We start from the raw sequence: 72,089 nt of genomic DNA on the forward strand, positions 1-72,089 counted from the left end.
ATGTTTGTTTATGCATACAATTGTTGTTATGTATACACTATTATGTTTCCAGAAGTTTATACATACACTTGTTGTTTTATTTGTTTACACATTGAAGAGAAGTTCAATAAAATAAACATTTTGTTGGAGGATGTGTTGAATATAAAGGGACATAGTCAGTTTTCCATGCTGAATATTCCTAAGGTAGATAATGTAAGTACAATCTTTTTATAAAAAAGAACAACCAAGTCACTAATATGGAAACTGTAACTTTTGATCAATATCTGGAACAACGTACCTTTTGATATTGAATGTCAAAATTCATGATTTGCAGACACTGAGATGCTTCTGTTTAGACTTTGCATCTGTGCTATAATACCTTTTTGGACCAACACATAAGTACTATGCTTGATAATAGTCAACCATAAAAGTAGAAATTTGTTTCTACATTTACTTTACAACGAAACTAATGGAAATAATTTTTGAATCATTCATGAAAGAAAAAGAATGACAGCTTAATATAATTTCAATTATCCTTTGATAAAAAATGAATACACGTGCTGTTTAACTTTTTAAAACATAAATACACTACAACTTTGAATACACGTGTGTTTGAGAGTAACAAATTAAATTTATTTTATTGCATTGTTTTTATAAAACAAATAATGTTCTGAGATAGTATTACAATACAAAGATAACGAAATTATAATGTTAGAAATATTTACAACTTCAATCCTGTGTTAAAATTTTTGTTAAAAATTAAATTTGTTAATAAGTTTTATTATCACAAATGAATATTCTTTGTAAAACATTAATATTAAAATAATCTTAGTTCTAATGATGTTTTTTTAAGAAATATATATAAAAGTAATACATAACTATAAAAAATAATTTGAAACATGAAAATAAGTAAAATCAAAGTAAGTAAAATATTAAAGTTCACCAAAATTAACATATGGATAATACTTTTAGATATAGCTTCTACTTATTAGAAACAACAAAATGACAATGGATAGAGTCTTACAAACCAAAACAAAGCAAACTTGCTTTAAAGTGGAAACAAAAAACATAAATACCAGCTAAAGTTCATAAAAGAAAAGTAAAATATTAAAAGCTAAACTCTTTTTTGACATAGACTTTTATCTTCTTCTTTCTCATTTGGTTGTGAGCTGCAAACAAAATAACATCCCCTTCTTTCAACCGATTGAATATGCAAAAGTCCTTCCATCCCTTTCCAATCTTAGTGGACTTCTTAGGTGAATTACGCACCAAAAGCTTACACTGAACAATGCATGTGTTGGTCGATCCCTGCAATTCCAACCTCTTGAATCTACGTTTGCGAACATAAGCTGCAAAGTTAGTTGGTAAGTCCTGCAAAAAATTAACAGTTAAATAAATAAAAACTTCTATGAAGTGGATAGCATATAAAAAACAATATAAAAACACATTGTTCACCAGATGGCTAGCTTGGCTTTGAGATTTTGTCAATTTCACTCTAAAAAACTGTTTTGATAGCAATCGATGTATGTTTGAAAGAAATTTGGCAGCAGTTGATATTGCAGTCATGTTAGAGAATACAGTAATTTGGAATGTTGAGTTTCCAACATATATGAATAAGATTTGATGGATATGCTGAAATTTATAAAAAACTCTTAGGTTAGACCAACCATCAATCAGCAATGGATTATTGACATCCATATTATAAGTTAACTGATGACGATTTCCTTTAATATCTTCCAACTGCCAAACAGGTCCTAATTCTTTAGCAAACATAACAACAAACATATGATCAACATGACCGAACTCCTAAAATTCCAGTGGTCAACAAAAAAAAAATAGGGTCAATAAAATTTGAAAAAATGACTGTAATAAACTGAATCTCAGCAAATATTAAACTGATATACAACAAAGTAAAAAAAAAATCATTTCTTATGAAAGCAAAATTTTGTAAATTTAAACTATTATTGGAAAGTTAACATTTTTTTAAGACAAAAAAGATTTGTAACGAAGAAGAACAAATGAAGAAAAAAAATTGAAATCATCCAAATGTCGTATATTTAAACGATTGTTGAAGAAATATAAGATTTTAAACATTAAAAAACATAGTGACAAAGAGATGCATGTTTGATGAAAGAAGAAACAATTAGACAGAGATGAAAAGTGAAGAAGAAAAAGAAAAACCATAGATTTAAACCATTATAAAATAAAGTTTTGATTTTTATGTAAAAAAAAATAAGGGTTCGAACACTATTTTCAAAAATGAATGGCTGAAGGAAGAAAAAACATTTACAGTACATTTGAAGGGCTAATTTTGAAGAACGAACATATATTTCAACACTACAAGAAAACTGTTTATTACCGATGGACAAATTTTGACGGATATAAATCCATCGGTAATTTCTTTTTTCCGATAGATTTATCGACGGATATTCTTTACGAACATTACCGACGGATCAATTCGTCAGTAATATGTTTTTGAAAATTTTTTATTTATTTACCGACGGATTGATCCGTCGGTAAGTTTCCCAGATACTGCGCACTAATTTACTAACGGAACTTACTCCTTTACCGATGGATTATTTCCTTCGGTAATTTCCTCGCTGAAATTAAAATCGAATTTCTCTCTTCCCTCAATTTAGTTTCCCTAAAAACGCGAAAAGAAGGGTGCAGAGGGAAGAAGGTGCAGAGCAGCGTGGTGGCGCGAGCGGTTTCGTCCAACCCTTTTCCGATTCAAGGTTTTTCCTCGTGCCGGCGTGACGTTGCGACAGTGAGTGTGCCCTGGCTTTGTCGTGACGTTCGTGGGTGCGACGCAATCAACAGCAGGGAGCTCCGTCTGCGTTCTCTGTCGAGGTCACCGGCGTAGTGGAGTGGTGTGGTGCAGAGCAACCCCTTTTCTGATTTGACTTTGCCGGTGCGACGCTGCCACCGTGAGCATGCCCTGAGCCGTTCGTGACTTCATGGGTGCGGTGAAATTGAATTCATGATCTCCGTCAGCGTTCTCCGTCGAAGTCACCAGCATAGTGGTAATTGACACTATTCCTTTGATTTCTTTATCTCTCTACATATTCTCATTGTCGTTTTGTAATTGGTAAGGATTTTTTGGGGGACCACCGTGGTTAAAGCTTTGGATTGGGGGAGGCAGCAGCTATCAATTTTTTGGGTGCTTAAGCGCGAGTGTGAGCCATTGCAGGTATGAGCTTTTTCTCTTTCTCTTTGGAGCGATAATTGATTGATGCTATTTTTTGTTTTTATGTTAATTTGATTATGTGTTTGAGCTGGTAGGCAGAGATGTGGTGGGGAGAAGAGTGTAAAGTGTGTGTTGATTGATTGAAATGGATAATTAAAGTGAAAGGTTAAATGTACATTTGGATTTTGAAATTTGGTTTAGAGTGCCCCCTCCTTATGTAATTGTTTTTGTTTTGCAACATCTTGCAAGTAGGCTTTGGCCTCATGAGTGTAGTATATTTGGTGCTGCTTTACTAAAAATTTCCCTTCATCACTTGATGCTGGTTTTGTTACTGATATATTATGTTGGTTTGCTCTTAATTACACTTTAATCATTCCCTCGCCTTTCCTTTACTTGAAAGGCATGAAGTCAAAAACGTATTAAATAATACATGAAATTTTAAGTGCAGTTCTATACAAACAATTGTAATCATAGTTTGACTAGGTTCTTTCGATTACGACAATGATGAGTTTCATAACTCTTCAAATATCTTACCCAATAAGTGAGATATATATTCCCACAATATGATACTTTTGGGAACATCTCATTATTTTACATGGCCTTCCATATTGGACTTAAGTAATAATAGGTTTATTACTTAATTCCCATGTTCTTTCACTATCACAAATGTAACACTGTCTATCTTTGCCTTGTCATAAAACATGGGCGAAGTTCCCAGCCACCATCGTTGGGTGTATGACCGTTGTTACAGTGGTAGGAGAGGCTTGAAGGAATCTTTTGTGATAGGAGTTGAAGAGTTTATCCAGACGGCTCGTCAATATAAATATTATGCTCTTGAGGGAGGGATTCGATGTCCATGCATCAAGTGCGAATGTACTCGTATTTTGAAAGACGAAGAAGTTAAAGTTCATCTATACAAAAAAGTATTCATGTCAGATTACTGGATTTGGACATTTCACGGTGAAGAGGTGCATCTGTTTATTTGGGTGATCATGAAAGATGTCTTCCTAGTTCAAGCACGGTTGTACCTACCTTTGAGATGAATTAGGCAATGTATATGCAAGAGATGTTGAATAATGCTCTTGGCCAACATGCTTCATTTGAACAAGTTAACGATAATTGTTTAGAAGAATTTCCAAATGAACTCACTCAGAGGTTTTACAATTTATTGGCAGAGGCAAATGAACCTGTCGTTGAAGGGGTAAGGGAGTCAAAGTTGTCTGTATGCATTAGACTTCTAGCCTTCAAATCGAACTGGAACATTCCCAACCAAGCATTGGACCAAATGGCAAAACTAATTTTAGATCTAACACCACCAAATAATCCTTTGCCGAACAATTATTATGAAGCAAAGAAATTAGTTTCAAAGTTGGGATTGGAATCTAAGAAGATTGATTGTTGTGTGAATGGCTGTATGCTTTTTTACGACAATGATAATGGAAAAAATGATGCATCCTTGCTACAATGCAAATATTGTGGGCAACCACGATACCGCACAAAACATCCAGAACAAAGGCAAAAAAAAACCAATACCATTGAAGTCCATGTTCTACTTGCCTATAATTCCAAGATTGCAAAGAATGTTTGCTTCAATGCAAACAGCACAACATATGACATGACATTATGAGAACAAAATAGAAGGCATGATACGACATCCATCTGATGGGGAAGCTTGGAAGCACTTTGATCGAAAGCATCCATCTTTCTCCAGTGATCCCCGTAACGTGCGACTTGGTCTATGTACGGATGGCTTTAATCCATACATTCAGGCATCATCATCCCCTTATTCTTGTTGGCCAGTGATTGTTACTCTATATAATCTTCCACCTGAGATGTGTATGACTAAGCCTTATATGTTTTTAACGTGTCTTATACCAGGTCCATCTAATCCAAAGGCATCTATAGATGTTTATCTAGAGCCCTTGATTGATGATTTGAATAAGTTGTGGAATGGTATTTGGACGTATGATGTTTCAAGGAAACAAAATTTTCTAATGCGGGCAGCTTTGATGTGGACTATTAATGATTTCCCTGCATGTGGAATGCTATCCAGTTGGAGCACACACGGTAGATTATCTTGTCCGCATTATATGGAGCACACTAAGTCATTCACATTAACTTATGGTCGGAAAAGTTGTTGGTTTGATTGTCATCGTCGATTCTTGCCCATAGAGCATCCGTTTAGGAGGAACAATAAGGCATTTCGGAAAGGGGAAGTTGAAAAGGATGGGCCACCTCCGATTTTGACCCCATCACAAGTATGGCGAAGAGTCAAAGATTTTCCAAAAGTAACTGAAAGTGGTGTGACAAGGATGGATGGGTATGGAGAATGGCATAATTGGACTAAAAGAAGCATCTTTTGGGATCTTCCATATTGGAAAGATAACTTGCTAAGACATAATCTTGATGTGATGCACATCGAAAAAAAAAATTTTGACAACATCTTCAACACGGTGATGAATGTAAGTGGCAAGTCAAAAGATAATGACAAGGCAAGAAGAGATATAACTTTGTATTGTCGGCGGAGAGACTTAGAGTTGCAGTCACAGACTAATGGGAAGTTGTTGAAGCCAAAAGCAAATTACACCTTAACAAAAGATGAAGCTAAAATAGTTTGTCGTTGGATCAAAGAGCTTAGAATGCCAGATGGTTATTCTTCTAACTTGGCAAGATGTGCAGATACTGAAAAAGGTAGTATTCATGGTATGAAAAGTCATGATTGTCATGTCTTCATGGAGACATTACTTCCTATTGCGTTTAGCTCATTACCAATGCATGTGTTAAATCCTCTAATAGAAATTAGTCACTTCTTTAAAGATTTGTGCTTAACGATATTAATGGGGGACTCAATAAGAAGATTGGAGGAAAATATTCCACTTATTCTTTGTAAATTGGAAAGAATATTTCCTCCAGGATTCTTCGATTCAATGGAGCATCTACCTATTCATCTTCCATACGAAGCATGGCTTGGCAGACCAGTGCAATATAGGTGGATGTATTTGTTTGAAAGGTGATATGATTACTATATTTTGTATATCCTGTTCATGTCCTTCCCTAATGTATTCGTTTTCTTCATATAGACTTATGGGGGAATCAAAACGTTCTGTAAAAAACAAAGCCAGAGTAGAAGCAATTTGTGCAGCTTACTTGCATCGTGAGACCACATATTTTTGTTCTCATTATTTTAAAAACTTCATGTTGTTACCAAGCAATCATAGGAATGATACACAATGGCAAAGTCAAACATCTGAGTCAACATTATCAGTGTTTCAACAAGTTGGTCGTCATGCAGGCAAGGAGGCCACTCATTGGTTAACTGATGTTGAATTGAACTCTGCTCATGTGCATGTGTTGATCAATTGCACTGAAGTTAAATCTTACCTTGAGTATGTTCTAATCTCATTTTTTACAACGTCAACAGTTTTGTAATGATTCTAAGCAATTTGTATCTGTAATATAATGATTCCTCTTAACAGTTCCTTCCTTGTGGCTGACAAAATACCTCAACCAAATGCTTCTGCCAACATACATTCAAAGTTTCCTTACTGGTTCATAAATCAAGTAAGTATGGTCCTATTAATGAAACCAACTTGGTTAACTTGATTTAACTATCTATTGTCACATATTTGTAGGTTTATAACGAGCCATTAAGTCTTAGGAATCAAGAGCTAAGGGATTTGGCAAATTGGCCCATGAGATGCGTCAAAGAATGGCACACATACTTTGTCAATGGGTACAAGTTCCACACCAAAGCGTGGTCGAACGAAAAGAAAACAATTAACTGTGGTGTGTACGTCAAGGGCCTCACTAAGGGTGGTTATGATGATTTTTATGGGACCATTCTTAAAATATATGAGTTAGAGTACAACACTTGTACTTCTCCAAAGAGAGCTGTTGTTTTTTATTGTGAATAGTTTGATCCTTCAAGAAGAGGTACAAGAGTGGATCCTAGGTATAATATTGTTGAACTTCAAATAAGTTCAAGATACCAACCATTTGATCCATTCATTCTTGCAAACAATGTTAGACAAGTGTATTATGTGCCATATCCAGCATTTCGCATTGATAAACGTGGGTGGTGTGTTGCAATACAAACCAAACCTAGGTGTCGCATTGATTCAAATGAGGTAGAAGAGGATATCGCCTACCAAGTTGATCAAATGTCACATGCCAATGAAATAATTGAAGTAGAAGGTGTGTCTAGATTGCATGACTTTGATGGTGATCCTGAACAATTGGAAAGACCTACACAAGAAGATGAACACGAATATGATAATGAAGAAGAAGAAGAAGAAGAAGAAGAAGAAGAAGAAGAAGAGGAAGAAGAAGATGAAGAAGATGATGATGAAAATTATGATGAAGAGGATGATGATTAAAGAAGTGTTTGAAGCCATTTTCATTGAAAGTAGAATTGTATTATGACTTAATTGAATGATCACCTATTAGTTAAATCTTTATGATGCTTTTCATTTTCTTGCAAATTTTAGATTATAATTTTATTGATACATGATTAAGCTTTCCACTTCTTTACCATATTCTCATAGTTTCAATTTCAGTTAGTTTTCAATGACATCCGGAGGTTGATCTAATCCTGATAAAGGGAAGGAAATAGTAAAACGTAAAGAAAAGAGGGCGCCAAAAAAGGCCCGCTATGTTCTGAGGATTCCTAGTATTGTAGCATCCACATCCATTCCACCCCCTGCCACTGGCACACATAGTGCACCCATACAGTCCCCCTCTCCAGCTATTGTACCATCACCATCGCCATCAACCCCTCTTGTGGTACCCACACCACCCCCTTCTGTGGTACCCACACCACCCCCTCCTGTGGTACCCACACCACCCCTCCTCTTTCATCTACAACAACCTTCTCCCTCATTTTCTGGTGCTTTGCACAATATTGCTATACCTTCCCCATCATCAGTCCCTTCTCCTAATATTGTTGGCACCTCAGATACTACTGATGTGGTTGATGTTGACCCTCCTCTTCATGAGCGACCCATGATTGAACCGTTTAATCGAGGATAATACTTTCTATCAAGTTAAAAATTTATTTCATTACAACTTGTGTTCTTTCATATGACTTTTGTTTAATGAATATGCAGATTTCTTCCTTCTAGGGTTGCTTCCCAGGCCGTCACACGGTCTATTAAGCAACAATTTATGACAGCTTGGCCGTCATGGGGAGCACTACCTCCAGAAGACAAAGAACATTTCTGGCAACGTTTTAAGGTAACATGTAATCAAAGTTATTCTCTTATCATTCCTTCTATTGGTTAACACTGAACTGTCTTTTCACTATTATTGTTGATTTGCACTTTATTCATTGTCATAGAGGAAGGTGCAGTGGAAACCTGAGCATGAAGCAGAAATTCATAAAAATTTTCACAGCAAAGCATCTCATAGATTATCTGAGATGTTTAGAGAGGCTCGAAATGCAGGCCAACGACCTTACTGGCAAGGGGATGATGTTGGGAATAATTTGCTAGCACATTGGAATTCTCCTACATACAGAAATAAGTGTGTTACAGCGCAAAGGAACCGATGTTCTGAAAAGGGTGGAAGCCTACACACTGGGGGTTCCATTACCACCCATGAGCATGCCATTCGTATGGTAAACAAACCTCCATTCTTAATTAAGTTATTGAAATTGTATCATTTTTAGAATTTCTGTATATGTATTTGTTTTGTTACAAGTAAAGGAGCTAGGACGAGCTGCTCATATTGATGAGGTATTTCAACAAATTCATATGCGCAAAGGAACTGACCAGTTTGTTGATGAAAGATCTCGGAGGACATATGTAAGCAAACACTTTAAATTTATTATAAGAAAACTTCAATTTTATCTTATTTAACTAATTTCTCATTATTTTATTTAATATAGGAACAATTTGAGAATAGACTTTCACAGGTCAGATCTGAACAAGGCTCATGTGCTGGTGGATCACAAGATATCATTGATGATCCTGCTACAGATGATACGATTAGGACAAAGTGTTGGGTTGAGGTTGTCGGGGGTAAGAATAAAGGAAGAATATATGGGACAAGACAACTTGCAGGTGGAAGCAGTGGCATAAAGCCCCAATCTACTGCATCCACCTCTAGTGCTGAAGAAGTTACCTTCCTCAAACAACGACTGCAAGAAACTGATGAAAAACTAAAAGCAAATGATCAACGATTGCAAGAAAACGATCAGGCTTATGCAGAATTGAAAGGTCAATTTCAGTCGTTACAAAACATACTCCTGACACTTCTGCCTCCTGACCAACAAGTCCTTCGACAGGCTGTATCCAACCTAACACAGTCTCAGCAACAGCCTGCACCTGCCCAGCCTACAACAGTCCAACCAAGCACTGAGCAGCCCGACCAAGTGCAGTCCAACCCAATTCCAGACCCTGCTGATTCTGATGATGACTATGTAGATTATTAAAGTTTATGACTTATGACATTTATGTTTAAACTTAATGTACAGTTGACATTGTCTTTGCACCACAACTTATGTTTGATTATTCATATTGAATTTGGAAGTTCCTTATTAGATATCTTGTATGAATTTATGTAGTCTATAAGAGTTGATTGTAAATATGCAGGTCTGTACTGAATTAGCAGGTCTCCTTGTGTTGAATTAGCAGGTCTGCTTGTGTTGAATTGGTGTGGTAAATTATATATTATAAGTGATTCTGTAGTCCTGGCTTATTTTATCGAAGGATTTACCAACGGATATATCTGTCGATAATGTACAATCAAGTTACCGACGGATATATCTGTCGGTAATGTGCACAAGACAACTTTTTTATGATATCATTTCCGAAGGATTTACCGACGAAATCTTCCTTCGATAACCTTTACCGACGGATGCTGGCCGTCAGAAATTACTGACAGATGATGTTCGTCGGTAATTACCAACGGATTATTCCTTCGGTAATTACCGATAGACGTCATTCATCGGTAAATATTGGCCTTTTACCGACGAAATTTTGCCCGTCGCATTTCTGTCTGTAAAACTACATTACCGACGAATTTTTGGCTTTACGGACAGAATATGACCGTCGGTAATTACTGTTTTTTTTTTGTAGTGCAAGTTTTTGTAAACAAAACATACCTGATTATGAACAAAATACATTGTAGTGAACCTTCCTAAGGTTATTCTGGCAGGCACAGGGACAAAGGTATCCATGGAGGGTGAAGGAGAGGTATCCATGGAGGGTGAAGGGAAGTGACTGTTCTACTTTGGATACTCAACAATTTTATACATAGCAAAACACTGTTTCAAATTCTAATTACTTTACGAATAAAATATATTTCTTTAATGCTTTCATATCTATTTATTACAAATTAAATATATAAAAAAATTATAAATTAACAATTAAAAATTAAGAATAAATATAGAACATTAAAGGTTTATTAAAAGTTAGAAATTTAAAAATAATACAAATTGGAAGTTTAAAGAGTCATATAAAAAATTGAGAAAATAAAATATTAAAAACAATATAATGTAAATTTTTTAAAAACTAAAAAGATTACAAATTAAAAAAAAATACAATTTGGAAGTTTAAAGAGCAATATCAAAAATTGAGTAAAATAAAATATTAAAAAATATATAATGTAAACTTTTTAAAAAATAAAAAGATAAAAATATTAGAAATTTATAGAAAAAAAAATCAAATTAATAGTTGAAAGAATAATACAAAAAATTTAAACACATACAATAATAAAGAAATTATATTTATTAAAAATTTCAAATATTACACATTAGTAAAAATAAATCTTTTTAAAAAAATACAAATATTACAAATCATTAAAATAAAAATAAAAATTAGAAATTCAACGACTAATAAAAAAATAAAAAATAATTATACAAATAAAAGGCATAAAAAGTCTAAATGAATTTCATCTTTTGTCTTGGTCAATTAGTCACTAAAGAATCAAACAACAATAGAAATAGAAAATAATCAATAAATGCCAGTTTTTTATTCAGTGATTACAAAAAAAATATTACAAATAAATTTCTTCCAAAAAATGAAATAAATTAATTGATGGAGTAAACTTTCAATGAATGTCGAATTTTATTTTGGTTAATTAGAATTAGAATTAAAAAATTTATTATGTTCAGAAATTATTTTTAAATAATAAAAGATAAATAAAAAAATTATCATTTTATTACAATGTTAATAAAAAGAATAACTTATAAATTAAAAAAAAAAATCATTTTATTACAATGTTAATAAAAAAATGATCATTTTATTATCATTTGAAAATCTGAAATAAGTTATATATGTTGTGCAACAAAAAATGTAGTCAAAAGATGCACTATAGAGCAAAACTTAATCTCTTTGATGTAGCTAGCATGATAGTGTAGTTGACACAAAAAAATAAGATCAACAAATTAAATTTAAGCTAGCAACATATCAACACACATAACAAAAAATAATAGTACATGTATGTAACATGAAATATATTTTTACGAATATTGATTGCTAAGATTGAAATGTAAACAAATACTAAAAGACAAAAATCTTTAAAAAAAAAGTACACATACAATAAACTTGCTTTCATTTAGGTACCACGATTATAGTGTTGACAATATAAAATAAGTCTCACTGAAAAATAATTATGGATTCAACTTGAGCAATAAGTAAAATACTTCATAAATAAATAAAAAGAAATTTGAAATGAATGTTTTAAAAATTAAAACAACTAAAGAACAAAACAAATTATAGCTAGCATGATAGTGTAGTTGACAAAATAAATAATATCAACACATTCAGATTCAGCTAGCAAAATATAACGATGTTCACAAATCAACAGAAAACAAAAGATAAATACTATATGTAACCTGAAAAATATTTTTACGAATAATTGATTGATAACATTGAAATGTAAACAAATGCTGAAAGACTAAAATCTTTTAAAACAAAATACAAATACAATACACTTCCTTTGATGTAGCTAGCATGATTATGGTGTTGATAATAGAAAATAATATCAACACAGTTTGACTCTACTAGCAAATTGTGAATGCACAAATAAAAAGTCAATCCTGTTCAGCAATAAGTAATATAGTTCATAAATAAATAAATAGAAACTTCAAGTCAATGTTTTGAAAATGATAACTTAAGAACAACAAAACATATTGGTTATGAGTATCAGCAAATGTTTTCCAAAAAATAAAACATAACCAAGATAAAAACACAAATAAAGTCTAGTACAATTTTCATTCACTTTTCAATCTTGATGTTCTTCTTCAACATCTTTACTGGGATCTTCTTGTTTTCTTGAACCGCAGATCGATTCTGCCTTTTAATTGCTAGGACACGTGCTTTGGTAGCCAAATCAAAGCTAAGATTCTCCAAATGAGATGACTCTTTCTGGGTTAACTCATCATTTTCAACATCAATTACTGGTTGATTGACCAAAGCTTCCTCTGTAGAAACAGGGCTTGATCCTATAGTGTTCAAATGATCACTTAGAGCCTCAACATCATTTGATTCTTCAGTGAATTTGATCAGCAAATTCTAAAAATAAACTTGAAAGAGTTAGCATATAAAAACATTTAGAAAAAGAAGTATAGTTGTAATATTAGCATACCTCTGCAATGGTATCAAGTGCCATCTCATTTATAATCTGCTTAAGTTTACTTTCTTCTTCATTTCTAGAGTATACATCCTAACAAATATATTAAAGTCAAAAAATAGTAAAATTAAAAATACATATATGAAAAGACCTAAACAGAAATAAATCAGATCTTACCAAATCACTAAAGCTTTCAATGATTTTTTCATCCATGCAGACTTTTTTAACTCTGAATGATTGCTCAAATTTGCTATTATAATCATTCTTGCACTCAACTTTGAACAGATAGGTCTTATCAATGAGGACTTCAAACTCTTTAGGCAAGTTACCAGCAGTAGTGTACTATGAAAAGAAGTAGAAATGCAGATGATTGAACTTAATGAAAAAGAATTTGATCATGATTTATTTCACTATATAGGATACTTAACCTTGTCTTGTAAGTCAAGAATATCAGAGCATGATTTCTTCAACATTGCACTTGCATCACGATCAAATACAACAAAAGTTGTAGAATCAGTAGCATCAATTACACGAAGTCTAAGTTTAAACCTAAGCAAAGAAAAATAGAACATTAGTGATTTATTCAAATACGTCTATTAGTAAAATTAGTAAAATTAGAGAAAAAAGAATTATGAAGATTAATAATATTACCTAGGTGTAACCTTAATGACATGTTTGTTACATTTCTCACAAAAAAACATTTTGGAGTCAGGATAAACAACTTTGTTGCAGATACATGCTGTGTACCACCAATCATCATGATCTAGAACATGTTTGATAGTAGCCTTCACTACAAAAGTACTTTCCTGGAATCTTTGAGACCTTCAATTGAGCATCTAGGATGCAGCTTAATGAAATCTTCTTCTAAGCTAACTTTTGAAGACTGACCAAGTTGGGTAAGAGGTTGAGAAGGAGATTCAGTACCATCCCACATCCTACAAAAAAAATAGGCAAATTAAACGAAAATAAAAAAATGCAAAATGTACTTACATTTTTTTCAACTTGGTATCATCTTCACCATCACAGTTAAAAATTATCCTCGTACAATTCATACAGTTTTGAATAGAAACTTTATCTATAAAATATATAAAGATGTCAAACAATTTTTAAAAAATTACTACATTTGTTAAAAATGTCAAAAAGTTAGTTACCTTGGAAGATCTTGACTTTGCAATAATGTAAAACAATGACAACATATTGATCCTCTCCAGAGGCAAGAAATGCATTTAACATATTAACATATTGACCAAATAAAGTACACTCCAGTCGATAACTATTGCATGATGTAAAATTTCGTTAGATAAGAATAATGTTAAACATAAAATAAAAGAAGAACAATACTCTTACCCATCATCAAATTCAATAAGAATGACATTCATCTTGGTCTTCTTACCACCTTTCTCTAACTCTCTCTTTGTTCCAACACTAGTAAACATTCCAATGACATCTAAAAATAAATAAAACAATCAAAAAATATAACATGAATAAAAATTTAAACGCAAAGAAGAAAAAAAAAATTAATATACTTACTAACTAAGTAATCTATGTCAAAACCAGGTGCTTTGATGGTTGAAAAAGGGGTGTATGGAATACTAATATTGGGAACTAAGGTAGATTCTACCAAATTGACCTTGGTTCCAAATTAGAAGTTGATCTTATAGGTGTGATTTGTAGTTCTATAAGAACCACCATTACATGAAACACTAAAAGACTGAATGGAGTAAACCTTATCCTCTTTGATTTCATATTGAAATTTGTATATCAATGTGTGTCTAAGAGACGCATGGATTAGGACACCCTACAAAAGAAATTTCATATATCACATTATAATATAACATGGTAACTAAAAAAATTAAGAAAACTAAAAAAATGACGGACGTTTATAGTATGGTATAGTACCTCTTTGTCTTGAAGAACAATCTCCATGGAAAATGGAGATTTTCCTTTTGTGTAATCTTCTACAAACCATAACCTTACCACTCTTGCAAAGCAGACATGGTGTAAAGAAAACGGAAAATTAGACAATAATGAAGAAAGGATGTTGTGGATAGATGTATTTGTATAGAACATAAAAACATAAGAATAGTCTGATATATTTGTAGAGATAATAAGTGAAAAGTAAAACCGTATGCATGTTGTGGTCTTGGTTACACAAATTCAATAAAAATCAGGATAAGCAACTGTCAAACATATGAAGGGGACAAAAGAAAGAAAAACAACTTTTATGAAATGCATACTATGGTTTGTTCAAACCAAAACCGTACCATACTCTGGTTTTGGTTTCCCAAAAAGAGTAAAATGTGGGAAAAGCAAATGGTCAAATATATGAAGAACAGAGAAAAAAACAAAAGCTCTTTTTCACAAAGCTCAATGTTGTGGAATAAAAGGAAAATATGGCAGACAGCAAATGAAAAATAAAAGCTGCAGGACATTTAAAAGGAAATAAAGATATTGTTGGAAGGTTTCAAGAAAAGGAAATATGAAGACAACAAAGAAGAAAAACGAAAGAAGACAAACAAAACTATGAAGAGATGACAAAGCTGAAAATGGAAAGAAGTAACATGATGTAGTCATGTAGCTGCATCGAAGATAAAGGAAAGAAAAGACCTAATGCTAATTAACTGAGGACTCCAACATAAAATATGGCTAAACCTACATATAAAAAAATTCATCATAAGCTTACAAATAAATTATAAGGTTACAAATCAAAACTAAAATGATATCATATGCATAAAAAACATTACTTCCTCTGCATTGAATTTAAACACTGACTGAGAAAACAGATCCACCTTGGGTTGCAATGAAGAAAACTGAGCAATTCCTTTTAAAAAAATCAAAAAACAAAAATCAAACATAATCTTAAAAACTAATTATGATTTAATACCATTACATCTGATACAATACAACAACATCAACAACCAAGAAATCAACAACCACTGATAATAAAACATGAACAAAATAAATTGAGATGAAAATAATATCAATGCATATCAAAATTAAAAATAATAATCATTGTTCCAACTTGAACAGAACTTAGTGAGTTCCAATGACTTCCAACTTCAGACTAAACTCATGACTGTCATTTGGAGACATCCTGTATATCAATCTTCAAAACCTACAAAATAGGTAATCAATAAAAATGTTAAATAATCCTGTAAAAATGAATAGACAGTGAAGGCAAAACCAAAACCTGGTCGCAGAAAACCTAAAAAATATGAAATCAGCCTGTAAAAACAAAAAAATTAGCATCGAAAAATAAAACAACAAAAACAGAAAAAGATACAAATAAACCCTATAAAAAATTAGCAAAAAATGATCGGAGATGATCGGAGAAACCATAAAAATGTGAAATCAGCCTAGTAGTCGAAAATGATGAAAAACCAAGAACTGATACGAAAAAACCTAAAAAAGAATAAAAAAATGAAAAAAAATTATCAGAGAGGATCAAAGATGATAGAAAAAACAGAAGAGTAAACGTTGAAGGAAAAAACAAAAAATGATCGGAAGAAACATAAAAAAACCATTAAAACAAAACGAATACATGATCGGAGAGAAGAGTAAATGATAGAAAAAACATAAATAGTAAACGGTGAAGGCAAAACCAAAAACTAATCGGGAAAAACCTAAAAAAACCATAAAAACAAAACGAAAACATGATCGGAGATGATAGGAAAAACATAAAGAGTAAACGGTAAGGGCAAAACCAAAAACTAATCGGGAAAAACCTAAAAAAACCATAAAAACAAAACAAAAACATGATCAGATATGATAGACAAAACATAAAGAGTAAACGGTGAAGGCAAAAACAAAAACTCATTGGATAAAACCTAAAAAAACTATAAAAAAAAATGAAAACATGATCAGAGATGATAGGAAAAACATAAAGAGTAAACGGTGAAGGCAAAAACAAAAACTCATCGGATAAAACCTAAAAAAACCATAAATATAAAACGAAAAAATGATAGGAGATGAGAGAAAAAAACATGAAGAGGAAAAGGTGAAGGCAAAACCACAAAATGATCGGAAAAAGTAGCGTAAAAGAAAGTAGGAAAGTAGCGTGACGACAGAGAGAGATAGTGAGAGAAGAGTGTTGACGACAGAGAGTGAGAGAAGAGTTGTTAGGGTTACGGTAGAGAAAGAGAGTGAGAGAAGAGTGTTGATGGCAGAGAGTGAGAGAAGAGTTGTTAGGGTTAGGATAGAGAGAGACAATGAGAGAAGAGTGTTGACGGCAGAGAGTGAGAGAATAGTGGAGTGTGAAGGAATTAGGGTTTAGAAGATGAGTAACACGTGTAATCGCGAGACTGTGCCACTTGTCAATCAAAGAGAGTGTTACAAAATGCTATTTTGAGTTAATTTTGTGTGTTTTGCTTTTTGTGGGTCATTTAAAAAGTTGCCTTTTGTGCTACCTTGAATTGTATTATTAATAGATTCCTCTGACAGGTTCTCCTCTTCTCAACAAAATATTTTCTCTGCTCCAAAGATTGCACCACAACCCTTACACTAAAGTTCACTATTTCTTTCTATTTCTCATTAATTTTCCTAGCAGAAAGATGACTCATGGTTTTCTTTCTAGGTCCACTTATAAAATTTACAGACCACTCTCACATAACGAAACTCACGTTGATGACCTTTGCACTTTCTTAATCCAACATAACAAATTATTATTTTTTTTCTTTTCTTCTTGACTTAACATCTTTTCTCATTCTAAAACTAAAATACCATTAAATAAAAAAAACTAATAAATAAATTACTATTTCTTAATTCAGCCACATAAATCTTCATCAATGACCCATAATGTGCTTTTATTATCTTTTCCTATGACTAGATACAACGAATATGCTCTCAACACTTTCTCTTCCCAAAAATAACATAAAACACCAAAAAATTAATATAGTTTTGCTCTAAAAGGTTCAAACTCACCACTGCCAAGTTCTAAACAAGCACTCCAAACAAACAAATTACCACATTCATTTTGTTATTTACATACACAACAAACATTAAAAATATTTACCACACGATTGACACAGCAAAATAAATGAATATATAAAATATAAAACACACCAAATGCACATAATAACAATAAGAATCCAACACATGACCTCCCAACCTTAACAGAGAGCTTTAATGAATTATGCTACACTTTACTTAGGTATAATTTATTATTTATTAATTTAAATAATGCCATTCATGCCCACCATTCTTGAAATTTATTTATTTTTCTTGTGTGTTATAAAAAACACTCTCAAAGAAGGGAATGCAAATTCACACTGTAGGTTAAAACTTCTTGAGGCGAAGAATCTTACAATGGTTTAAACACACAACCTAGTTGTACTTCTATCAAGAATTTTTTCTCTAAATTTGACTTGATGTGCTCAGTATTATTTCTAAATTACTTTTGATAATTCTTTATCACATGAATGTAGCACTTGTTGTCATTGTTCTCTTCTTCATGATCAATTTGTCATCCTTTTTATAATTGTTGAAATGATAGGCCTTAAGGAATTTCAATTTTTTTCTTTTTTTGCTGAGACTCTTAGATTTTTTCCTTCCTCTCTTAATGTAGAGAGATCTTGACTTAGAATCCTTTGATTTTGTTCCTCTCTCTAATGTTTAGATTTTCTACAAAAGAAAACTTGTGAAACATATTCTAAAATATCTCGTTAGTAATATAGTATGTGCAAATATCAATCGAGATCATGTCAATTGTTAGTCACATAAAAGTATTTCCATATATATCAAATAACCATTTGATTTGAAAATATTTTTTCTCTATATTATAATTATTAAAAATTGATTTTTAAGAGTTGTGACTTGATAAAATTTTGAATTTTGTTAATGACATTAACCATTTTAAATAATGAAATATTGCTTTCAAATAATATTAAAGCTAATTTAATATCAAAGAGAAATAATAAGACAAAGACTTATTATCAAGGCATGTGAGAATGTCTGAGGAATGTAATCATCTTGTAAGTGTACTCGTTTGATCAATTAGGCTATAACTTCTAGTACTAAGTCATCTAGTTAGTACTAAGTCATCTAGTAAGTACTTATCTTATCAATACTCGTCTAATCAATATACATCATCCGATTTAGTACTAAGTCATCTAGTAAGTACTTATCTTATCAATACTCGTCTAATCAATATACATCGTCCGATTTATGATCACGAGATCACTTATGCTCTATAAACACACATTACACTAAACATAATATAGAACAATTAGTTATCTCATTTGTCTAGTGGATCATATGATGTATTTAACTACATATACTACATTAGAAATGTTAAAACACTTTGTAACAAATATTGATTTTGATCCTTCCTTATATCACTTAAACATTGTATCTCATATCATCTGATTGTATCCTTTGTCCATCTTATGTTGCCTGGTGCTTTGTTATTATCAAAACACTTTCATCTAAATGGGTTTTTATAGTCACAACAATATAAAGAAAGATATAGTACAACTTAACAACCTACGACCAAAAGAATTAGAGCAATCATTGTCAAAATTACTTAGTGGAATTACTAACCTTACAACATCAATCAAAATATTTTAGATAGTGAAAAAGTGAGTGACTCTTTTTTATCCAAGAGGAGATTAAGAAGGTTGTCTAGAGAGATTGTACTCACCTTGAGAGGTTGATACTCTTTCTTAGGGAGGGTGCACTTGTTATACCTAGAAAATATACTCGTAACCCGAAGAAGTTTGTGTACTCGTTTTGTAATCAATTTTATTTTATTAGTGTAACCCTTAAATATAGTGCTTAAGGGAGAACTGCACATAGCCCATGAGTTTGGATGATTTTGTATAAACTTTCTTTTATGTTTGATTTGCTTATTATTAAGTATTTCAATTATTAAACACGAAAATAGTCTAATATCTAATCAATCCATCATCTCTAGAGCCAACTACACTAACATGGGAAGACTTTGCCTAGGAGGGTTACTAGTAGCATATATAGAAGGGAATCCTCCCCCTTGCTCATCTCTTTTAGTTTGCATAGCATTACTCCCTCATTTTAGTTTGTGGACTCAATTTTGTGTTATAGTAAACGAGTCACAATAACCAATAAAGTTTTGATGATACCAAAACACTCTACCAAACAACTAAGTTTTTGGTTAGAAATGAAGTTATGTTAGACGACTAAGAGAGAACATACAACAGAGAGAGTAAGGTTAAGGAATTGATTAATATTGTTTGAAGATCAAAATATATGATGTATATTTTTTCTTACATGTGCTTAAACAATAGATAATCATACATTGTATGTTTAAATGAAAGCAAGAAGTTTGGTAATCGCAAATGCCAAGTCTTAGCATTAGACAAGTCGTAATGTTATACAAGCCTAACAAGTACTAATTATCAACTTAAAACATTAGATGAAACAAGTCTCTACATAACCTAAGTCACTGTGTTAGATGACCAAGGTGCTAAATGACTAAGTTGTTAGCTGACTAGTATTAGGCGACCTAAAGTGTTAGACAACCCAAGTCAACTTAAACCATCAGATGATCAATGTGTCATACGACCTTAACAAGTGAAACATCTTTAGTACGCTTTGATGATTTGATTCATGTTTTTATCTATGATTAAATATACGAATTGATATACTAATCTAAATTTTTGAAGCAAAGATTAAATGTTATGAATTGCAACGTTCAAGAAAATTATCTTATAATAATTTCATTGTAGAAGACTAAAGTTTTTTAAAATAAATAACAAAACAATATAAGCAATAAGAAAATAATATATGTGATTGATGAATGAATTGTTTGATTGATTTAATAGTATTATTGGTCTAATGATTCAAATGCAAAATCAAGTTGCACAAAGTTTCCTTAACATGACAATTCTGAACATTGAAGGGAGAAAAATTTAAATCAAGGCCGAGCTCATTCAAAAAAGGAAAAAAAGATATCCTGAAAAGCATCAGTTGTTTCATAATTGAAGTCTTGAAGAATAACATTGAAGATGATTGATCAAGTCATTCCATATTAAGATGATTGCGATGAATAGCTACAATTCAAAGTTTCAAGGGCTAGTTGAAACTACATTTGTATAGTCGATGCTGAGTTAAGCCACCCGAGAAAAAAAAAAGTAGAGAAAAGAGAAAGAATAAAGTGTTGAGAAGTTGTCATAGCATTAGGGTTTAGAGAAATTGGGTTGAGAGCTTGAATATTATAATATACTTCATTGAGTGAAGTTGTAGCTTAGGGGTTATGTTGTACACTCTTGTTTTGAAAGAGTGCCATTTCTTTTATTCATTGTAATTGAGTTTTTTTTATTAATTATAGAGGGAGATTGAGAGTTGTACTTGGAGAGGTTGGTACTTAGAATAGCCTGGAGAGGTTTGTACTCGTGTACCCGGTGAGGTTTAAACTCGTGTACTTGGAGAGGGTGATAATCGTTACTGATCAAAAGTGTTGATTAGTAGAATTTCTTAAGCAAGTTGCTTAAGATACCAGGCTTAACCTTAGGTGGAGCTGAACAAGTATAAATCTGTTGTATGCATTTTCTGTATCCCTACATGTTAGCATTCTAGTTTTGCCTCTTTTTCTTTCATAAAAGTGCCATTTTAGTTTTAATTAGTTTTTATTTTTCTTATGTTAGACTACATTTTTGTTTTTTTGTGTAGAAATTTAAGTTTTTAAGAAAATTCATTTAAAAAGCTTTCTTTAGTAGTGTTTTAATGTAAATAATACTTCTTTGGTGTAGATGTTGAAGTTGAACTTAAAGAGTCAACTAGGATATTTAATTAGACCTCATATCTCAATCTAAACAAGCTGGGCTTTACCAAGGTTGGAATGTCTGGACTACAGGAGGCATTAGTTGTGCCAATGACCATGAAGATGGCCCAAGTGGGGAAAATCATGAGGAAGAAGAAGAACCCACTACTAGATCAAAGGACATTGTCTCTTGCAACCCTTCAGAAGACAGAGGCCCTATGTACTCACAGTTTGAGAGGATGGTACTTCACCAACTAAATGAACTCAATGTGTCTCAAGATGCACATGACACCTTTTGAAATAAGAGGTTCAATGACTTGGGCGGCGAAATCCATGGAATTCATGATCTGCTGACATTATTCTAGACCAGAAACAATCCTTAGGATGACTGAGTGTGTCATCCTTTAGGATCGTGCATTGCATTTGTGTTGTTATGTTGCTTTGTTATGAGTTTTGTCAGATTTTTAGTCAGTAAATTTAAAATTTCAGTTTGTTGATTGTATTAGTTTTTCTTTTCTGTTTCTGTTTTTAGTTTCTTATCCCATGTATCATGTGCTATGATTAATGAAACATTTTCCTTTGTTTGTGTTCTTAATTGCTTTACTTCTATTTGATAAATTTTAAGGGGGAGAAAAATTGAAAAATTGGAACAATTGAATTAAGAAATTGAATTATTAAAGGAATTGGATTAAGAATTGCTAAACTATATTATAGAGGATACCCATACCATTGATAGGGGAAGTAGTGCATCTGTGTGTGCTTGTTATCTTGTGTGTACTGCTTTTGGAAATATTTTTTATATTTATAAGGATAAATAAGAAATGGAAGATGATGCTTCTCATCAATTCAATACAGGTTGATTCAATAGAGTTTGGCTTCATCCAATCAGGGGGAGATGGTTAGCGTAAATGGTTTTGATGATTTGGTGCGTGAAGATTTGTTGAAGATATATGAAGCCATTGCATTAGAACATGTTGTATCCCTGATTAAATTGATGAAAATGTGAAAACTTGATGATTCACGTGTTTATCAAGCTTGGTATGTGTATCCTAAATCTTGATTTTAAATGATGAAAAAAACATGAAGATGGGTGCTCATAATGTAGACCATTTCGCATTGCATAAATGTATAAGGTATGTTTATTTTTTTTTTAACCTATTGAATTGGATTTTAACAAGTTAAATGGTTTGCTTCAGTAGTTTTATTTGTTACATATTCAATAAGTTGATTTATTTTTTCATCGACTGATTTCACTTAAGTTAAGTGAAATCAACAAATTGAATGAAAAGCCAACATGTTAAATTTGTTAACAAATTGACTGTATATTCTATTTTTTCTTGAGAGAGGAGTAAGAATTACCATTTTGAGTGCAAAATTATTGTGAATTTTATGGAAAACTCTCTCTAGATCATATAGAAGTGAAACCTTTAGTGATTGATCTTGGATCTTTCGTGGAGCAATTTTGCTTGTTTTAGGAACTTGGAGAAAGAGGTTTGGTTGGCTAGGGAGAGCCTTCATTTAGGTTTGATCTTTCTCAAGTTTCTAGGTGGTTCCTAGTGGTTTTCTAGGTCTGCAAGTGTGATCTTGTTGTGCTTGTATAGATTCTTGTGAGATTCAAGAGTCTTGGTGTTATTTTTAGCTTATTTTAAAAGCGTAATCTTGTGGATTGTGTAAATCTTTTCAAATAGAGCAAGTCAGGCTCCAGTTGCCTTAAAAAACTGGATATAGCTCAGATTTGAGTGAACTAGTATAAAAATTGTGTTCTTGTAGCATTGCATCCTCATTTTGTGGTTGATTTAATTCAAGTTAAAGGTGTTTTAAGATTTCAAAATTAATCAAAGTTTTTAATAAGCCAATTCAACCCCCCCTTCTTGGTAAATTACCCATTTCAATACTCACACTTTTCATATCTTAGATTTACATTTTCTACGAAAAAGTAGTTCATAATCAAACTTTTTGTTAGTGGTTATGGTAGGAGTTTTCATTTCCATGCATTTTGTAGAGTTTAGCCATGACAACTTCTTGCATATAGTGGGTGCACATAGTATTAAAATTTTTGAATGAAGATTTTGAACTTAGTCATGCTTCCTTATGCTATCGCATGGAGTTTCACTTGTTGTTACTTAGTGTTTTAATTACTCACTTTGAAAACCCAACTTTGTTTCCACTCGCACATTACATTTCAAATTTAAGTTAAGTATGTTGAGTATAATTGAAGCCTTGCATCCCTAGTATATTGATATGTCCCAATTCAATTTGATGAAAATCTGGTTAATAATATTGTTGTCATATGGTGCCAGTTTTATGCTATTTTGTTAGTTTTGTTGGCACGAGCAAGCTTAAAGCAAAGAATCGATAAAACCATGTACATGAAGATCACATGGGTTTCATGAAGATTGATGAAGATCCACATGAAGAATATGTTTTTAATGTATTAAATTTGGAAATAATGTGTTAAATGTAATGATTAGATGTTATATCATGTTGGTAGGCTATATGACATATGTTATATGTCTTGTTAGTCTTAGTGTGTTTCTTTTAATCTGTTAAAATAGGTTTTAACAAGTTAAAAGACTTGCAATATATAATTTCTGGTATGAATGTATTCAGTTAGTTGAACTATTTTTCAATTGACTGATTTCACTTAAGTCAAGTGAAATCAGTTGACTGTACAGAAAATTCAATCTACTTATCATTCATCACTGATTTCACTTTTCGAGAGCAGAGGCATAATTTTGGGTTTGAGAGTGCAAAAATTTATCATTCATCACTGGAAAACCATGTCTCTCTCTGCAATACACAACCGCAACGTTAAGTTTGAAGATCTTGTGATATAGGATTTTCTTGTTCCTTTTAGAAGATTAATGAATATGGTGATGATTGATTAAGAAAACCAAGGAAATCCCTACTGGACATTAAGATAGCAAGCTATCTAGATGTGAAGGTTCCTTTCCAAGGTTCTCGAGAAGAGAAGAATGGATTGATTCAAAAACAAATAAGAGTGGACAACACATTAAAAAAGTAAAACCAAGTCACACACACAAAAGAAGAAGAAAGCATAAAATGGAAAGGAAAGGAATGATAAAAATGTGAGAAGCACGACACTACAAGGCTAGGCTAGAAGAAGCCATGGCAACCTTGAAGATGAGTGGATGTGTGTCGCCACTTGAATCAAGATTCAAGATAAGGCTTAAAAGCATTCATTCCCTAGGGAGGAAGACTCTCATAATGGTTGATACACAAACGTGTTTAATTTCTCCAAAATATTCAACCCTTGTACAAGTTTTTTAGGTCTCTTAAATAGAAGTATCTAGGGGCCTCTTAGCAAAAACAAATAAGCTAAAAAGGAATACAATGTAATAACACAACCTAGAGTCTAGAAAGTAGGTCAACAAAGGAGCACATGGACACATTCTAGAAGCCTTCTTGGCCAAGGCAAGGTGGATGCTCCTGCTAGATGTTTCTAGACTTCTTGGTTACGAAGGCATGTGGTCATCCTTTCTAGTTGTTTCTGGAAAGCTTTTCTCCTTTTCTTTCCTCCACTTGTGCTCTCCAAAAGCCATCTAAATGTGCCACTTGTCCTTCTTTGTCCCATATCTTAATGAACCTACAAAATAATTTAATTTTGAATTAGGATATTAGCTTTAGGTTAAGCTAATCCTTTGAGTTAACAAGTCAACCCAAAATCAAGGTCAAGGAGTCAACTTAAAAATAGTTAACCAAGCCAACTTAATGGATTTTTAAACTAAAGAAAATAAAAGCAAAGGAAGGGATAAAGGAACTCCCTTTCTTCTAAGCATGTGCCATAGACCATCATCCTTAGTATGAATCAATCCTTTATCATCTTGGTTGATCTTGGAGGCATTTTGGCTTGTGAGTAGCTTGAAGAACACATGTATGGTTGGCTAGGGAGAGCCACCATTTGGTTTGAATGTTCTTATTCCTTTAGTTGTTTGCTTGATGTGATTTCAGGTTTGTAAGTGTGATTCTTTCAGGGTAGTTGTCTAGATTTTTGTGTGAGTCAAAAATCTTGTGAGTTTCTTTGTTCAAAAGTGTAGTCTTGGTGTATGATTTGTAAAACTTATGAATATACTGAAAACTAGGCTCAAGTTGTCTTGGTAAACTAGATGTAGCTATGTGATTGAGTGAACCAGTATAAAAACAAATGTGCAATTCTCTTTCCCTCATCTTACTCACTTTGAATCACTTTAAAAACTCAATATAATAAAGTAATCCACTCTTTCTTGTGATTTAATGCGTTCTTGTCTAATGTGAGGTTGTATACTTGTTAGAAATATTGATTGGAACAAGTCTTGTATGAAAAAGTTTGTTGTTTGAGTTAAATCTACGAATTCTGCATTATGCATAAATTCCCACAATTTTAGCTGAATGATTTGAAATTTTAGTTGACTGTTTCATAGCTCAAGAACAAATTAGTCTGCTTTTTTTATTTTTTGACCAATTGAAAGTGTACTATTATACAACTTTTACATTCTAACTTTCTAGTCTATTTGATACAATTGAAAGGAGTTTTATGCTTTCGAAAATGTTTTAAATAGCCAATTCAACCCCCCTTCTTGGCTTAAATCACCATTTCAAGCCTACAAGTTAAATGTTGTTAGTTAGTTCATGCATTTTTCTTGTCTAAGTCAGGAGCATCCATGTTTCCTTTCATTTTATTCACTTTGCACTTAGCATTTTAGTTCACGTTGCACCCTACATTTACATTGCATGATTTGTTTCAATTATCTGTATGAAATTTTGCTTTCTAGCATGATGAGAACTTTGTTTTAGTCTAGTGCATTACACCTAATTATAAGTTTATTTGGGTTGTTGTAAGTATTTTAATATAAAATATATGGCCAAGGTGTTCTTGTACATATCATCTGCTCATTACATCATTTTGTATTTGAAGTTAATCTGATGAAGTATCTTGTTGTTATGATTTGAATCTCATTTCTATCCAGAAATTTTGTATCACACACATTATCTATGTATGCTAGAATTTACAACATGATCATTTGATGTTAATAGTGCTTTGTTGTGGTTTAGTGCATTGTGACAAGCATGCTTGCAAATGATTCCTTATACATCTCTGCATTTTTAAATTTAAATGGCATGTTTTGCATGCTTTGCAGGTCTGATTTCACGGTTACCACATCTTATTATTTTGTTGCCATAGGGTGTCATGCATATTTTCATCTAAGTTAGTGTTGCGTTCATGGTTTCAACTCAATCAATTTCATTCCAAAATACTTTAGATCACCTTAGCATGCATAGTCATTAATTGTTCACGAATGAAGCTTTCACTAAGATTCATCTTCATTTCAATTAAAGTTCAATGACTCAACGATCTTCCATCTTTTTGCATAGTAAAAATTGAAGCAAAATAGCTATTAAACGATTATTTTAGTTTACTAGAGATATAAACATTTTTTTTAGCTCAACGAAAATTTTTTTCTTTTCCTAAAGATTTTCTGAAATAGAAATATAGAATGAAGTAACTAGAAAAAAATATAGATTGTTAAAATATTGCTCTTCTAGAGGAATCATCTAAAAAGAAGGATATTTGAAACCTATTCATACAAAAAGGCTAACATAGATGTTATAGGTCAAATTTTTTTATTGTCCATTTGTTTATTCCGTAAAGAAGCCGAATGAAACAAAAGTCTCACGTTCAGTATTGAATTAGAGTCGTTAAATTGAAATAATGAATCAACGTCGACTATAAGGCCTTCTAAGTTAACGATGCGGGTTTGATTCCCGCTACCTGTTTCTATTTTATTCTATTTAAATTTATCTTTTTTCTTCGAGAAAGAATATAGAATTCTTAAAGAATTTGTCAATTATTCATTTTCATTTCTTAATTTAGTTTTAGTTATATATATTCAATTATATTCAATTGATTTTTATTTTTTCTTTTATTCTAAATATTTTATTTATTTTATTTTTAGAATTTTTAGAATTCTTTATATTTGTTTGATTTTTTAATCTTTTTAATAAGGTTTAGTTAAAAAGGTTAAAGTTATAAAATAGAAGCGTCCATTATCTAATGGATAGCACAAAGGTCTTCTAAACCTTAGGTATAGGTTCAAATCCTCTTTATATTATTTATTTATTTATTACATTTTGATTCGAATTCATTATATATATTAAAATGAAATAAAAAGATATTCAAAGATACTAATTATAAAAATTGGGAAATTGAATTACAAAATTATTTAATGATTCATCATTTTTTCTACTTGTTCCTGGAATAAAAAGAGTTCCATATGTTCTTTAATAGCGTCCTTTAAAAGGTCTTCTGCTTCCCTATTGAATGTCTTGGTAGAAATTTCCTTTATTTGTCTTTGAGTAAGCATGTGACTCAACAAGAAATTTCCTTACGTGTCCAATTTCTAATGAATCAAGATAATCATTCGGTCTGGTATAAATAGTTACTATCTATTCTTCCATAGTAAGAGGGGTTGATTGGGATTGTTTAAGCAACTCGCACAATCGTTGACCTCTTGCTAATTGATTTTGAGTATCTTTATCTAGATCATAAGCAAATTATGCAAAAGCTTCTAATTTTGCAAATTATGCTAATTCCAATTTTAATTTACCAGCTACTTGTTTCATGGCTTTGATTTGAGTTGTTGGTCCAACTCCGAAAACTTAATTATCGACATTAATAGCAAATTTTATTCCAACATTGAATAGATCGGCCGATAAGAATATTTGGCCATCTGTAATGGAAATTACATACGTAGGAATATAAGCTAAAGCGTCTCCTGATTGAGTTTCCAAAAGACACGAATGTAAATAAAAAACATCCCTTGGATAAGCTTTGCAACCTGGTGGTCTTCGTAATGGAAGAGACATTTCCTGATAAGCTTGTGTTCGTTTGGAGTGATCGTCATAAAATATTTAGATATAGCTGCTCCTGTACAAGGCAAGAGGTATTATAATGTAGCTAGAGAATCCACTATTTCAGATTCTACAATAGTGTATTCCATTGCTCCTCTTTCTTGCTCCTCTTTTAGTAATTCCTTCTACACGAGTGGTTACCATGAAAATATCTTAAATTTATTTTTTATAAGAACAAAATGATGCTTATATTATATTTTATAATAGAAAGCCTAATTAGTTATTTTTTTTATTTCATCATCCCAAACATGCCAATATTAGCACTAATAATAGGTAAATGTAACTCATTGTTCAAGCAACTTTTTAGAGTTCCTAGAGCTCCTTCTAAGGCTTGTTGTAAAACCCGCTATCGAACTTGATTAATAACTCTTGGTTGTTCAAAATCAATAGCTTCGTTTTTGTAATTTTCTAATTGTTCCAAAGTCGTATAAATTGAATTAATTAAATTCAAATTTTCTTGATTGATCTTAAAATAGCTATTCACCCGAAACAAATCTTCTTCTATTTCAAATTTCCTTAAGGGGGCTTCGGTTTTTTCGAGCTGTTCAATGGTTTTTTTCTTGTAATTCTTTTGAGTTTTGAGTAGTTCTCCAAATTTTCTGTTTTCGATTATCTAATAAATCACATAATGAAAGTAAACTCTCTTTCCATCCATTTCAAAATGTCTATGATCTCTTCCTGAACCAAACATGAATCTTTCGATTCATTTGGCTCTCACACTCAATTACTTATCGAAAATTTACCATTTTTTTTGTAATGCGCTTATGCTCTCTTGTCTATTCAAAATGAAAACAATTACCAATATAAGACCAGAATATTCGGAGGACTCTTTTGGCCAAACAAAGTTGTTTTTTTATTCGAATCCAAAGACTTCTTTTGAATTTATATATAGGTCATACATCGATTATGCATCGTACAAAGGGGAGGTTTAAATTCACCCATTTTTTATTTCTCGGCATAAATAGGATTCAAGCCATTTTTTTATCGACTGGAGTGTTTTATGTCGAAAAAACTCAATTTTTTTTTGGAAATTGTTTCCTTTCTGTATTAATATAGCGGTAGAAAGAGTACTACATTACGTGTAGACTTCAAACTCTTTTTAAACCTCGTAATAGTCCAAAATTTTTGGTAATAGAGAATCAAAGTGGATTACCAATAAAGCGCGAAAGGCTATGGTTCTTTAAGATTTTTCTTAAATTATTCAAAAAGGAAAATAAATTCAGAAGTAATTCGCAAGATTTTGCATATTTTCTTAATTCTAACTAAACTAAAAAGTGCAGTTTGGTTAAATCCAATTTATTCTTTGAAATAAACAACTCTCACACACTCCCTTTCCCAAAAAAAAAAACAACCATTAGACCTAACACTACACTAAGATTTATTGGATTTGTTGCTAAAATATCGGTATTAAACACAAAACTTCCGGCGAATGGCCAGGAGCCCAAACAAAGGAAAAAATCGGTTATATTTTTCATATGATCTCATATCCTGTTATGAATAAACTAATTATCTTTCTAATATTCCTATTTGATAGATAATATAATAAAATAATTGGAATATATAATTATAGAATTTGATATAATTTGGATTGGTTAATCAATTGGAAGATTCCTTAAAAGAATGATACTTCTTATAATTAGATACTATTTCTTTTATCAATTGCAAAATCTATCTAGTTTGAACACTTTCAAAAAATGATCTTAAAAGAAATAAAAGAGGGGTTCATTGGACTAAACAACAATAAGAAAGAGTGGTTCATTGGACTAAACAACAAGAAGAAAGAGGGGTTCATTGGACTAAACACAAAGAAGAAAGAAGGTGAATAAGTATGTGAATACCTTTCAATTAGTTCTTCTCTTGTGTTCTTATTTGAAAAGATAAAGAATTGTAGGAGTGAATTATTAATATAATTCGAAAAAGGAAGTCCATATATGTATTTCTATCTTTTTAGGATTAAACAAAAGGATTAGCAAATAAAAGTGCTAATGCTACAACCAGCCCGTAAATTGTTAAAGCTTCCATAAAAGCCAGACTAAGTAATAAAGTACCTGTATTTTTCTCTCTGCCTCTGGTTGTCGTACAATGCCCTCTACAGCTTGCGCTACGGTAGTGCCTTGACCAACATCAAGTCCAATAGAAGCAAGCCCTACAGCCAATCTAGCAGCAATAATAGAAGCGACACAAATAATTGGATTCATGAGAATTTCCTCATAACTTATATATAAAAGAAAGAAATAGTTAATGATATAATCAACTAATAAATTCTGACTTCATTTTTCAATCACCAAGACTTTTTCATTTAAAGTAATTAATAAAAATAAGAATTACAAATTGAAAATAATAGTTATTAAACAAATTACTTCGAGATTTCTTTTTTTGTCTCAAACTACATAGTTTTTGGGGTGAATCTATACAATCTTTGTTCTTATCTTAAGTTAATTTTCGAATCATTCTTTAAATTCTTCGTTTTTTTATACAATTTCTTTAGTGTTTTAATTTTCAATTCATAATTAGAGCTGAAACACAAGGACTTTGCTTTTTTATCCCTATAGAAATTGACAATAATAGCAAGGCCTTTTCATGTAGAAAAGATTAGTTATTTCAGATATATGGTTAGTTCATATAAAACTAGTTCATCTATAATATCATATCACATATACATATGTTTCTTCTATGTTGTAAACTAATTTTCTTTTTATTTTATATTCAATATCTTTTATATAATATCATTTTATATAATATCTTTTTATCACACATTGTAATATCATACAAATTCTAATTCTAACTATTCATTTTTTTGAATATCCAAACTAATATATAATAATTGAATAGATCTATCTATATCTATCTATATATTTATAGATAGATGTTTACTTTGTAGATTCTATTGAGCCACAATATATGTGTGGCAAACTAAACAAAAAAGACTATTTTTGAGAAAACTAGTCAATGATGGCCTTCAATAGATTCACCTATAATAATTGAATAGATCTATCTATATCTATCTATATAAGCCACAACTAAAGTAGCCAAAATGAGAGCTTGAATACCCCTTGTGACACTAAAACAAAATTGCAAATTTGCGAGGGAAATTAGTGAGGGAAAATATTTCTCACTATTTTCTTGCTATTTAGCGAGAGATCAGTGACAAAAAAATTTTGTAGCTAATTTGCGAGGGAATTAATGAGAAAATTTAGTTCTCACTATTTTCTCGCTATTTAACGAGAAACTAGTGACAAAAAGATTTCATAGCTGATTTGTGAGAAAAATTAGCGAGAAAGATTATTTTTCACTAATTTCTCGCTATATAGCGAGAGATCAACGACCAAAGTATTTCATAGCATATTTACGAGAAAAATTGGCTAGGGAAATTATTTCTCACTACTTAACGAGGGATCAGCGAGAAAATTATTTTGTAGCTAATTTGTGAGGAAAATTATTTCTCACTAATTTCTCGCTATTTGGCAAGGGATTAACAAAAAATAAATGGTAGCTAATTTGCATCTAATTATTTATACATTTGCATGTTTTTAATTAATAGTGACGTTAAAATTTTTTTATATGTAAAAATTTCAAATAAATATTGATTAAATTAATTCACATGACTAAAATTTTTAAATATGACATTACAATTTTTCATATTTTAATTTATTTGTAAAATTTAAAATAAATTATACATAACTATTTTATTTATAAAATATAAAATATTTAATTTAACTTAATCATAGATTTAAAAATATTATAATATTTAACTATTTTATTGAATATTTATACTTATTTTATATTAGGTTTGAATTTATTAAGAATAGAAATAAAGAATATTAAGTATAATATTAATATATAATAATTAGTAATTTGAAAAGTATACCAGATGAACTCCTTCTCCCCTTTCACAATCGTCGTTTCTTTTTAGATTCCACTCTCTGAAACCCTTAATTTCTTTGCGTCTTCGATGGCCCTCTCAAGATTGGTATAGATTTCCTCTGGAACCGTTTTTTGAGGTTTCCAGTCTTCTTTCTCTCTCTATTTATTTTTTGAATGTTTAGGTTGACTTCGGAAGACTCCTAGTGCCTTGTGCCCGCACCTATGCTGCGTTGTTGCATCTGCCATTATTTTATCGAAGCTTAGATCGTTGCGGAAGCTTGGTATGGTTGAATGAAAAAGTTAGGTTTCTTTTCTATTTCATTTGGATTTCTTTTACAACTTTCGTCTAGTTCTTCTATTCAAATTATTTTGCTTTAGGGATTGTATTGTTCCCGGGTTTCGATTCGGTTCATTTTTCTTTCTCCATCTACATCCATTGATATGATTCAATGGTTATTTTCCATCTACTGCCAGTTGAGTCTGATTGGACAGTCTCTGGTATTTGTAATCTAATTACCAAGTTATTTTCTAGGGCAAATGTTTAGTTTCTGTATTGTAGTCTGGGTCATGTTTTTGGGCTTCTCTTGATGGCAGGGTTGTCTCGTAAGCATTTTGTTTGCCCTATTTGGAGTGAACTCTGCAAAAACCCTATGCAAGCAATACTGATTATTAGATATTCAACAGAAAAATCATTAGTTATCAGTAGTTAACTGGTTTTCATCTCACCGTTTAAAAATCATAAAAGGTTTATGTTGGGGTCCTGAGTGTAGAGAATCTTAGTCATGAAAATGCAGGATTGTGTAGTAAAAATAGTTGTAAACATAATTGGTAAGAAAAGAGTTAGAGTAGCACGTGCAGGTAAGTCTTGAGGTTGGATATTGGTATCCGGAATTGGAGATATTAAAACACTGAACATAAGATATATTTAATTAAAATCTAAACAAAAGTAGTTTTAGTTCAACTATTTTTTTATTTGATTTTGAGTCATTTTTTAGATGAGTTTTAAATGTAGGTTTTATGTGAGATGATAGTGAAGCGTTGTTGAATCACTACAAAACTTTTTTGCTTGAATTCTTCTTGTATAGGAAGATTTGTTTGTCCTGCACCTCGTGCTCTTGTTCTTGGAATGATCCAATTGATTAAGTATAGGTAAGTTTTAAGTGTTTTGAATATATAGTTTGAGCGCTTCACTAATTCTTTAATGTAAAGATAACTAACACTTTATTAAGTTTGCAATGCTATTTAGTAAAATTGTTAAGGGTGGTATTTCTTATTTAAAAATTGCTAAAGCTTCCTAACACTTTATCACATTGTTTATCATACTACTATTCCGACATATGTATTCTGAATTTCAAATTTTTGTTGTCCTTGTACTATAACATTATTTGTCAATGATTTTATTTGTCCTCGAAAACGAGTATCTAGCAATTTTAAGTTCTTTTATCCTCTTAATTCCTGTATATTCTTTAAGAACCAGGATATGGTTTTGATTACACAGGTTTTATGGTGAAGACATCATATATATCATGAAGTAGTTTTCTTTTCTAGTACCTTTTTGTTGCCACAACTATTATTAGTGCATCTATAGTTTGCTTTTCTAGGTAGCTTTTTGTTGAGTGTGACCTTCCAAGGGATTGAATAACTTTTTCTCCGACTGCCATTTACACTTTTCGATTGTGAAAGATTGTTAGAATGTGGCAAGAGTTGCAGGTTAAGGTGGATTAACTATTTGAGAGTTGATCTAAAGAGAGGGGACATTTCTGTCGAGGAAGAAAATACCATTATCAAGATGCATTCTTCGTTAGGTAACAGGCAAAAAGAGAGGGTATATTTTTTAGTGTTGAGAATGTCTGTTTCAGAGAGTGAAGAGTGTTATCTAAGTTGAAAGTTCTACTTTAGAGAACAAAAGTAGATACATAATTTATAATGCTTGTTAGAAGAGAAAGGTTGATTATTTAATAAATCTTCGTGGATACTAGAGAATAGGATCAACAAATCACTTGGTTTGATTTCAAAAATTGAGAGTGTTTTGGTTTTATATATTAAACTTGAGTTACACAACATCATTCACTGATAGTATTTTTTAGACAAAAATGGCCTGTTGGAAGGCATTTTTATATTATTCATTTCGTTCTTCCTTTTATATTATAAGAAGTCTCATAACCTATAGTTGTTTATGATATGACAGATTAGTTCTGTATCTATAATTTCAAGCTTCACAACTGAATCTTTAAAAGAAGAGATTGGTTCTTCGGTTGATTCTAGCTCAAGATGGAGTTGGATTAATGAACCTGTTGGCATTTCAAAGGCTGATTCATTCTCAAAATTTGGGCTAGTGGAGCAAGTAAATACAATTGGTGATAGAATGTTATGGTTGCTATCAAGGATGAGATAGACTATTTGCCATATCCAACAACAACTAATGTAACATGTTATTATTTTCCATATGGAATCTTCTATTCAAATGATTATGTGCTGATTTGTTGATTAGCTAGAGAAAATTGCTAGGGATCAACTAGGGATTAGTTAGGAAAAAATTGCTAGGGATTAGCTGGGGAAAAATGGCTAGGGATCAACTAAAGATTAGCTAGGGAAAAAATTGTTAGGGATTAGCTAGAAAAATAATTGCTAGGGATCAGTTAGGGATTAGTTAGGGAAAAAATTGTTAGGGATCAACTAAAGATTAGATAGGAAAAAATTGCTAGGGATCAACTAGGAATTAACTAGGAAAAAAATTGCTAACGATTAGTTAGGGATTAGCTAGGGAAAAAAATGCTAGGGATCAGCTAAAAATTAGCTAGGAAAAAAATTGCTAGGGATCACCTAGGGATTAGCTAGGGAAAAAAATGCTAGGGATCACCTAGGGATTAGCTAGCGAAAAAATTGCTAGGGATCGGCTAGAAAAAAATTGTTAGGGATCAGCTAGGGATTAGTTAGGAAAAAAATTGCTAGGAATCAACTAGGGATTAGCTAGGGATATCGGCGAGGGAATCATTCTCTCACTATTTGGCTACCCATAATTTAGCTACGGAAGAATCCCTAGCTAATCCCTTACAAAATGATTTAGCGAGGGATTAGCTAGGGATTATACCGTCACAAATACATTGTTTTCTTGTACTGTGAATACTCTAAGAAACATGGCAGGTATAAGAACTACTAAAGGTACTAAAGAAACAAGAACAACAACTACTAATTCATTAGGTAATATATTTTCAAAAGTCAAAAACTAAGGGATAAGGGTTTTGTGAAATCTTCTAATATGTTAATTGGTAAAAGGATTGGAGTTGGTTGGATGTATTTACTAAAATAAGCTAATCTTTCTTTTGAAAGAACTACATATAAATATGCAACTGATGTAAGTAAAACTAATGCAACGATAGTATTTATATCATTTGTGGGTGTAGCTAACTCCCCATGAGGTAATAGGATGATTTTCTAAGGTAAAAGAGCCCCAATCAATTAGAAACAAAAATAAATAGAAGCAAAGTTCCAAAATAAGGAACCCACGGACCCTATTCTTCTCCAATCTGAGTTTTGCTCATGTCTCGAATGAATACAAGAACATATTCAAATAAATTTTGACTGAAAGTGGGAATGGTTTGCAGATTTCGAGTAACTAGAATTGTTGAAACCTAAGATAGCAATTACAACCCAAGAAGTAATAAGTACTTGGGCATGTATTAGGAAACCCCCTATTTGCCAATAGAAATGTTGACCTACTTCCACAACAAATATATCGGATAATAGTTTTAATGTGTTTATAGAGCATAATAAAACATTCATATTGTCATATCCTCTAAAGAAAGAAGTTGAAAAAGGGGAATTATTTTTATTCAAACATCTCCTTTCCCTTTTGATTTGTCTATTTTCATTTTTCATTTTGAATACTGATACTAACTACATAAAATTTTTGTTTGTTTTCTATTTTAATTTTAATTTTTTGCCTTTTCTTACTAGTATAGTAAGTGATTCCATAAATCTATGAACCCTTCGAAGTAAATTCAAGAATTTTTTATCTTATGATTAATCAAGAATTTCGTATATTATCAAATTGCAAAAACTAATTTGTTAAGAATTAATCAAATTGAGCCTATAACATCATCATTAGTTGGAATTGAAATATCAGCGATGTCCGAGTCACTAGTTGTATCAATTAAAAAAATTGTTGGAATTTTCAAAGTTATACATTCTCGAAGAGCCGTATATTTTTCTTGTTGATCGATAATTATTACAATATCAGGTAAGCTCTTCATATATTTAATGTCGCCAAGATATGTTTCCAATTGAGCTAATTGTCTCTTCAATATAACCACATTTTTTTTTGGAAAACTATGGAATCTCCCTGTCTTTTGTTGCATTCTCAAGTCTCTGAACTTTTGAAGTCGTGTTTTTGTAATATCTAATTCGTTAACATATCGTCGAGCCATTTTTTATTAACATAATGACACTGAGCTTTGACTGCAGCCTGCATTACTGAATCAACTGTTCTTTTTGTACCAATAATTAAGAATTGTTTTCCCCCATTTGTTGCATCAAAAACTAAATCACAAGATTCTGATAAAAATTGAGCATTTATAATAAGATTTGTAATATGTATACCCTTACGCTTTGTAGATATATAAGGTGACATTTTAGGATTTCATTTTCTAGTACCATGGCCAAAATAAATACCAACTTCCATCATCTGTTCCAAAATTATGTTCCTATATCTTTTTGTCATTTATAGTTATCCCCACACTTTTCTTTCATTTCCAAATAAATGACCTAGTATACTAAAATATAAAAAAAATAAGTGTTCCGAAGCACCTTCTCTTTTATTGAAAATTTGTCATTGATAAAAAAAAAGATCGAGCCATTTTTTCTATTTCATTTAATATGATTCGTTTATTTATTATGTTTCTTTTATTATACAAAATATATACAAAATAAAGTGACTTAAGATGAATACAACCTTAAGAATCATTATTTTAGGAATTCTTAAATTCTATACTATTTTGATGTATCACATAATTTTTTTTTTGTTTTTGGGGTAATCTTACTATATTGCCTTTGCTTTGAACGGTATATTATTCTTTTGAATTGGATTCATTTATTCTTTTATCCCATTGTAATATTATCTATCGTGGAATGATCGTATTTGAAAACAATTCGATGATGACAAAATTATTAAAGATCGACATTTCTCATTTCTATTCAACAACATATTCATACTTCCATGATTTTGACTAAGTGATTGTTGAACTTTTTTCCTCGGATTTATAAAAAAAATGGATTGATGTTGGTCCAGTCTGACTCATTATCCAAGATAAATCTTGAACTGAGAGTATCTTTCCTTTATCTTATATATGAAATATGGGATTTTACTAAGTCTATTTTTAAGAAATGTCTAACCAAACCTTTTATACTTAGTTCAAAAAAAGAAACATGCCCTTTTTCGATAGAAGACAATCTTTTGTCTTGATCCCAATTTAAGACTAAACAAGTCTGAACTAATTGAATACTTGTATTAGAATTAGAAATTCCCCGAATTGATTTTCCATTTCAAGAAAGAATATAATGAATACTTGAAGTTCCAAATTATCTCTTTCTTATAAAATATCTTGGGAAAAAATTGGAATAAACTGATTGTATCTTCTATTTCATATAAAATGACTTGTCGAACCAAAAGTGATTGTAAAATATCTTTCATTTTTTTATCCTTTTGATTTTTTTTACCGTTCTCAGTGGTATAAACATGGCACTGTGTCAGATATCTTATCCATTTCTTCGGGAAAATAGATATTCCAAGAAAATATTTTTAATTGAATCTTTTTTTTTCGTCTCCAATAGAACCAATCCGCTTACTTGACTTCTTATATTTACAGTGATTGTTGTATCTACTTCAATAATACTATTATTTCGTATCATTATGGAAGAAAATTTTGGTAAAATATACCCTTCTTCGGGAATGAAAAAAAATTGATCTATTTTAATTTGTTATTTTGTCTTAAATTCTTGAAATCTTGGTTACTAGATTAAAAAATTCCGTTTTTAAAAAAATGTAATTTATATCCATAGTCCTATATTTAGTAATACCCGAGCTTTTTGTTTGGTATTGAGGATCATCGAAATAAGCAAAAGTACTATTTTCATGAAAAATACCATGGATTAGTATTTCTATCAAGATACTCGAAGGTAACATTAGTGCTTTGTCTTGTTCGTTAATCGATTAGAATTGGAATGGAAAAATGAATTTATTTCTCCGCCTCTTTGTTAATAAATCTATAGTATCATGAAAAATAGCAGGATGTGTAAAATGACAATGATTTTTACATAGGATTTGATTATTTTTTGAATAATCTAAAATCCTTTTTTCTTTTTCTTTTTTTTTTCAGAAAGAGTGAAACGAAACAAATTATGTCTTATTTTATTATTACTTGCTAAATGGTTACAAATATCTCTTTCTCATGTAGAAAGATAATGAATGTTCAATTGATCTTTGATCTTTTCAGGTTGAAGAAGAGACTGAAGTGGATCAATCTCATTTTCCTGATAAAATTCATAAATGACTTGTTTTTGGTAAGATATGGACATTACTACATTTAAATTCTGATGCACGATACACAGTTGTACTCCAATGCATTTCTCCTTCTAAGTCAGAATAAACATGTTTTCAAACTTTTTCTTTTAAATTCAAAGTATATGTTCTTGCGAAAATCTCGACAATCACTTCTTCTGATTTACATTATTTGAACTAATAGAAAACTTTTTGGTGGAATAGTCACATTATGTATAATGTCACCATTTTCAATACTAACATCAAAGTTTATATAAGATAGAAAAGTAGGATTCCTGTGACGTGTACGTGTAGGATGAACTTAATCTTTATTGAATATAATTTTTTTCATTATAAGGTACTCACACATGTTCTACAGTCCCCCCTATGAATACTTCGCCAGTATGAAAAGCTCTTAATGTTAATTGAGTACAGGGTTCTCCAATGGATTGACACACAATAATACCTACAGCTTCTCCTAACTCCACCAAGTGACTATGAGTAGGACTTTGACCATAAAACAATCGACAAATCCAAGATGTATTCCTACAGGTAAAAGGTGTTCGTATAGATATTGGTTGTGTTTCAATGGTTTTAAATCAATTGAAAAGTCCAATTCCAATATCTTGATTTCTAATGGTATGAGCACGTAGGTTCATATCTTGGTACTCTCATGTGGGGATATGAGCATGGACATTCGTATGTTTTGTGCTCACACTTGAGAGATGTTACGGGCGGGGAGGTTTGTAGCTGGTAGATCACGTGTGTTGGACTACGAGCGGGGAGGTTCGTAAAGGCAGGACTACGAGCGGGGAGGTTTGTAGAGGCAGGACCACGAGCGAGCAGGTTTGTGGGAGCATCATATATCTTGAGTCCATGGTTAATTAATTGTGTGAATTGAAGGTTGAAAAGCCTTGGGGTATTAAGGTTTTGGCCAAGAACTAAATAGAATAAAATAGTTGGGTTTATCTTGTTTTTATTAAATTATATGTTAATTATTTCTGAGTTCACCCTTTTTGTTTGTGTTTGGCAATGATCGTGTGACGTGTCACATGAGAGCAAATGATATTCCAAGTGATGTTGTTGATGCGTAGCGATGTAGAGAGGGGTAGCATGGGAATTTTGGATAGGAATTTTTTATTATGTTTTCTTTATTCAGTGGGTTTCTTGGAACTTGTAATACAATTTATGACCTAGTTTATTTAATTTTAAGCACGATAAATAATTTTCAAATTTTCTCGTGTTTGGGAACAATAAAATTATGACGTTTGATTTTCAATTATTATTTATTTATTTTAATTAAGTAATATCCAGTAGGGACGTTACATTTGTTATCAGAGCAAAAATTTTAAAGATTTTTGGAGACTTTGGGGAGTGAATTTATCGTGTTTCGTCTACGAAACTGTTGTGTGCTATTGATTGTTAAGAATTATTTGTATTATCATAACCTGAGTTGTTTAATGTGAACAACTGAAAAATGTGGCAGGCACAAGATATGGCTTACAAGACGCATAGGAATAACGCGGGAGCTGATGAGAATGCGCAGGCAATTCCTCAGATGGTGGATGCTATGCAGCCTGTTGCCACGCAGTCGAGGGCTATGATTCCACCAGCCCGACCAGTGACTATGGAATACTTCATGAGACACAAGCCAACCAAATTCACTAGCAAGGCCACCCTAGACGAGGCAGACGTGTGGCTACGAGAATGCGAGAAGATTTTCAAGGTGATTGACTACACGGAGGCGCAAAAACTCACCTTTGCCACTTTCCTATTGGTTACCGATGCAGAGTATTGGTGGATAGGGATGAACAGTAGATGCGGATCCGGGATGAGGAGGTGACTTTGGCAAATTTCAGGAAAGGGTTCCTAGAGAAGTACTTCCCAGACAACGCTAAACATGAGCGCGAAGCTAAGTGTCTTACTCTACAGTAGGGGAACATGTCGCTACAGGCTTGTGTGGATCAGTTTGAGTATCTGGCGAGGTTCTACTCGCAAGTAGTCACAGAAGAATGGCACTGCAGAAAATTTGAAGGAGGCTTGAAGCATGAGCTGTGACGATTCATTGTACCCTTGAAAGTTAGGGAGTTCCCAATGTTGGTGAGGCCAAGAGCAACAGGCCGAGTTTTTGCCATGACCAGCACAAAAGCCATCCGATTAGGAAATCTTATACTAGATTATTGTTTATTGCTTGGTAAAAGTGTGTTAGTACTGTTTAACTCAAGAGCTACACATTTTTGTATATCTCATGACGGCGTGAAGAAATTGGGATTATCGACTCGTGACTTGGGATGCGAGTTAATAGTCGTAACACCAGCGTCTGGACAGGTTTCCACGAATTCTGCCTGTGTTGGATGCTTAATGGAAGTAGAAGGACAAAGATTCAAGGTGAATCTTGTATGTTTGCCTCTGGAGGGTCTGGATGTAATTTTGTGAATGGACTGGGTGTCTATCAACCATGTCGTGATTGACTGTAGATAGCGTAGAGTTGTGTTCCCAAAGACACAAGGGGTAGGGCTAATATCAACATAGGAGGTTGTGAGGGAGATGAAAGAGGGAGGTTGTGATAATAACTCAAGCTGAAAAGAAAAGCACATAATAACAGATCAAAATTATACTAGTGGTGAATGAGTATACCGACATGTTTCCAAATGAAATACCCGAATTACCACCAAGTAGGGACACAAATTTTTCTATTGATTTAATCCCTAGAGTGGGTCCAGTGTCGGTGGCACCTTAGAGAATGGCACCGACAGAACTAGTAGAATATAAAAAGTAGATCGAGGATTTGCTAGAGAAGAAATTCATCAGACCTAGTGCATCGTCGTGGGGAGCTCCTATGTTACTGGTAAAGAAGAAGGATGAGAGTTCTTGGTTATAAGTAGACTATCGGTAGTTGAATAAACTTACGATAAAGAACAAGTATTAATTGTCGAGGATTGATGATTTGCTAGACCAATTAAGAGGAGAAGGTGTGTTTTCCAAAATTAACTTAAGGTCTGGGTATCATCAGATCTTAGGCAAACTGGAGGACGTCTAGAAGACCGCATTCCGATCGAGATATGGACATTATGAGTATGTAGTAATGCCATTCGGGTTAACTAATGCTCTGGCAATTTTCATGGATTACATAAACCAAATTTTCTGACCCTATTTAGACAAGTTTGTTGTGGTGTTCATAGATGACATTCTTATCTACTCTAAGAATATGGAGGAACACGCTAACCATCAGAGAGTTGTATTGGCAGTACTCATGGAGCATCAGCTATATGGCACGTTGTCAAAATGTGAATTTTGGTTGGAAGAGGTACAGTTTCTAGGGCATGTTATCTCTACACAACGTATTGCGGTATATCCTATCAAGATTCAGGCAGTGTTAAATGGGAATGACCTCAGACTGTGACTGAAGTGCGAAGCTTCATGGGGTTGGTCGGGAACTATAGGAGGTTTGTGGAAGGATTCTCTAAAATGGAGAGTCCTCTGACATAGCTCATTAGAAAGGATCAACCTTTCTCTTGGACAGAGAAATGTGAAGAGTGTTCTGAGGAGATGAAGAATAGGTTGACTACGGCTCCAGTACTAGCTATCCTAGACACAAGCAAGAAGTTTGAGGTGTGTTGTGACGCATCCTATCAGGGTTTGGGGTGTGTGTTGATGCAAGAGAAGAGGTCGGTGGCGTATGCTTCTAGACAATTAAAAGTTCATGAAAAGAACTACCCCATTCATGACTTAGAGTTGGCTACAATAGTGTTCGCTTTTAAGACATGGAGACACTACTTGTATGGCTCCCAGTTCCAGGTTTTCAGTGATCACAAAAGCCTGAAGTACCTATTTGATCAGAAGAAGCTGAATATGAGATAGAGGCGATGGATGAAGTATCTCAAGGATTATGACTTTGAGTTACTCTATCATCCAGGTAAAACATACGTTGTGGCAAACACCGTGAGTCAAAAAAGGATGCATATGTCGTCATTAATGGTGAAAGAGCTAGAGTTGATTGAGAAGCTCAAAGACATGAATTTGGGAATACAATTAGGAGAGGATTCCATCAGGTGCGGTGTACTTACGCTGACCAATGATATGTTAGGGGTGATCAGGGATGAGCAGAAGAATGACAATGAATTGCAACAGTTTGTTAGTTGGCTGGGTACAAAAAAGGGGAAAGATTTTAGGATCTGATCAGATGGCATCCTACGGTTTCGAGATAGAGTATGTGTCCCTGGAAATTGGAGTTTGAGGAAGCAGAATCTAGAAGAGGGTCACAAAAGTCGTCTTAGCATACATCCGAGTATGACTAAGATGTATAAGGACCTGAAACAGTCCTTTTGGTGGAACGAAATGAAAACTGATTCGCTGACTTTGTGGCATCATGCTTGGTGTGTCAAAAGGATAAAATTGAACACTAGAGACCAGGTGGTACACTATAGCCACAAGATATTCTACAGTGGAAATGGGATAGCATCGGCATGGATTTCGTGACTCATTTTTCGAGATCTGCTAAAGGGAATGATTCAATTTGGGTGATTGTGGACAGGTTGACCAAGTGTGCTCATTTCTTAGCAATTAATCAGAAGCTGTTGATGGACAAACAGGCCGAGTTATACATTCGAGAAGTAGTTAGACTGCACGGGGTGCCAACTAGTATAGTGTCGGATAGGGATCCAAGATTCACTTCTCACTTCTAGCAGTCTTTATATGCAGCTTTGGGGACCCAGATACGGATGAGTTCCACATATCATCCTCAAACAGATGGCCAGTCTGAGAGGATAATCTAGTCATTGGAGGATCTCCTACGAGCTTGTGTATTAGATCATATGGGGAGTTAGAGTGAAATGCTTCCTTTAGTGGAATTCACTTACAACAACAGTTATCACTCTAGTATTGGTATGACACCATATGAGGCCTTGTATGGACAATTATGTAGGACACCGCTATGTTGGAATCAAGATAGGGATTCACTTATACGTGGTCCAGAGTTTTTATAGCAGACCTTTAATAAGGTCAAGGCATGTTTCTCAAAGTCATGCCGACTACTGCTATTGGAAGAGCTATCAAATCAAGGAAGTTGACTCTGAGATTTGTAGGGCCTTACCAAATTTTGAGGCGGATCGAGACCGTAGCGTATGAGATTACTCTGCCACCGCAGTTGGAGAACTTGCACAATGTATTTCATGTTTCTCAATTGACAAAATACATAGCAAGCCCTTCATTTATGCTAGAATCAGATGATATTAAGATTAGTGAGGATTTGACAGCGAACACAGGACCATTGAGGATACTAGACTCACAAGTGAAGAAGCTGTGAGGAAAGGAGATTCGGATGGTTAAAGTTCGCTGGGATGAGGCTACCCAGGAAATGACTTGGGAGATAAAGGATCGCATGAGGCAGTCATATGCGCATTTGTTTCCTGGTAGGTCAAATTTTTTAAGACAAAAATTTTATAAGGTGGGGAGAATGTAAGACCCGAGGAATTTAAATAATTATTTAATAAATGTGGGTAATGGAAGTCTTCATGACATTCATTACTAGCCTTTATGACGTGGAAAAGTACTAGTTCAAATGGTTGAGAGTACTTGATTTTGTGAGAGGACTTAGGTTCGAGTCCTATGTATGCCAAATTGTGTGTTATTTTAATGATATGTTTTACAATGGTGTGTGATACTATATTCCTAGAGGTGTAAGAATTATCATAAAACACGAATTGATTGAATTGGTTGTGCATTTGCTTTCTAATTGAATGATTGTGTGTTCAAACCTTGCTAAGAACGAATTAAGCTTTCCTTTTGCCAAATTTCTATTTGGCATGAATGAGAAGGGTCAGCAAACCCTAGCCGGGTAATGGGAATTGATGGCCATTAACATACACAATTAAACATTTTCGTTTTTTTTTATGTATTGAATTAATTAAGAGGTGATTAAGGTAGGAAGGGGAAATTTTTGAGAGCCAATAGAGAGGCTAAGTGCAGCTGTGAAAAGAGATAATTTCGAGCACCTAAAAGAGCAAGAGTTGAGGACTGGAAACCATTTTAGAGTGGAAGCAAGGGCTAGAGAAGTGTTGGATTAAGGATACACACCAAACTCAAATTTTGAGCAAGGAATCCAAGTAAGGGGTGTTGCTTTCATATGTTTTTATTGTATATAATATATTATGCCTTATATGAAAAAAATTCCGTGAAATCCTCTTCTGTTTACATAGCTTTTCGTAGGTTTTTGGGTTTTCGCCTACAAACCGCATGGCGGTCATAAGTGTGCCGCCAGGCGACGCACCAATTTTGCCCAGCTTTCTGGGTTCTGCTATGAATAGTCTGACGGCTATGAATACCTATCAGGCGACGCGAGTCTGATTTGTGTGGTTGGACTATATTTTTCAAGGTATTTGTGATGTCTTAAAATTCCTTGTAGAGTATTGGGAATGAGTGACTATGTGATGGTTTATAATTGATACTAAACGTATTTGTTGAAGTGGTTTTGATGATGAATTATGAACGTAAGATATTGGTTTTCAGAAAAAGTGATGGTGATTCTGTTATATGAATTGTAAACATGACCTGTGTAATATGTTCCTTGTGGTATCTATGAATTTGGCTTGCTTGCATGATTGCAGTGGGTTGAGATAGATTAAAAAGGTTTGCACCGAAACGGGAAACACTGGGATTTTACCCAGAAACTGATATGCCGCTTGGCGACGCATGATCTGCTGCCAGGCGATAGCGGAAAATTTTCCAATATAGGGTCCTAATTGGGTTAAATGCAAGGGTTGAGTCTCAAGGCCATTATTATGGATTTAGGTGACGAGAAGAGTGTACTTAAACTTGGTGATTGAAAGGAGTAATGATGAAGAGAATATGATGGTGATTATTCTAATGTGTAAGTGAGAATTGATATTAAATGGTAATTGCAAAGGAATTGTAATGGGTAGTTAGGAATCAATACGAGGGTTAGTGTGAAATGTGGAAATTCTAGAGTTTGATTTTTTGTGATTTTATTATAAGCATGATTGGGAACTTTAAGAGTCAATGTTAATTTCATGAGGAATGAGGTTAATTGACCTATAAGTAGGAGTGAATGTATTACTAGGCAGAGAGTAAATACCGGATTATAATAAGGTGGATTTTGCATTGTGGGGTGTGATGCAATATATAAGTTATGGATGTGAGTTATTCTTAATTGGAATAAAGTGTTGGTATGGTTGCAATTTAGGGAATCTATGTTGACCTTGAGTAATTGAGATATATGTGGTGTAGTAATGTAAAAATGGAGTGTGGCATAATGATTGCACATGTAGATTGATAAACTAGAATTTAACATGAATAGTTAAGTCAGAACAATATGTTTCTGGGGTGCTAAACCAGTAACTGGCACGCTACTAGTATAGCACCTGGCGGCACGGTGAAGGTCGCCAGGTGATAAGACAATCAAGGGTGTCCCTGCAACGTGTGGCACCTGGCGGTGAGGTGTGACCAGCCAAGGATAGACCCTAAAACAGTGGGTTTGATTATAGCCTGGCGCTTGGCAACGAGGATCCCCGCTAGGCGGTCAATGTAGGATTGTCGCCTTGTGGCGCTTAGGCAGCGCCAGGCAGCCAAGAACTTTTCTTGTTTTCGTTATCATGTTCTGATGTGGGCCTTTGATCGGGAAATGTTGTGTCATGAGCTGGTAGGTTCATGGTTGGTGGTGAACTCATGAGGATATGAGTGGGGAGGTTCATATCTTGATACTCTCGTGTGGGAATACGAGCAGGGAGGTTCGTATGTTATGTGCTCACACTTAAGATATGCTGCGAGCGGGGAGGTCGGTACCTAGTGGATCACATGTGTTGGACTACGGGTGAGGAGGTCCGTAGAGTTGGACTACGAGCGGGGAGGTTCGTAGAGGCAGGACCACGAGAGAGCAGGTTCGTGGGAGCATCATATATCTTGAGTCCATGGTTAATTAATTGTGTGAATTGAAGGTTGAAAAGCCTTGGGGTATTAAGGTTTTGGCCAAGAACTAAATAGAATAAAATAGTTGGGTTTATCTTGTTTTTATTAAATTATATGTTAATTATTTCTAAGTTCACCCTTTTTGTTTGTGTTTGGCGATGATCGTGTGACGTGTCACATGGGAACAGATGATTTTCCAAGTGATGTTATTGATGCGTTGCGATGGAGAGAGGGCTAGCATGGGAATTTTGGATAGGGATTTTTTATTATGTTTTCTTTATTCAGTCAGTTTATTGGAACTTGTAATACAATTTATAAACTGGTTTATTTAATTTTAAGCGTGATAAATAATTTTCAAATTTTCTCGCATTTGGGAACAATATAATTATGACGTTTGATTTTCAATTATTATTTATTTATTTTAATTAAGTAATTTCAAGTAGGGATGTTACAACAACCACTCTATATCATGAGGGTTCCTGAGCAAATACCACATAGTGCACCCATTAAGGCATTATCACCTGTTGGGTAACCCACACCACACCTTAATGTGACATTGCAGGTCCGATATTGTTTATCTGAAATTGGGATTGGAAAATGGAATTCAAAATACTGAAGGATAAATGAGTCGCTAGATCTGTCGAAAAATTCACCACCTTACGCAAGTCACAAAATCTGTCGGTAATTACCAAAGGGCATAATCCGTCGGTAAATATTACCTACGACCCTTTTACCAACGAATTTGTGCCCATTAGTAATCTTTCGAAAACACTAGTTTACCGACGAATTTGGTTTGGTCTGACGAATATCGACCGTTGATATACCAATTTTTTTGTAGTGTTGAATACATAAATTAGAAAAGTCTATTAATACACGTTAGATGAGTTATCCGTTGACTAATTAGACGAGTCTTGAAAAACACATTAGATCCATTAAATACTTAGACGCATCCTTTAATAAACATTAGATGAGTTTGTTCATTCACGGATTAAACGAGTATAATAATACACATTAAATGAGTATGTCCATAAACAAGTAAGATGACTCTAGAAATACATATTAGATGAGTAGGTTCATACAATAATTAAACGAGTATAGCAAAAAATTTTAAACAAGTCATCCATAAATTGATTAGACAAGTCTAGGAATACACATTATACTAATCTGTTCATGCACTAATTAATGGAGTCCAACAATATATGTTACACGAATTTATCTATATATTGTTTAGATGAGTCTAACAATATATACTACATGAGTTCATTAATACACATTAGACGAATCTATATATTCATTGATGAAACTAGTTTTGCAATATAGCTTAGACGACTTTGTTTATACAATCATTGGATAACTCTAGGAATATTCTTTTGTGCCTCGTTAAAGGTCTAACTTTTATCAAGCAAGTGCACTGGATCAATTGTTGTACAACAAGATTGTATCTATAGGGATTTGGTAACTAAATTAGTAATCTATAATCTAACCCAAGTTTGACAATAAAACATTAACAAAGGTTTGGTCTAATATTGTTAAAAGTAGATTAAAACTAAGTTCGAGAGAGATGATTTTGATTAAGGTGTTGGGATTGAACTTGGCTTCTTAACTCTACTATAATGCCCTTAATTATCTATAAATTGTGTTGTTGAGATGTAACAATTATTACAGCTCCAACCTATATCTTAGTCATTTGTTTTTTGGTTTCCTCCAACTGTTGTGAAATCAACTTGTTATGGGCTAAGATTGCACTTTGTGTATCCAATTCTAGAATTCCTCTCTTTTGTGGTTGGTTCCTATCATGTTGCTTTAGCTATATCTTTAGTCATCATGGATCCTCCTATAGAAGCATCCAAAAGTAAATTGGTTTGTGGTCTTAGTCCACTATAGAACATGTTAAGCTCAGCCAAATCAATCCACGATTTAGAAACTTTCTGATAAAAGATTTGTATCTCTCCCATGCTTCACATGAGGGCTCATCAATTCCTTGTGCAAAAGTTGAAATTGTTGAGTTAGCACCTACGTATTTGATGGTAGGAAATATCTAGTCAGGAATTTCCTTTCCACATCTTCCAAATTCACCAAACTTTGATTTTGTTGAGATTGCAGCTAAATTTTTGCTTTTCTAGTGAAGGAAAAGGGAAACAATCTTAGATAAGATGCCTCGCCATCCTCTCCTAATATTCCCATGGTGCCACATAATTCATAGAAAGTTGTTAGATGATTGTAAGGGTCTTCATTGTCCTTTGATGCTCAACTTCAAATCTGAAGCTTAATGTTTCCTTGCATTGAAGGTTTCTTAAAATATGCTCAACAGCACTATCGCTGCTCAGCCACAGGCTTCAATTTTAACTTTTCTTAGTTCCTCTTTTTGGCTGAGCTAGAACTTTTAGGGGCTTAGCACCAACTTCTCAATTTCCTTTTATTTTATCTGCTAAAACAGCAAAAATGTATTAAATTCAACCCTTTATAATTTTTACTCACTGTATTTTGTATTTATATTTAATTAGAGAAATTCTAATGATTTTTACATTGATTTAATGCACGATAAGTGTCTATATGATGTGCAATTTAACTAATACTAGACATTTATCAAATACACATTATATGAGTATGTTCATAATATGATTAGACGAGTCTAGTTATACATATAGACGACCTTGTCCATATACTAATTAGACGAGTCTAGGAATACAACTTAGACAAGTTTCTTCATATACTTATTATACAAGTCTAAGAATACAAATTAGTCGAGTATGTCCACACACTAATTAGTCAAGTTTAGCAATAAATATTAGATGAATTTATCCATATAGATTTTAAATGAGTCCATTAATATAATTTAGACAAGTTTTTTCATTCACTTATTAGGCGAGTCTTGCAATGCACATTAGGCAACTCTATCCATACAGTGACTAGATGATTCATTTCATACATTGGTTAGAAAAGTTTTAGAATACATATTAAACGACTTTGTCTATACAGTTATTAGAAAAGTATAGCCATAGATATTAAACGAGTATTTGCATACAGTTGTTAGATGAGTCTTGCAATATATATATATATATATATAGGTATAAATAGAAAGTTTGTTCGTACACCAATTAAAAGAGTTTAACAATATATATTACATGAGTATATGAATAATAGATTGGACAAGTTTATTAATACACATTAGACGAGTATGACCATTTCCTTATTAGACAAGTCTAAGAATACATAATTACGACTCCTTTGATATCATAATCAAATGAGTCTACCAATACACATTATATGAGTATATCCATTGATTGCCACCCAATTAAGGGTTAACGTTTCCAAAAACATATTGGGTCAATTGTAATGCAACAAGGTCGTATCCATAGGGATTTAGTAACAAGATCAATAGTCTATAATTTGCCTCGAGTTTGGCAAGGGAAAAGTGACACTATTTTTGGTTTTGGTTTTGTTAAAGATAACTAAACAAATATATGAGAGAGGTGATGTTGATTACGACGTTGGGATTGAACTTGACTTCTTAACTTTAACTGTATCGCCCTTTAATTATCTATATATTGTGTTCTTTATCTTAGTGTTCCTAGAAGTACGCTTACTTGTACATCTAACCACATGTCTGTGAGAGAGAACCTAAGGGAATTAGATGCAGTGCAATATAGAGAGAGTTTAGAAGTTACATTCAATCCAGTCTATAGAGGAATTAGTTGCTCATGATGATTAATACAAGATGAACTTGGAGTAGCTTCCTTCCATAGCTATATACTACTATATATTAAGGTCATGAACTAATTAAATGTTTCTCTCTCTAGAATGGTATATAAACAGTCTACAAAATCAACATGAATAAACCCAAGGTCATGCCCTATATTTACAAAATTTCAAGTGCTGCACAAGCTCCCAAGATTAAAGTTTAGCTATAAAGGTTTCCTCCCTAAGTGGGTTTCGTCGCAAGCTTGGGCATCCATCTTTTGTAGGTCAACAATGGAGGTTTCCCTGCCATGGAGGTTTCCCGTTGATGCTCAGCTTGAAATTTGGAGCTTCATGTTTCTTTATAATGCAGTTTTCTTAAAATGTGGCTTCAGTGTGAAATTTGGTTGCTCAGCCGCATGCTTGAACTTTACATTCTCAGTTCATCTTTCTAGCTTGAGTTGCAACTTTTAGGGCTTAACACCAACTTGATAATTTCCTTCATTTTACCTGTAAAGCATCACAAAATGTATTAAAATCCACTTTTTATATTTTCTCATCACCACATTCTATAATTATGTAAAATTAAAGAATTTCTAAGTGGTGGAAGTTTTGCTATCTACTCCACCTTGGTTGGATCAATCTCTTTGCTTTTTCAAAAAAATTGTGACCAAGGACAATTCCTTCATTTACCATAAAATGGATTTTTTCCTAATTTAGGACTAAATTGGTCTCCATGCATCTTCTTAATACCACATTGAGGTTTTCAAGGCAATCATCAAAGGATGAAAAAAAACAGAGAAATCATCCATGAATACCTCAATGCTTTTACCAATTAAATTTGAGAAGATGGAGAGTATACACCTTAGGAAAGTTATTGTGGCATTGCATAGGCCAAATGGCATTTTCTGTATGCAAAGATTCCAAATGGACAAGTAAATGCTATTTTTTCCAGGTCCAATGGATCCACTATGATTTGGTTATAGCCTAAGCATCCATCTATGAAGCAATAGTATGCTTGTCCAACAAGTCTCTCCAATATTTGATCTATAAATGGAAGTGGGAAGTGATCTTTTCTAGTGGCTAGGTTTAATTTTCTATAGTCAATGGAAATCCTCCACCCTATCACTGCCCTTATGGTAATGAGTTCATTGTTCTCATTTTATGAATAACTTGCACAAGGCTTACCCAAGCACAATCTGATATTAGATATATCATTCTAGCTTCAAGTAACTTTGTCACTTCCTTTCTTACCACTTCCTTCATAGTGGGGCTGAGACGTCTTTGAGGTTGAGTCACAGGTTTGTACTCATCCTCCATCAAGATTTTATGCATACAATTGGATGGACTAATACCTTAAAAGTCAAACAAGGTCCAGCCTATTGCACCTTTGTTAGCCTTCAACACCTCCACTAACTTGGTTTTTTCTTCACTTGTGAATGAATTGCTCAGAATCACTGATTGGCCAATATCTTTTTCAAGGAAAACATATTTAAGTTGGTCTGGAAGCTGCTTCAGCTCCAATTTTTGTTGCTGCACTTGTTCTTCATTTTTGGGCTTAAGCTCTAATATTGGGGCCACAAAAGAAGAAACTTCTTTTGTTTAATTCAAATCTTCTATGAACTTTTGAACTTCCTCCTCCTGCTTAGTAGTCCACTCTTCTAATTGATTTGTCCAAACTTTATTAAGAGGGTCTGCTACTACAACTTTCTCTTTGAATTCTAGGCACACCTTATCAACTGTATCCATTCTAAAGGAATCCTTTTTATCAAAAGGATGCTTTATGGCTTCAAACACATTGAATATGACCTCCTCATCCTGAACTCTAACTTTATATTTGTCATTGTCAACTAATGACTTTAACTATTTTTATGAAGGGCCTTCCTAGGATGAGAGGTACTTTTGAATCCTCCTCCACATCCATAATCATTAAATCTACTAGGAAGTAGAACCTATCTACTATGACCAACAAGTCTTCTACAATTCCATATATTTGATGGATATGTCAGTCAATTGAAGTGTCGTTTGAGTTGGTTGCACTTCTACATCTCGAATTCTCTTTAACATAGAGAAAGGCATTAAATTGATGCTTCCTCCAAGGTCTAGCAATGCTTTGCCTACTGTTAAGATACCAATAGTTACTAGCAATGTAAAACTTCTTAGATCCTTAGAATTTAGAGGTATGGACTTTTGAATAATGGCACTATAGTGAGCTTATAATACCATAGTCTCCTCATCTCAAATTCTCCTTTTCTTTGTGTATATATCCTTAATGAATTTGCCATATCTAGGCATTTGCTCCATAGTCTTTGTGAAAGGTACATTGATATGCAATCTTTTGATCATGTCTAGGAACATCTTGTATTGCCTTTCCTTATCCATTCTCGTTGGTCCATGAGGGTAAGGCAAACTTGTCACAAAGGGGCTTTCATATTCAACATCTTTCTATGTTCTTCCTTTTCTCTCCCCTTCTTTTTTTTCTTTCTCTTTTTCTTTTTCTTCACTACTATTTACATCTAATCTAGTACTTACATCTACTTCATCTTTTTTTCTCAACTTCATCACTCAACTCTGTTTTATCGCTCAACACTCTTTTTCCATTCAACTCTCTTTCTTTTTCGCTCAACTTTATTTTCTCTTCATTTTCATTTAAACTTATTTTTTCCCTTCTTTCATTTTCATTTTCTTCACCCAAGTTGTCTCCAATTCCTTTTCCTATCACAGTACCTTGCCTAGCTATGATAGATTTGCAATGCTCCTTAGGATTGACTTAAGTGTTGGCTGAAAATTAGCTTTCTTGTTGATCAGCAAGATGCTTTGCAATTTGGCCAACCTACACTTCTAGATTTCTAATGGAGGTCTGTGTTCTTTTGAGTTGTTGTTGAAACTTGAATGAATTGAGCCAGAGCATACTCCAATTTGTTCAACTTCTCATGTTGGAATGGTTGTTGGGTTTGATAAGGTGCTTGCTGATTATGACTTTGTTAATTTCCAGCCTATTGCCTCCATCTAGAATTGTGGTATTGATGTTCCTCCAATTTAAATTCTGGTGGAAGTTGAAATTTTCTTCTTTTCTTGAGCCACAATGAAATTTTCCTGCTCTTCTTGGATAAATTCAGTTGTTGAACATTGGCCACTAGGGTGATCACCAGCACAAAAATCACTCCTCAAAATTGGCTGAGACATGCTAATTGTTGCTACACCAACCTGCATCTTAGTCATTTTCTTTTTGAGCTCTTCCATCTGATGTGAAATCAGCTTGTTTTACGTTAAGATTGCATTTTGTGTATTTAGTTCTAGAATTCCTCTTTTATGTGGTTGGCTTTTATCATGTTGCACTTAGTGGTCACTAGTTGATAAAGACTTAATAATTACAGTTGCTTCAACCTCATCTTTAGTCATCATCGTTCCTCCTGTAGAAGCATCCAAAAGTAGTTTGGTTTGTGGCCTTGGTCCACTACAAAACATGTTAAGTTTAGCCAAATCATCAAACCATGATTTAGACATTCTAAGAAGAGATTTATATCTCTCCCATGCTTCATATAAGGGCTCATCTATTCCTCGAGAAAAATTTGTAATTGTTGACTTGACACCAATATATCTTAATGGTGGAAAAATTCTAGACAAAACTTTTCTCTCCACATCTTCCCAATTCATTAAGCTTTGGTTTAGTTGAGACTATAGCCATATTTTGGCTTTTCTAGTTAAGGAAAATGGAAACAATCTTAAATATGTTGCCTCCTCATCCTCTCCTAATATTCCCATGGTGCCACACAATTCATAAAAAGTGATCAGATGATCGTGTCTGTAGTGACTTTTTCCTGTTTATGTTGTTGTTTCTTCTAGTAGTTTTCTTCTGTTTCTAGATCAAACAACAAGGTTCCTTCCTCTTCTCTCAACATGCACAAAAACACCATATCATGTGCGCAAAGCAGATTGAATTTATAAACAGAATCAAATAAAAAATATTGCACCTAATTACAACAAACTTCAAGGTAATTACAAACTACTAATCTAGCTTAGCACACATCCTGACAACGACGTCAAAAACTTTTCCAATAAGTATATTGGTCAGTTGTAATGCAACAAGGTTGTATCCACAGGGATTTAGTAAATTAGATCAATAGTTTATAATTTGACTCGAGTTTGGCAATGGAATAGTGACACTATTATTGGTTTTGGTTTTGTTAAAGAGAAACTAAATAAATATAAGAGAGAGGTATTGTTGATTAGGACGTTGGGATTGAACTTGGCTTCTTAACTTTAATTGTACTGCCTTTTAATTATCTATATATTGTGTTCTTTATCTTAATATTCCTGGAAGTATGCTTAGTTGTACATCTAACCACATGCTTGTGAGACAAAACCTAAGGGTGTTACACGCAGGATTTCCCAATCCAGGTGGAGCAACCCTTGCATATCCATGTCCAGTATATGCCAAGGATTAGGAGACTTGATTGGATCTAAACACTAGACCAGATGTCTCTACATCTAGTGCTAATAAGTATGATGATTTGCCAAATCACTAGGGAGTGAAATACAAATCTAGTAACCAACACGTAAAACAAGAACACAATATTTATAATCAAGTGCAATACAAAGAAAGTTTAGAAGTTATTTTCAATCCCAACTATAGAGGAATTAACTGCTCATGATGATGAATACCAGATGAGCTTGGAGTAGCTTCCTTCGTTCTATAGTTACATACTACTATATATATTAAGGTCCTGAACTAACTAAGTGTTTCTCTCTCTAGAATGGTATATAAACCAGTATACAAAATCAACATGAATAAATCGAGGTTCATACCCTGTATTTATAGAATTTCAAGTGTTGCTCTAGCCCAAGATTAAAGTTTAGCCATGGAAGTTTCCTCCCTACGTGGGTTTCTTCCCAAGCTTGACCATCCACCTTTTGTAGGTCAACAATGGAGGTTTTCCTGCCATGGTTGTTTCCCTTTGATGCTCAGCTTCAAATCTGGAGCTTCATTTTTCTTTACAATGAAGTTTTCTTAAAATGTTGCTTAAGCGCAAATTTCGCTGCTCAACCGCAAGCTTAAAGTTTACTTTCTCAGTTCATCTTTCTGTCTTGAGCTATACTTTTTTGGGTTCAACACCAACTTCATAATTTGGATAAAAATTTTCTTGAATCAGGTGACAAATGGTAAAAATGTGGTAAAAATGTTAGTGAAAACTCGCTAAGGTTTCAGGTGGTAAAAGTGTGCCTTAGGAGTTTTATCTACAGACTCCAAATGAAAATAAGAGAGCACACTATGATGTTAGATCCTAAAATATAATTTTATTTGTACTAATACTTGATGAATTTTATAAGGTATTTATGTGTGCCCTTTCCCAAAGAAATATGGGATGTTTTAGAGGTAACTCATAAATGTACTGATGAGGTGAAAAGAGCAAAGAAGAACACCCTCATCCAAGAATATAAGATGTTCAGAATGAACACTACTGAAAGCATATATGATGTCAATAAGAGATTTACTCACATTGTGAATCATTTGATAGCTCTTGGAAAGACCTTTGACAAAAAGGAGCTCAACATAAAAAATATTGAAGAGTATTAATACGACATGGTAACCTAAAGCGATTGCTTAATGGGATAAACTCCTTCAAGCTATATGACTTAAGCTAAGAGGAGAGTCCCAAATGGATGGTCGTTTTTGGAAGCATGATGATGGTAGAAATATGGTGCACATATGGTGGTTTTGATGTGATGAGATGATGGTTCCTCCTCCAAGAGATATACCTCAAGCAGGGGGAAGGGGTTGTGGTGGTGTTTCGATGCTTGCAAGAGAGGTTGGGTAAACTCTTAAGGAAAGGTGGCTAGAGCAAACCTAGAAGGAGTGCTCTATAGAACACCTCGGTCGGATATTACTAATTTTTAAATAAAAAGAGTCAAATTAAAATAAGTCTGCATTTATTATAACTCTTTCCCAAACCATGGAAAAATTAAAATCATTTATTTACGTGCGACAATTAAAAAATTGCAAGTTCTAAAATAACCATTACAAATTTATATCTTTTAAAACCAATGTTTACAAAAACATAAAAGTCCATAAAACAATTCCAATTCTAGCCCCACTTCGTCTCTAGGCATCACCAGCTCCACCTGCAACATTATTTACTCCCGTGTAACGAATTACATTATCATCACCAATCACAAACATATAGGGTGAGCTAATAGTTCCAATGTAAATGACAACACAATTCAAATATATACACATACTCATCAAAGAAACTCTCTCCTCTGATTCCATAAAACATGGCCACCACCAAATTTATCCACATTCTACATCTTTAGATGATAACCTTAAGATGTCCTTTGCTATCACAAGCCACAACTCGTGGTTCCACCATCTATAAGCCATAACTTGTAGAAACACATGTGGGAAAATCTTACAACGGACCACACTCCATAATGCCAGGTGGAGTTCCCAAAACGAAACACAATTCGTACTCTCGACACAAGATTAGCAAATCACTGGCCACAACCTGTGATTGCTCAATCGAGTAGAGACCCTCCGTATGAGCCACAACTCGCACACTCACACCAGTACCACCCATCATTTCGAGCCAAAACTCAAGGATGTCACGTGTTTACCCTCCATTCCGAACCACAACTCAAGGAATGTCATTCCAAGCAACAACTAAAGGAATGCTCCAACAAGCCTCACCCTTAAGGTATTACCCAAAGCCTTGTAGATCATGCACATCCAAAGAAATAACCCATTGTCGCTGCGTTGTCACCTGGTGCTGCCTAAGCGCCGCCAGGTGAAACCAATTGTAGATCGCCTGGCCGAAGCCAAAGCCGCCAAGCACCACACACTTCGGAGGTCTCTGGAATTGCAGGTCTCACTTAGCGAGATCACCCTCACCGCTAGGCATCACACGTCATACTGGCCAATGTCCACACAGGTATCGCCTGGTGGAATCACCCTTTCCGCTAGGCGCCAAGCGCTCCAGACCCTCTCTAATTTTGTAGCTATCGCCTGGCGTTTCAAACCTCACCACCACGCGCTACACCAGTACAGCGAAACTTACTGCCATTCTTGCACAGTTTCTAACACCCTCAAATCGATACTAGTGCTCATCTTGAATACAACAAGCATCACTGGATACTGCCAACAATACTTTAAATCGTAATATTCCACAGACACTTAGTCATTCTCATATTCCACCCCATTCCAAACATTTTCTGAACTTCCATCTCATCCCATGCCACATCCCAACTACACTCTAGCATAATATCACCATTCTCTCAATTTAGGCCACACAATAGTAAACCACAAGTATAATGTATATTTTGCAACCAACTTCTCCATGACCCTAAATTAATTAAACCTCTTCCATGCTATCTTTGTATTAAAATTCTTACAAAATCAAATAAGCTTTAAGATTATTCCATGACCTTACTTCATGCCTTATTCACCCTTTAACATCCCATCCAATGTATCACTAGTCCCTTTTTCATGATCACAAGTGACCGACTATAATTCCAAAACCCGCACTGCTTAACATAAAGAGAACCACTTCCACTACGCTGGAGCCTAGTGGACATAGCCTGCCGCCAAGCGGTGCATCCAGTTTTGGGAAAACCCATAATTCTACCCTACACCTACGAGAACCCTAATTTCCCCATTCCATACTAGTCTCCTTATTTTCCACTCCATACACTTCAATCATATGCATATGTTTACTATTTATACCTTAGGCTTCCAACACACCTAGTTCTATGGCCTTTGTCTATGGAATTTTGATCCAAAACCAAAAATCCCCAAACATTCAAACCCTAATATTCATATGTGCTAACTTTCATCCAATTAATTCAATCCACCGCGTAATTTGACAATTAGTATATTAGAACTCTATTAGAAATCTATTTGAGGTGATTCTAAAGTGACATGAAAGTTAATGTTTTGAACTTTAGTTTCTGCTTAAAAATCACTAATTTTGGGCAAGTAGCACGAGAGTTATGACCACAAAATAAATTTGGGCAGAATTGGGTTTTCTAAATTTGGGTGAAGAATAAACAACAATAGGTGAATATGAAAGGTGGAAGGAAAGAATCACTCTTTCAAAGCAAGGAACCATACAGAGGATGGGAAAGTCCTTTGATGCAACCAATGGGTTTATGAATCACTCAAGAACTTAGGAGAATCATTTTCACTAAGATAAAATATATAAACTCTAATATTAACTTGGCTTATTGACGAAAATGGTTTAGCTTATATAAAAGATTTAACAATCAGAATTACAAAAGATCCATTAATTGTAATTACATCCCACTTAAGCTAATAATTATTCCACTACTTAATGGCTAAATATACGGTCCAACCAATATAGTATCTATTTTTAAAATTAAAAATAATATCAGGAAGTTGTATTTTATAACAAAATTATCGTCGCACAAATTTTGTATGTCGGTTCTAGGTGTAACCGGCATATAAACTCTTTTACTTTATTACAAAATTGTCAACACTCCATTTTTTTTTGTTAGTTATAACTAGAACCAACAAAGAAAATCTTCTATTATATTACAAAACTGTCACTGTGTCAATTTCCTATGTTGATTCTAGTGATAACTAACATAAAAAGTTTCACTATAAGAAATTACTTCATTAGAGTCCCAATAAAACCCATCCAAAACGAAAAAATGGAAGCTAATGTGTATGTTGTGCATCCGCTTCCAACCCATCCAATACACCATGAAGCTATCTATTTTTTGAGTGGGCTGTCAAAGGGGAAGCTAAAAAGAGACAACTTAACCCACTCAATATGTGACTCTTTTATTTTTTAAAAAGTATTTTTAGTAGCGTGGGTTTGGCCCTCACTTTGAATTAAATATTTAAATACATAAGCAGTAGTATTATTTTTTAAAAATAATTTATTATAATTTTTTTTTGAAACAATTTATTATTTTATTTTTTTAAAATAATTTAGTATGTTATTTTTTTAAATAAGTTATTTGGGGAGCATCGCTAGACATCTCATTTGTTTATATTATTAAATTAATATGACTAACATTTATATTATTTATTTTGAATTTAATAAGAATAAATGCTAATTATGCTTTGTTCCTTTTATCTTATAATGGCTTGTAATTTTTATGGCACTCATAATGAGAACAATAAGTACATCAAAATGCAAACCTTCGAGACAGGCATGTACCCATCCATACCAAGTTCTCTCAATTGAATTTGTTAGTGACTAATATCATGCTTTTGTGTCAACTTGTTTCATCATTATTTTTCAAACTTAAACCACTTCCAATTTGCATAAATTGCATAAACCACTTCCATTTATTTTCAACTGCTAAACCAAATTTCTCTCCAAAGGCGTCAACTACCCGGTTAGATATGAAGCAAAATTAAAAGCCAGAAAAGCATTGAATCATTTTATGCTAGATAAAGTTGAAAATGGAATGTGTAAACATAGAAATGAAGCAAAAATCTTTGGGTAGAATTATAAAATAAAGCGAAAAAAAAGTGTTCTTAGTTGCGAAAACCTGCTTTAATCATAACAATAAACTTGACAAAAACATAACACATATAACAAAGAATACTACTTTCATCACTTCCACTCACATTGGTCAATAACCTAATAAAAACCTTTTTTATCCACAATAATCGTAACACAAACCACTAAAAATTAATACTTGATAATCAATTGGCTTAAAACACATGAAATCTTACCTTACGCTTTCAAGACACCCAAGTACCCTTTACCATCAATGCCAAATCACTCCTTCTCCACATCTAGAAAATGATGAAGTCCAACCCAAATGCATAACCCTTCAATACAAAGTAGGCTTATTAAACACTAATGATTTTAAATGGAATCACTGTAGATTAGATTAGAAATATTTACCCTATTTGTGTTATTGTTACCTTAGACCTCAACAGTAACAACGAGTTGTTAGAAAAATAATTACTCAAATAATACTATTATAAAATGATATAATAATAATGATTAAATCAATAATAATACTATGACATATATATAAAGTAATGAATATTAATCAGAGACCAACAATTATAATAACAATAATAAATAAAAAATAAATAAGGAAAGGAGTAGAAATATCCTAGGTTGAGGTACGCATAGTGCCATCCTTAGAGAGAAAACGTTCCTACTGCACAGGGCTAAACAAATACACAATCATATGTGTTTCAAATCATATGTGTTTCTCTCCCAAGATACAACAACCCGTTATATCGATCGAGTGCAACGAAGGATCTCCGAACCTTATGAACACCACTATTTTAAGAGATAATATAGAGAAGAAAAGAAGAACTCTTTTTGATGTAGGATTATCTTGTTCCTTTTAGAATATTATTGAATATGGTGATGATTGATTAAGAAAACCAAGGAAATCCCCACTGGACATTAAGATAGCAAGTTATCTAGATGTGAAGGTTCCTTTCTAAGGTTCTAGAGAAGAGAAGAATGGATTGATTCAAAACAAATAAGAGTGGATAACACATAAAAAGAGTAAAACCCAAGTCACACACACAAAGAAAGAAGAAAGCATAAAATGGAAAGGAAAGGAATGATAAAAATGTGAGAAGCACGTCACTACAAGGCTAGGCTAGAAGAAGTCATGGAAACCTTAAAGATTAGTGGATGTGTGTCGCCACTTTAATCAAGATTCAAGATAAGGCTTAAAAGAACTCCACTCCCTAGGGAGGAAGAATTTCACAATGGTTGCTACACAAAGGTGTTTAATTTCTCCAAAATGTTCAACCCTTGTACAAGTGTTAGAGGTCCCCTCAAATAGAAGTTTCTAGGGGTCTCTTAGCAAAAACAAATAAGTTAAAAGGATTATAATGCAAATAACAAAACCTAGAGTCTAGAAAGTAGGTCAACAAAGGAGCACATGGACACATTCTAGAAGCCTTCTTGGCCAAAGCAAGATGGATGCTCTTTCTAGATGTTTCTAGACTTCTTGGAGGCCAAGGCATGTGGTCATCCTTTCTAGATGTTTCTATAAAGCTTTGATCCTTCTCTTTCCTCCACATGTGCTCTCCAAAAGCCATCTAAATGGATCACTTGTCCTTCCTTGTCCCACCTCTTAATGAACCTAGAAACACAAGTTAATTTTGAATTAGCATGTTTGCTTTAGGTTAAGCAAATCCTTTGAGTCAACAATTCAAGGTCAACAAGTCAACTTAAAAATAGTCAACCAAGCCAACTTAATGCAATTTTAAACTAAAAAAAGCAAAGGAAGGGATCAAGGAACTTCCTTTCTTCTAAGCATGTGCCATGGGCCATCATCCTTGGTAAGGATCAATCCTTTATCATTCTCCCCTTGTTGGAGAGAATTTGACCTCAAATTCTTAAAGTCTTTGTTGACGGAGCTTGACTTGAGTTGATGAGAACTTTCTTCATCTTTAATGATTCCATCCCTAGTCTTGGAGATGCCCTATTTCTTTTTAATGCCACTCTCCCTTTCTTACTTGTGTTTTTGTTCATCTCTGTTTGTTTGGGAAGAGAATGAAGAGTGGTGTTGCACCTCTTGCTTTGAATAGCTCTTTTTGTAGGCAAATAACTCCTTGGTGAAAGCTTGCTCTTTTTCTTTTTCTTTTTCATCTTTTATTTTATTTTTGTCCTCATTTTCTTGTGGAGGTGGGAGAGGTAGGATTGTGAACTTCTTTCCTAGGGAGGAGAAAACATAGGTGTTTGCATGGACATCATAAACAACTTTTCTTTCAAATTGTCATGGCATACCTAGCAAAATATGGTTGGCTTCCATAGGCACAATGTCCTATAATACCTTATCCTTAAAATTGCCAATTGAAAAGTTAATGAGGACTTGTTTAGTTACTTTTATTTCTTCTTCCTTAAGCCATGATAGCTTGTAGGGTTTGGCATGAGGAATGGTTTTAAGGCCAAACTTGTCCACCACCCTTGGGCTAGCCATATTTACACAACTTCCACTATCTATGATGAAGGCACATATCTTGTCATTGATAAGGCACCCCCCATGGAAAAGGTTTTGTCTTTGAGAAGGATCAAGTTCTTTGGGAACTTGCCCTAGTTGGCGCCTTACCATTAAAAATCCACTTTCAAGGTGTTTAGTCCTTTCTATTGAAGAAGAAGAAGTGTGGGAAGAAGTACTTTTAGGGAAAGGGGAAGGAAAATGTTCACTCTCATCATCATTCTACTTTAAGATCACTATCCTCTTGATTGGGCAATTCAAAGCAATGTGTTTATACCCCAAACATTTAAAACATTTAATAGAACTTGATCTTTGAGAAGTGGAATGGTGAGTGTGACCACTTGGTGACTTATTTTTACTTGATGGTGCTTGGTGAGACTTAGAAGGAGATTTATCATGTTTCTCTTTAGCTTTTCCCTTCCATGAGTGACTATAGTAGTGGTTAGTTGAGTAACTCTTCCTTGCCCTATTCTTTCTTTTCAAATGAGTTTCAATCCTAAGGGCAAGTGTGAAAAAATTTTGAAGAGTAGAGTACTCATACAACTCTACTTGGTCTTGTATGTCTCTTCTAAGACCATTCACAAACCTTTTCATTTTTTCTTTATCAGTTTCTTTTATTCCAACCCTAAATATTTGAGACTCTAATTCTTTAATATGCTCACTCCCACACATAGAACCTTGGTGAAGCCTTTAGAGCTTCAAAAGAAGTTCCTTCCTGTAGGAGGGAGGAACAAATCTAGTGCACATAAGAGTTTTAATGTCCATCTAAGAAGTCGTAGGTGGCCCTTGGTCATAATTTTTACAAACTTTATGCCACTAAGTTTTGCCATACTCCAAAAATTCTAACACTACTAGATCAACTTTTGTTTGATCCTTTACATGATTTTCATTTGAAAATTTGTTCCACTTGAGCTTCCCAATCAAGGTAGATTTTGGGATCACATCCACCATAGAACTTAGGAATCTTTGGAGTTTCCTTCTTTTGTGATGGTTGGCGCCTAGAATGCTCTATTTTCCTAGCCTCTATTTGTTGTTGGAATTGTTGCAATTATTGTTGCATTTGTTGAATTTGTTGCATTTGCATTTGAATGTGTGCTTGGAGGACTATTTCATGATGAGGTCTATCCTCTCTTCTATTTAGCTCCATTTGTTGCAAGATTTTACCAAGGTCTCCCAATGCAACTTGAGTGGTCACGGGAGTCACCATCTCACTTTCCTATCACAAAAATCAAAATCCGAGAAAAAAAGAAGATATTAGTGACAATTGGTAACCAAACCCGAGACTAAGTACGGTCCAAAGAATTTCACACAAGTGTTTAGATCACTCTCCCCCAAAGCATCAAGGCAAGGCTACACTCAAATCCACCAAAAGGAGTGAAATACTATTAAAATTTTTGAAACCTTCTCAAACACAAACTCAAGTGGGTTGTGTAAGATCCGGGAAAATTAAATAGTTATTTAATTAATTATTTAATTAGAACGGGTAGCGAGAACATTTAAAGCAATAAATGCGATGAATTGTGACCTAAAAGAGTACTAGCTCAAGTGGTTGAGAGTACTTTATTGTGTGTGAGGACTTGGGTTCGAGTCCTATGTGTGCCAATTGGATGTTATTTAAATTATGTGTTTTTATGTGCTTATATATTGAACTCGTGTAGATGATGATAAACTCTTACAATTGTGGGATTTAGCATGAAATAAGGATTGGTTGAGTGGTTTGGGCTTTGGCTTGGTATGTGCATGGGAGGGGGTTCAAACCTTGTTGAGAACTAACTTACTTTTCTTTTTGCTAAATTTCATTAATATGAATATGAAGGGGTTTGAGAACCCTAGCAGCCAATGAATGGGCAATTCAGAGGGTTGGACGTAGCTTGAGAAGCGGCTTAATCAATCATTAAGCTTTATTTTACTTAAATTTTCGTTTAGTGGTATAAAAGGGGTAATTAGAGAGGTAGTTAGTAAAGGAAAGGAAGAGAATTAGCAAGAGGAGTGGTATTGAGACGAGAGCGTGGGCGTTGGGTGGAGAACATCTGGTCTGGACGCAGTACAGAGAGAAATTGGGAGGAAGAACGGTGTGAAGGGTACAAATCAAGAGAGGAGAAGGTTTTACTTCAAAGCACACTCATCAATTCGTGTTTGGAGCAAGGAATCCAGGTAAGGGGAGTTGCTTTGCGTGTTTATCTTAGTTTTATTCAATTACGTCGTACCTCATGATCAAAATTGCATGAAACTTATCTGTTGCGCGCTGCTTTGTTGAAGTTTCTGGGTTTTTCCCAGAAACCGCCTGGCGGTTCAATCCCCACCGCCAGGCGGCACATCAGAGATGAATGTTTGTTCTTGTTTTGGTTTGAATCGCCTGGCGGCGATGAATTCCTGCCAGGCGGCGCGACTCTGTTCGTGGTTCTTGTTGATGTTTGTTGCTATTAGTGTAAGTGCGTATGTGTTTTCTGTGATTGGTGTGAATGGGTTCTATTGGACATCTTTTTGGATCAAGTTGGATTATCAAATTGCGTGATGGTAAGGGTCGAGGGATGATCATGGGTGAAAGGATTTGGGGTTCCTGGAACAGCAGGAACCGCCTGGCGGCACGTTGGTTACCGCCAGGCGCCATATCAGTGAAGCGTGGTGTCTGATTCATGAAAAACGCTGTTTTTCGTACTTTTCGTGGAACAGGAACCGCCCGGCGCTAGTTCATGCCGCCAGGCGCCATCGATTTTTCTGGTCTGCGCAGTTTTTGAAAAACTGCATTTCCCGTTTCGTTAACCGTCCGATTTAGGTGAAATTTTGTAAGGTGTTTCACAACATGTAGTTCTTCACTTTGAACGGTGGAGATTTGAATTAGATGTCTTCAGCTAGAGATATACATCAGTCATGATTTGTTGTTTTAATAACTTAATAATATGATTACTAATGGATGATTAAGTGTTCTCAAGTGCTGGTATGGCCTTGATTGGTGAATGTATATATATAAATATATAGATGTGTGATTGATGAGTATGTTTTTGGTAGTGCTTGCTAAGACATGTTGACTATATGAACTTACATATGTTAGCTTGAATGTATGGTGTTATAAGTGTGTGAAGAAAAAAAGCCACTATTGATGATATCACTATGACCAAGTGTTGCATGATCGTGACGGGTTTTGAGGGATGTATGGAGAGTCACTGTTGGGACAATGTTCTTATTATTTGGAGGAGTTGGACAAATGGATCTGTCAGATTAGTGTATAAACACTTGATTAACCAAGATTGGGGTAGACTAACCACAGGGAGGAGTCCTTATTGGTCCATAAGAGTGAGTATGTAACCAACAGTCTAGTTGAGGTACATGTATTTGTTTACATACGATAATTGTAGGTTCACCTATGTGAGGGTTGAGATTGGGGTTCTTATGCGATCTATGGAAGGGATTTAAATGGTAAACTGGATTAACTGGAGTGTCATAAACCAGAAAAGTGTTGTTCTGGTGTGGCGCCTGGCGGTCTACTGATAGCCGCCAGGCGATAGCCTTAGCGAGAGAGGATCTGCACTGAGAGGCACCTGGCGGCATGGTGAGCTCCGCCAGGCGGTGACGAGGAAACAGTGGGTCTGGGAGCACGCTGGCGCCTGGCGGGAGGTGAATACCGCCAGGCGGTCTGGAGCAGTTTCGCCTGGCGGCAAGTGGGCCGGGCCAGGCGGAGACGCTGTTGTTCTTTGCTTCCTGGTGTGTTATTTGACTGACGATGATGCTTTGCTTGGATCGGGAGATGCTGTGCCATGAGCGGGCAGGTTCATGGATGGTGTGACATGTGATGATATGAGCGGGGAGGTTCATATCAAGTTACTCTCACGTGGGGATACGAGCGGGGAGGTTCGTATGTTCCGTGCTCACGTTGAGAGATGCCACGTGCGGGGAGGTACGGGGGCTGGTGGATCACATGTGTTGGACTACGGGCGGGTAGGTCCGTAGAGCAGGACTACGAGCGGGGAGGTTCGTAGAGCAGGACTACGAGCGGGGAGGTTCGTAGAGGCAGGACCACGAGCGGGCAGGTTCGTGTGAGCATCAGATTCCCGAGTCCAAGGCTAACCAATTGTGTGAATTGAAGACTGTTAAGTCTTGGGGTTAGGGTCTTGGCCAAGATTTATAGATAATGATTAAGATGGGTAAATGATCTATCTTGTGTTTTATATATACTTGTTATTTTATTTTCTCAGCTCACCCTTTCTGTTTGTGTGTGGCGATGATCGTGTAATTCGTTACACGGGAGCAGATGATGATACAGGTGGTGCTGAGGATGCTCAGATGGCGGAGTGAGGGCTAGCATGGGAATAGTGCTAGGGTTTTGATAAATTGTAATTTATATTTTAAATGCAAATTTTGGGAATTTGTAATCAGTTATGAATTCATTTATGAGTTTTGGCGCGCTATCTTAATAAATTGGAATTTTCCCGCTTTGGGATTTTTATCGAGATGGCTTTTAAAGCAATTATTTATTTTAATATTTATTTTAAGTAATATTCCCTAGGGATGTTACAGGTTGGCCACCAAACATAAAAGAGAACAAAGGAAGAAAACCACTAAGATAAAACAAAAATTACTTAAGGACAAGAAAGAAAAGCACAAAGCCAATGAAGTTAAAGACTCTATGGAAAGTATTTGAACATGCCACACGAAGTCTTAAATCATGCATACACTAAGAAAGATAATAGCCAAGTTAAGAATGGAACTAATTAGCCAATATCACCCACAATTTTAATATGAAAACTAGTAGCATAACACCTAATCAAAATTGTACTTGGGTTCACCAAAGAGCAAGTTTGCCCTTGGCAAATGAGTAAAAAGGTGTTAAGATTTTTCTTCTTTCACAAGTTTCATAAGATAGAAAGACAATGTTTTTAGGTGGCTTGCACACTTAGTTCCTCAAATTTTAGGCCAAAATCAATTTCAAGGAGCATACATCAACCAAGACAGAAAGTGAATGCAATTTAGGGTTTAATGTGAGAAGATGTAGGTGATGATATGTCATCATTTGGCTGGTCAAATTTTTGAGTGAGGATGATTGAGACATGACAACTTTTTATTAGGCAAATTTAGAGAGTGAGGATAGACAAGTGGTAGTCTTTGATTGGTTAGCTTTGTGAGTAGAGAATTGCTTAAGAAGTATAATGTATATGTAAGTTAGGGGTGGACAACATATATTTTCGGAATTTGCCAATTTTAGTCTTTTCCTGAAGGTTGTTTGCAATTTCTTTATTTTTACACCTTGTATGAGATTAACATAACTTCAGTTGTATCAAAAAAACATTAGAATATCTAAGAAAATGTGTTATTCTTGTCAAATGCTATTTTTGATGTATTTTTATTTCACAAGGCCACGATTAGAATTTGATCTTATTTTGAAGGTGTTTTGTAATTTTTTTATTTTTACACCTTGTATTAGATTAACATAACTTCAACTACATCAACAAATATTAGAATATCCAAGAAAATATGTTCACTACAAAAAATTAAGATAGATATGGTGATTTTAATATGGTGATTATGAAAAAATGCCATAATTTGCTTCATAATACGACGGTTTTATAACTGCCACATTTTGTATGCAGAATATGGCATTTACAAATGCCATTATACTCCCATTATACATTTTTCTTGGCATACATCTTTTTTGTGGTGTTATCTTTCCCTCACAATACTCTTTCTTATTCATACCTCATTTAATTATTTTTTTATTACCAAATAAAAATTGAATTTTAATATAGTGTTTGTAGGAGACAAGAAAAAATGAAGACAAAACCCTAGAAAATCCACTCAATCATCCACACCCTCAGCCAACACGCGGCCGTTTCCAGAACGCCTCGCCACCAGAGATCACATAAGTCCTCACTGCTCAGCGTTTTCACAGAACTTCGTCGCAACTTCTTACGCACTCCGATTGTGACCCAACAACACCTCGATGTTTCCAAATCTCCACCTTTCCACAACATCTCGACGACTCTACAACCTCCGACGTTAGTGTTGAAAAGGGTTTTCGCTTTCGCTTTAGTCACGAGCCATTTCTCCTTCGTATTCACCGCACTACGTATTCGTCCAGTTGTAGAGTCTACGTAAAAGGGTTTCGTCGCGACTACGTAGAATGGGCTCACCGATGCGTACCAATGCCGAAGAGACCTCGCCGGCTCCGATTGCCACAATTGCGTGGAACGGATTCCGGACATGCTAGGTCAGTTGTGCGACAACGCGGCTGCGGCGACGCAAGTCCAACTCAACGGGTGCTACTTGAGGTAGGAGGTGGTCGGGATCAAGCAAGTTGCGGTGATGCAGCTGTTGTACAAGGTGTGTGGGGCCTGTAGGGTGGTCGACGATGGAGGGTTCGAGGCAAGGAGGGACGTGACGTTTGGGATGGTAGAGAACGGCGTGTAGGGCAATAGGAACTTGTTCTACACCGGGAGTTACCAGAGCCTCTATGTGTTGGGACAATGCGAGGGTAATTTGGGAAATGCAGATTGCATGGCTTGTATCAGGAGTGTTGCAGAACATGCTAAGGATCAGTGTGAATACTCCATTTCCGCGCAAGTTTATCTTCAGAATTGTTACATCAGTTACAACTTTTACCCCAATGGAGTTCCCATTTCTTCTGCTTCTTCCTCAGGTCAGTGCACCATTCTTCAACCATGAAAAAAAAATCACTTTTTTTGCTGATGATGTGATGTGCGTTAGTTATTTTTTCGATTGATTTGAATTAATTAAATACTTGGAAATGAAATGAAGGGATTTAATGAGTGAGGTTGCAAAAAGGATTTGCAGGATTTCTATTCTTTGATTATTAACTAATTTGTGATTTCTATTCTTTGCTCTGATTATTGGGTTAATTGAGGATGAATTTAATATTGAGTGTGCTCTATTGCAAGGCAACATATTTAAGCATAGGATATGGGTTCTTGAGATCTGTTTGTTACCTTGTTGTTATTGAGAGTTTGAATGTGTATTTGGATAAAAATTGGAAAGTTAGTTCTATACATTTCAATGTGAAATTGTGTGATTTCATACTGGTTTTGCCCGACAAGGAGAACCAAAGCCTAAGCCTATTTGAATACGAAATTGAAACAGGTTTAAGAAACCAAAAACGGATAAAGGTTGATTCATCATATCTATTAGTGCTAAGCCATAAAAGTAGAAACTATAATCTTTGATTTATAAGTGGGTTAGTTATTATTGCACACCTATTTTTTCAAAAGAGGGTTCTTCTAAACTTTTTTTTTATGCCTGTATTATATTAAAACAATGGTTTGATTTATGTAACAAGTGGCACGGATTGTGCTACAAATAAAACAAACTATCCATTAACCCAAGTTGCTTCCCCCACGTTGCGTCACCCATGTCTTTGTGCCGCATGTCTTTCTCACACAGCTTGTTCAATGAACCTCATACCCCACATACCATATCAACACACCATGCATCTCACATATGCACATAAATAAACACCACAAGCTTCTTTTCTTTAATTGTAGATAACCCTTTTTCCAAATCCTTAAAAGCGTGTTTTTCACCATAATTACTAAAATATGTATTGTTTGTCTACTATCGTATCACTAAATTTGGTTTGCTTGTATAAACATAATATAAATAAAATTATAGTGCTTAGAACAGTACATGGGTCATATGTAACGTCCCTACTGGAAATTACTTAAATAAATAAATAAATAAATAAAATAGAAAATCAATTGACATAATTTTATTATTCCCAAACGCGGAAAAATTTGAAGTATTTTTCAATGTGCCACAATTTAAAAAAACTAAAGTAATTACATTATTGCAATTTCCAAAATCTGTCAAAATAGTAGAAAATATAATAAAATTCTTGTAAGACCCGCAGAATTTAATTAATTAAATAATTAATTAATTAATAAATGCGAGAAGTGAGAGTCGTTATGACATTAAATTCTGATTTGCGTGACATAGAAGAGTACTAGCTCAAGTGTTTGAGAGTACTTTATTGTGTGAAATGACTTGGGTTCGAGTCTTATGTATGCCAATTATGTGTTATTTATTTGTTGTTATATTTTTTATATATGTGATCTTGTTGTGAATGATATAACCCTTGAATTATATTTGCTAGTAAGAAACATGAATTGGCTTGATGGTTATGCATGGATTTGGCATTGGCATGGTTGTGGGTTCAAGCTTTGGAGAACTCAAATTAAACTTTGTTTTTGCTATTTTGGTTTTGGCTTGAATTTGAAGGGTTAAAGAAAACCCTAGCTGAAGTAGCAGCCAAGAGTGGCTGTAAAGCAGACCATAACGAAACAATGAATGGTCATTAACATTCCATTATGTCACATTTTCGTTTTGATTAATTAAACTAGCATTAAGGCACCCTTAAAAGGCCAAATTTAGGTTAGAAGAAAGGTTTTGAAAGGCTACCCTTGTGGTTAGAGCACATAGAATGAGATTGAGTGTGTATTGCGAGAATTGAGTGAAGCAAAGAGAGAGTGGGGAGAGAAAGACGATGAGGACATTGGTGATCAAGGGAGAGCTTTCAAGAGTCAAAGCTAAGCTAAGGGAACCAGATTAGGGGAGCTGGACTTCGATTTCCTTGTTCGTCTTAATAATTACATGAAAAGTATGATAACTTGAATCCATGATCCCTATTTTATTGTAAATTTTTGATTTCTGGAAATTTTCCAAAAACTGCCTGGCGGGCTATACATAACCGCCAGGCGGCTCAAACCAATCTGAGTGTTTTGTGGGTTTCCTAGAGGCACCGCCTGGCGGTGAAGCCCTGTACCGCTAGGCGATGCAAGTCTGTAACCATTTCTGGGTTTCTCTGATGAACTGCTTGGTGGTGATGAATTTCCACTAGGCAACGCGAGTCTGTTTGGCTCCATTTTGTGATTCTGTGCATTCTGGAATGATTCTGATCGGGGGGAAATCAAGGGTTATTGGTTAAGAGATGATGTAATGTTTTCTTTTATTGAATTCCAGTATAAATGATGGTTAAAATTGATGGAACAGTGAGGACATGTTTTAGGACCGACAGTTTGGGGGTTTTGATTCTTAGAGTACAATTGATGTGTAATTGCTTTGTGATCCTTGATGGGTATAATTACTATTGAATAGTTGGGCTGTATTGTTGGTTTCTCGTGCAAAGATGGGAGAGACTGGATCGAGACAGGCAAAAATCTGGCGACGCAAGTCTGTAACCATTTCTGGGTTTCTCTGATGAACTGCCTGGTGGTAATGAATTTTCGCCAGGCGACGCGAGTCTGTTTTGCTCGATTTTCTGATTCTGTGCATTCTGGAATGATTCTAATTGGGGGGAAATTAAGGGTTAGTGGTTAAGAGATGATGTAATGTTGTATTTTATTGAATTCCAGTATAAATGACGGTTAAAATTGATGGAACAATGAGGATATGTTTTAGGACCGACAGTTTGGGGTTTTTGATTCTTAGAGTACAATTGATGTGTAATTGCTTTGTGATCTTTGATGGGTATAATTAGTATTGAATAATAGGGCTGCATTGTTGGTTTCTCATGCAAAGATGGGAGAGACTGGATCGAAAAAGGCGAAAATGAGAGAATGTGAATTTTGGCAGGCGTAACAGAGTCTTGGTTTTTCCAAGTCTAATACACCTCCTGGCGGAAGATAGGTTATCGCCAGGCGGCAACATTGTACCAGTGGCATGTAAGGCCTTAATGGACGGAATAATCAAAATATTGTCAGGGAATGGTAAGTATTTAATATAAGTTATGTTAGTTGCTTGAGGTGAATTTT

The 72,089-nt window shown here is 34.0% G+C and overlaps 2 protein-coding genes and 1 non-coding gene across 5 annotated transcripts; 2 read left to right on the plus strand and 1 right to left on the minus strand.

Moving 5' to 3' along the window:
- Positions 1-12,384: 12,384 nt before the first annotated feature.
- On the minus strand, positions 12,385-30,580 carry LOC114170253. The gene is made up of 9 exons (XM_028055741.1): positions 30,431-30,580; positions 14,435-14,537; positions 14,087-14,186; positions 13,542-13,674; positions 13,402-13,478; positions 13,168-13,288; positions 12,917-13,081; positions 12,755-12,832; positions 12,385-12,681 (listed from the first exon to the last, which is right to left on the minus strand). The coding sequence occupies exons 1-9, from the start codon at positions 30,578-30,580 to the stop codon at positions 12,385-12,387; spliced, it is 1,224 nt and encodes a 407-aa protein (XP_027911542.1).
- A 1,671-nt stretch (positions 30,581-32,251) lies between these two features.
- Positions 32,252-34,711, plus strand: LOC114168852 (beta-galactosidase 8-like). 3 transcript variants are annotated; one of them, XM_028053818.1, is made up of 3 exons: positions 32,252-32,352; positions 32,429-32,545; positions 34,435-34,711. In XM_028053818.1, exons 1-3 carry the CDS (start codon positions 32,335-32,337, stop codon positions 34,639-34,641), a joined length of 342 nt encoding a protein of 113 aa, XP_027909619.1. In that variant the 5' UTR covers positions 32,252-32,334; the 3' UTR covers positions 34,642-34,711. The 3 variants fall into 3 exon arrangements, 2 of the variants coding, with proteins under 2 accessions (XP_027909619.1, XP_027909620.1); XM_028053819.1 differs by having other exon boundaries at positions 32,429-32,527; XR_003600779.1 differs by having other exon boundaries at positions 32,258-34,051.
- Positions 34,712-48,611: 13,900 nt separating this feature from the next.
- Positions 48,612-48,713, plus strand: LOC114170916. Its single transcript, XR_003601270.1, has one exon. It is a non-coding gene; the product is annotated as a small nucleolar RNA R71 (small nucleolar RNA).
- Positions 48,714-72,089: the final 23,376 nt, after the last annotated feature.

This window comes from Vigna unguiculata, chromosome 11, assembly GCF_004118075.2.
Source record: "Vigna unguiculata cultivar IT97K-499-35 chromosome 11, ASM411807v1, whole genome shotgun sequence".
NCBI lineage: Eukaryota > Viridiplantae > Streptophyta > Magnoliopsida > Fabales > Fabaceae > Vigna > Vigna unguiculata.

Coding starts and splice junctions, on each gene's coding strand:
- LOC114170253 (XM_028055741.1), bottom strand. CDS start 30,580: ATGAATCCAATTATTTGTGTCGCTTCTATTATTGCTGCTAGATTGGCT. Junction 13,675..14,086: donor CTTATTGAATTTGATGATGG/GTAAGAGTATTG, acceptor TTTTTTTTGTAG/GATGTGGGATGGTACTGAAT. Junction 12,682..12,754: donor CACTTGATACCATTGCAGAG/GTATGCTAATAT, acceptor GTTTATTTTTAG/AATTTGCTGATCAAATTCAC.
- LOC114168852 (XM_028053818.1), top strand. Junction 32,546..34,434: donor TGGTATGGTTGAATGAAAAA/GTTAGGTTTCTT, acceptor ATGATATGACAG/ATTAGTTCTGTATCTATAAT.